The sequence below is a fragment of the Adiantum capillus-veneris genome, chromosome 14 (assembly GCF_014529385.1).
Source record: "Adiantum capillus-veneris isolate H3 chromosome 14, ASM1452938v2, whole genome shotgun sequence".
Taxonomy (NCBI): domain Eukaryota; kingdom Viridiplantae; phylum Streptophyta; class Polypodiopsida; order Polypodiales; family Pteridaceae; genus Adiantum; species Adiantum capillus-veneris.
In genome coordinates, this window is record NC_140944.1 from 107029732 (window position 1) to 107101820 (window position 72089).

Here is a 72089-nt window from a genome sequence, read left to right on the forward strand (position 1 = left end):
CGGCATTAAGGAATTCTCAGATGTAACAGAATCATTATCAACATGTGATACACAAAAAGAGTCATTCGATTTTATCATTGAAAGAGAGATGCATAAGCTCAGCTATATAAATGAATGGTGAGGGAGGTATATCTTTATCCCACAAGAACAACACATGCATGCCATTGGATTCCAACATAGTACTATTATGCTCCTTTTGTAGCTACGATATGTAATGATGAACCTAACCCATGTAACCACTCTCGACTCAGCACCACATTTTTTCTATCCATGTTTATCACCTGAAAAGCTAAGGTGGTCTAATATCCTTGGATCTCAAGAGGTACACCTTGGATCTGAGGACCCTACACTTCAACATCATAGCCATAGATCATAGCTACCTTGTAGCGATTGGAACTAGGTGTTTGAGGTAGATTAAGACATTTCACTAGCTTATAATGAATGAAATTTGTGAGAAGCGACATCATCTACAATGATTCTCACTTTGTATTCTTGAATGTATTGATGCATTCTAATAAGTTTATGTGGGCCAAATGTCCGGTTGCCAGGAAGACAGTGATATAGTGCTCATGAACTGCTTCGGTATGTGTTACCTCCACATTGGAGTAACGAAAAGAGGATTCAAGTTGTGTACCACTTTTTACTTACCATAAGCAGTAGACTTTCCCTTGGAATAATCCTTTTTGCCCTGACCACTTCCCATAAAAATAAGCCATAATTTCTCTTTCTTTCCCTTTTCAAATTCCTCAGAGAGCCTTGGGCTTCTTGGACACATCAGATGAGGTAAGAGAAATATTTCTTTTATTATATGCTTGATTGTCATTATGAGATTCATGTGCATGCGAGCTATTAGGCAGATGCGTGTCATGTAAGGATTTATCATCACGATCATCATGAATAATGGAGCCTTTTATGGATTCCACAAAAGAGAAACAACAAGAACAAAAACAAGGTGTGTGGGGAGTGAGCAGGAGATGCAAATCAAGGAAGGCACATGATTAAAGTACATTAAGAACTGTTTCTAATCTTGTCTTTTTTTTCCCCTTTTTTTTGGGCCATACTCACAATTGTGAGTAGACATGTTAGATTAACACTATCGATGTTACCCCAACTTTGAGGACAAGTTATCACAGCACGATGAAACCTTTTCTTATGGTTAAGTAGGTATAATTGAGTGTCAACAATCACGTCATTTTTGTTGTGATTTAATATAAAATTTAATTGTCCATTGTACATACATGATCACAAATGTTCTATATGTTATTAATGGCCCCACTTAAACAACAAGGTGAAAGGCTCACATTTTCTATTCTAAAATTAACAGGTTGCAGCACCCTTTTAACGGGGTTTCACCATTCTAGAGAAAGGCTAGGACAAAGCTTGAAAGCAATAGTAGTATGCCCTTCCACTTTGTGTAAAATGAAAAAGAGAATTTTTGTAAGGCCTTCAAAATGAAAGTAGATTCACACTTCAGATTTGAGGGTTGATTGGCATTGTAAAACAATAAAATGAAAAGGAAGTAAATAAAGGGAGCCATTGATAAATTAAAAAATATATTTAATGCTTTCATTAGAAAAAGTAGGTTTAATAAGCATAGAAAATAATAAAAGAATTCAATAAAATGAACCTTTATGAGTCTCTTAAATGAAAATATTCTTTTAGGAATTATAATATTATAAAAGATTTCAATAGTCAATACATACTTCACATCATGGGATCAAACTTCTATGAATGCACTGCATAGCACATGGAGGTCGACTTTAGTTTGAACTTTCTAAGCGATGTATGGAGTTCTCTCTCTCTCTCTCTCTCTCTCTCTCTCTCTCTCTCTCTCTCTCTCACACACACACACACACACACAATTCAACATGTTGCCATGGGACGTTGTTGTTGGCATCTGACTAGCACCAAAGGATGATTGGTTTGTGTTGCCTTTCTTTGGGATCTCTCAAACTCAACACACTCCATCATGCATGCATACACATGTAGTGCATTCACCCTATAGCAATTGGAAGCAACAATTGGGCCCAAGCAAGCAATGTGGTCACAACCAAAAGCCCTTTTGTTTGCGTGTGTGTGTTTTGCCTCAATCTAGTTCTTACGATCCACTAGTCACCGCAACAATGACAAGAGGTGCGGAGCCCCTAGTACATCAATTAGGGCAAAGGCATATCGAGGGCGGGGCTAAGAGAAGAGACGAAAGAGAAAACATGGTATAGAGCATGAGCCAATGCGTGTGATTCATCTGGTGGGTCCGAGTTTACATTTGCCTAGGTGGTTTACTTTATGACCAAGCAAAGTGGCTAGGGGAGCAACAAAATGCACGCACCCACCGAGGGAATCTTCTAGGCCACGTGGTATATAATGTCTTGGGTTTGAGGGAATATTCTAGGCCAATAAGTATAGCTATCCTTTTGAAGTGAAGCAATAAAGAGGACAAAAAATAACATTGCTACCATCTTATGAACAATAGACGATGGCAGGATATGTGGGGCTCGACAAGCAGGTGCAAGAATTCATGGAAGATAGCTTCTCATGAGAAGCAGCTATTCCGAGTGACCACACGTGCTCTTGACCACAAGGTTTCCCAAATGGGCGTAGCCATCTAGAATCCAAAACCTTAAGGTGATAGAGACTCTTAGTCTAGCCAATTTGAGTCCTCTTGCATGTGGACCACTTTACCTAATAACACCCTCCTTGGGCCAACTTGCCCAAGAGTATCTCTACCCCATGGAACCTATACATAAACCCTTTTAGTGCTAGCACCACTTCACTTGCCAACGTGCCAAAGAGTGCCACTACAAAATACCCAATTTGATGCCGCATTTTACTCAAGATTGTCTTACATTACACTAGCTAAGGCCGCACTGAGAATAAGCCTTCACAAATCAACACCATATAATATGAGCTTGTAGTTAAAACAATAGTCCGATGAGCATCACCAATGTTGCAACACCATACAATGGTTGCCTACAACAAGAATTAGCTCTAAGATTATGGTGAAAACTATGAGGGGCAAAATTTAAAGAGATCACCATTCCAAGTATTGTCAAGCCGATTAGCACTTATTTGCAAGACCCAAAAAAGTTATAGCGAGGGGGAACTCCAATCTGCCCAATTTGAGTCCTCTTGCATGTTGGCAATACTCAAGGTCACCAACAATGCCTTATTTTATAAAATTTGGAATGATTTCTAATGTTCAAATGTTATTGGTTCTCGACGTCAGCAACACACCCATAGTAGGCACACACCTCAATGCTCCTACTAAAGCAATGGATCAACAAAACAAAGGAGTGACCACACATACATAGGTTCTCACATACATAGAAACATGTAAACACAAACAAATAATTGCAGACGTGCATTCATGCATGTGCACATATACAAATTTACTCCCAAAAAAAGGCACTACTTGATCACACCCAAGAGTGCTTCGTGGGTCTCGGCTAACTTTTTGAACTCCAAATAAGGACAAAAAGTAAACTTGTGATTGTAGGTGGAAAGTGGTAGTTGACTTGCACTAGCAAGTCGGGAGCATGGCCTTCTAAGATTTGGAGGGTAGTTCAAAGGCCCTCATTGGAGGTGCTTCTAAGATGTGCGTCACATTTAATGTGGTGTGAGAGGTGGATGGGAATGTATATTCATATTTGGAGGACCTCATAAAAGTATTTCTATCTAATGTATACAATTGTCCTCTAAGCCCTTATAAAGGAGTAGATCTGAAGTCTACTTGTGGATTGGCTATAACTTTAGCTTTGAGGGTGGGCCATAAGAAGAGACAAAGCAACTGCTATCCCAAAATACAAACCTTTAATGGGGCTGCAAGATTCTTGTGATCTTTTCACATCTATTGATCCATTGCTCGTGGTTTTGGGCAAACCTTGACGAGATGCATGGCATCTTAAACACTAGCACATGCCCCATTACAACCTGCATCATTCTGTAGAACCTTAAGAAACCACAGTTGTACTAATGATGCTCATTTTACAAAACCCACCAACTGTTTCAATAATGCATAAATGAGGCATCACAATCGTGTGTAGAAATTTGGCTCAGAAAGTCATATTTTACGCGCATAATGCTTCAGCACACAAGTTGCCTGCCTCAATTCCATTATTAACACGTTCCCAGCAAGAACACGTGGAATCACTTCACAAAACAAGAATTTACTGCTTTCTACATGAAATTTTTTTGGGACCCTAGTGTCTTATACATTTTCCTTTTAATTCCAGTATAACATCCAACAACAAATTGTACAAAGCTGTTGATGTTGCTCATTTTTGTGGTGCATTTCTTATTCGTGGTGAAGATACAAGCCCAGGCCAAACCTAGCACATGCGCGAACAAAGGCCATCTGTTCCGCTTGCTGCGTTGGATCTTCTTCCTTTGAATTGGCAGTAAATACTGTGCCAGAGGCTTCCCGAAATGCCTACAAAAATAATGAGCCAAAAGTGTCAGTTTCTATGAAGTCTCGCTACTCTTTTCTATCATATGGTAAGGTGTCCATAGTGAAACATGGTGATAATTTGAATCAATTTCTTGAATAATATGGTTAGCTACTATTCTTCAGCAAAAAGAATACCTCCAGTCATCTCCTCGTATGGCCCTTGGGCGGGTCTCAGGAAAAAAGCGGGAAAAGAAACGTGTGTGTCGCAACAAACCTCAACGTTAGCAATTTTCAACATGAACATTTTGTAAAAGGGTAGTCTGCTCAAAGGCTTGAACTAAGAGATCTGTCAAGCCTCGGTCTATACAAGGGAAGATAGTTTATTGCCATGAACAACATGATAGGGTTCACCTCTGGAGTCTCAACCATTTTCCTGAATGCTCCTAGCTCTCTCTGACACCACACATGACCACCATACCATATCATCCAATCAAAACCAATCACAATACATCATCCCCAACAACTAACGGCATGAAAAATAAATCTCATGGTCCCCAAAGCGTTGGTCAACCTACGGGTTATGGGTTCAAATCCCCTGTTGGATCACCTCTACAGGGACACCTTGTGCTCACCTGGTGTTCACGTTGCTAGGGCTCTTGCCCTTGGACACTCGAGTGCATCCTTCTCCTGGGGTGGGTCACCCGAGGAGGTACGAGTTCTCTCCGTCGTTCCTAGCACGTGTGGTGCATCAATTAGGTGGCCATGGTGATGCCTACACATGGCTCTTGCCCGACGGTACGCAGCCCTTGCCCGACCATGTTTCATGGCTAATATTTCAAAGGGATAAGCACCTCCCCCTGTGGACCCTCTGGTGCGTTCGAAAAAAAATAAATCTCATGAAATGCACATGACAAGACAACTCCTATCACCATGTGGACGATCACAAAGTTTTTGACTCTGTAAGTTGAGACTTTATGAATACAAATGCAACCTGGTAATTAATTTCGTCCCTCAGCAAAAAAGGCAGCTCAAATGCCCTTATTCCTGCCCCTCATGGCTTCTCTCTCAACTAGCCTAGACAGCACTCATAAACAGAGTCAAGTTTCCTACTAAGTATAGTTCAGCTTTCAATAACATAGACAAGGAATACCTCTCCATCAGAACCTCTGATTGTGACACGATAGATGACCGTTACAAATTTTCCATCTGCAGAGAAGGTTATATCGCGCACTTCACCACACCAACCTGTGGAGCATTTTTTCAAACCCCTTAAAAGCCACACTAGCAGTGAAGCATTAAACTAAGAGACAAGTAGTACAAGCTGGAATGCATACCTGGGGCATAAAAGCTGAGCATACGATTTGCTTGGTACCTGCAGAAAATTCATCTAGCATAAATTGAATATAATGTGACCAGAAGTGTCAGGTTACAAACAAAAGACCTAGTGTTGGGTAGTCATGAATCGATTGTTATAAACAAAAATCAACCTGTGTGTTTGGATTTCTTATGTAATGAAGAGACTATGCAGATGCAAAAGTTGTTGGGTACAAGAAAGACAATTCTTTTTTGAGCCATGGTGACAAGCCAAAAAAACATCTGGTCTCTGTGTCCCCACAAAGCAAGTAGCACGATTACTCTTTGGGACACAGGATTATCCTTTGGGACACAGTGACTAGCCAAACACTGCTCATCTGCATAAAAATCAAGACCTGCTTGCTGCTGCTGCCTTGCCATCGCTTCCCACTGACCTACTCGCTGCCCCCCTGGCCCTGCGCTCGCTGCCCCCTCCCACCCCTTCACCTCGCCTCCACAGTTCGCTGTCCCTCTCCTCTTCTACGCATTCTGCACCCTTACCAAACCCCACCCCCCCCCCCACCCCCCCCACCCCCCCCCCCCCCCCCACCCAAAAGCCTCTTGCACGCACTGCCCTTCACCCCGGCCGCCCCTGCCTTGCCTTTTGTCTTTCGCTTCGTTTTATCCTATCCACACTTTTCGAGTTGTTGATCTCCTGCTTCTCGGGCCATTCCCGCTTAGTGGGCTCACAGCAGCAGGAAATCGCCACCACCACTCACCCGTGCAGTAGCGGACACAAATGGAGGCTCCCGTTCCGCCTCAAATGACTCAAATGAAGCCCCGTGCCCGACCCCACGGCACCCACTATCGGACTCGCTCTCTCGCCGATGGAGCAAGCACACCTTGCAGCAGAAGTGGGGAGCCTCCAGGCCACCTTTGTCCTTTGCAAGATTATCGGCAGCCGATCTAGGAGAGGCAAGGTGTGCGATCTCCTCCAGGCCTGCCTTCTCTCGGAGGTGGGAAAGATCATCAATGTATAGTTCCTTGGGCATGGCTACTACCGTATTTTGAGACTCTGAGGTGGCGTCCAAGGTCATTTCAATGAGCGACCTAGCCATCTGTGCAGTGAGGGCTCATTTTAAACAGTGGCGCCATGGTTTCGACCCAGCTTCTGATGTTCTTGTCAAGGAAGTAAATCTGCCCATATCAATCTGCTTTCCTGGCTTGAGGAGAGAGTACCTCCCGCTTCTATCTAGGATAGGTTTTGAAGTTGGGACCATTTTGGAGACGGCGCACGGCAGCTTCAATTGCTACCAAGACACTCACTCTCTCCCGAAGGGAGTCCTATTGCCTAGGGGTGAGTGGTGGATGATTTTCCAAGAGTGCGGAGTATTCGGGACTCCCAAAACCAATGCTTTATATGCCAATAGATGGGCCATCTTGTGTAGGAATGTCCTCGTAGGAGAACCCTACCCGCAACATAGACTTAGCCTACCAAAGCTAGCCACACAGCAGACAGAGACTCAAGATATTCCGACTGGCACCTCCTCAGAGATGGGTGCCCAGTCAGCTAATGGCTGGCAGCAGGTACATGGCTGTCGTCGCCAAGGATAGGCATGCTGCATAGTCCCTCCTGGTGGCATAGTTACATGGGACGGCGGGTCGGGGTCGGGAACGGGGTCGGGACGGCAAAAGTCAGGAAACAGGGACGGGGGTCGGAACAACAAAAAAAAAAGAGACTTTTTTGGCATTTTTTGACCTACACACATGCCACACACATAGAGCATCACTTTGACCACAAATTTACACTAAATAGACCAAAGAACACGAGTCATATAGGCGGAAATGTGCTAATAAAACATCAATGATCAATGGATACAAAATGAGAAGTGCATGCCACAAGGGCTCAAGAGTCAAAAAGCCTAAAGGACTTAGGACAAGCCTGAGGCCTCAAGGATAACAAAAAGTACAAAGGGCTATGTAGTAGGTAGAGTCGTAGACTCAAGAGTCTAGACTCGAAAGTCGAGTGATCAATGATCATCAAACTCAAGAAGTGCTCGCCTGCTGAATCTCCATATCGTCGTCGTCGTAGTCGAGGTCGTCAGCGACATATGAGGGCTCGGGAGGCTCGCATTGAGGCTCGAAGTCCTCCTCTAGCTCCTCCAAAAGAGTATTGGCCATAGATGGATTCTCTTGTGCCATCTCCCACTCAGTGAAGGGATCTGCCTTGTGTGTGACGCTCTTGGAAAGCATGTGCAAGTTAGCGCTCACAAACACCAAATCATTGGCCCTCTGGACCCCAAGGCGATTCCTCTTCTTAGAGGCAATGTGGCTGTACACACTCCATAGTTGCTCCAAGCAACTAGTGGTACATGCTTGGCTAAGGACACGAACAACCAAGCGCTGCAAATGTGGGCCATCTCCTCCATAGTCCTCCCACCACAAAACCGAGCCAATCTTGTTGCGATCAAGTTGTGCATTTACACATCCATAGAAGCCCTTCTTTTGCTTGTAGTTGAGTAGCTCGTCTCTAATCTTGCGCCTAATGTCACTGCTAGGCTCAAGGCGCTCCAATGCAAGCCGCCATCCTTTGCTCACCTCCTTGTCAGTCTCTTGACGCCTTCCCTGAAACTCAGGGACTCCATCTCTTTACGCAACAATGCAATTTTTGCCTCATTGCGACTTGCATAAAGACCAACCAGAATATCCCAAGCCTCTTTTGCAGATTTTGTTGAACGAATGTGAGGAGTAATGGTGCATCATGCTGTGTGCAACCACAGGATATGCAACTACTCTAAGTGCATGGACATGCACGGCCTGCGCAAAGGATCAGAAGGTGCCAAAACACTTCCTAAGAACACTTCCTAAGTTGACCTGAACCATGGACCTGAAGTAGCTTGTCCACATGCACATACGGTTAGATGTGCACATGACATTCATTGTCCCATTCTTTGTACTTCCCATAGTAGCTTGGCGATTCTCGCATGTGGTATGTTATCAAAGATGCAGGTTTCTAGCTCTTTCCTCAAGGATGGAGCACTTTAGAGTTGAGAAATGATCCGGATACCAATAGTTTATGCCTTTACCCTCAGTTTTGATGCATTCTCTTGGAGCGGTCAACAACAATACCTTCTGCAATGTTGGTTGTGCTACTTGTGAGTCGGTCGACTTGAGGAGATTCTTGTTAGAAATGGATTTACTTTCGACGGACAACATTTTACTTTTCACAGGTCTTTCGGGGGTAGCAGTTGGATTGTATACTGCAGGATACTTTTCTATTGCGGAGACTTGTTGCAGATATCCTCCACAAAACCCACTCTTTTCGTCTTCCTTTCCAGGAGCTAAGAGGGGGTGTTAGAGTTCAGGCATCTCTTTGGATTCGTCCAGTTAGTACCAATTTCTCCCAGGGAAAGGAGTTAGGGAGTGAGGGCTGTTTTGTAGCTGTGCCCGGATAGTGTGAGGTTGTTTCCTCATGTCGGGATGTGTCTAGCCATGTTGAGCCTTGGGTTTTGGCTTGGTTCTATGGCTATTAGGTGTAAGGTGCAGCAGAAGTGAATGTTGAACTTTGCTCAAGATGAGTGCTCTGGATTGTGCTCAAGGGTTCCTTTTACTTACGGAAGGGAGAGCCTTCCGTTCCTTTAGCGAGAGAGGGCAAGTGATCACAACAAAGTGGATAAACACTGTGAATGAAGGTGCTAAGACTGAGAGATAGAGAGAGAAGAATACGACACTAGAATGTTGTCATACCCTCCTCCGAAGGCGGGGCCCACTCTCTATGGCGAGAACGGTCTACTATTGATTGCATAAATCTCTACAATGCAATGGACGTGCCGACGATATCAACGACAAGACGGGCTGAAATCTGAAAACGCTAAGGGCTGAAATCTGCAAATCTTTATCTGCTGAATTCTGACTCTATGTCGATGACGATGGCGATGACCACGATGCGATGATGACGCGCTGAAAATGCAGATGCTGAAATCTGCGTTTTCCGGGCTGAATCTGCAAACTTCGGTGGATCTGGCCGTGCGGCGTTGCGGGAAGGTGAGATTTGCAAGGTTTGGGGGTTCTATTGCGGAGTTTGACTACTGAAAACTGAAAACGCTGATGCTACTTGTGGTTTTGTCGCGAAGAATCTGCAAAATGCTAGGTTGTCAGGCTGATCCAAAAACGCTAGGGCTGAATCTGAGTTAAAAACACTAGGCTGAATTTGAGATCTGCTGCAAAAAAGCTAGTGATCTGTTGTGTCCTGCTGTCGCCGGGTTGCTCTACAAGTTGCAAAACGGAACTCCAGAAGGCCAGATGTAGCAATCTGCGCCGTAAACGTCCTCCGAAACAAGAAAAGCTAGCCTCAGCAGTGTGCACTATAGAAGCTAACATAAGCTAAAGCAGTCACCGAAGGACCGCACGGACCACCACCGGATGGTGTCCTGTCAGTAGGTAGGGTAATCCAAGATGAGGGGAAAGCCAGACTCAACACTTTGCACTGTGAAGGGTTCTGAGAAGAGGTATGGTAAGACCACGCTGTCTGCACCGTGATTATCCTGTAGAAGTAGCGAAGTGAAACCGGCCTGTTCAACCAAAAAGGGCGGTAGACCTTAGACTTAATCCTTATTTGCTTTCACCCATTTAATTTGTAACCCACTTTACCTGTACTTTCAAGACACAACACAAGGGGAAAGGAATACAGGCTGCTAGATTGCACCTGTATGAGAAGAACGACGCCAGACTGGCCCCTAAATTAGGCGCCCCTTTCGGTATTTCTTTATTCTTTAACAGAGGGAATAAAAGTTGTGGTTCCCTACAAGCTGCCCCGCACAACCTTGGCTGAATTTCAACTGTTCTGGCTTGATTTCGGCAGCATAACTGTACTAGGACTCTTCACAGCCAGTATTCCCACGCATTGGATGACTTTCCCGACGCATGCGGACACTTTGCAAAGCCTAGCGAGAATCTGCAGCACGCTGAATTCTCTGTTTTCTGCCCCGAAAATGCGCCAGATCACCTGTACAGCGGTCCCCTTGCGTCCCCGAACTTCCTGGGGGTATTAGGGTCCGTTTAGGGCCAAAACCCTAAACCTGCAAAAATACACAGCAGGCTGTAATTCACTGTTTCGGGCTCTGTTTTGCGCGCCGGTCGCATCCGTAGCAAGTCCTCGAGCTCCCGCACCTGTAGGCTACTTGCCCTTTGAATCGGACGAGATTTCTAGTGTGAAACCTCTCCGAATTCACCTGTACCTGCGGGGGATTAGCCGCTAGCTAATCCAGTACCTGTGCAAGAGGCTCTTGCCTCGGCAATCGTGCATGAACCCACACAACTGTACATTGGTCAATTGAAAAGCCCACTAGAGGGGCATAACATACTGCCATAGGGGAGAGAGAGGGCAGTGCGTAGCGTGCAAGGCATCACTCCTGGCACCGCACTGTACATAAGAGGTAAGCAAGCACTCCATTGAAGCTCTCAACCTGTGACAGACAGAAAATGAGCCTCCTCTCTCATTTTAGGCGCCCCTCTCTGGCCACGAGTAGCAGAATGCTCACAGAGTGCCACATGGCACACTTTCCGACTTTGGGCATTCCCGCCTAAAAATATCTCAACTGGTGCATCAGTTGACTTTGCAACAGAGCAATAAAATGTTCCTCTAGTCATACCAGAGATAATGACGCGAACACATTTTCAGGTCCAAAATAGCAGTTCCCTAAATTTTAGGAGATGCTGCCATTGTATCTTTCTAGGTCATCTGATCCCCTTTGTACACTGCAGCCACACCTAGAACTGAAATGTAGACTCTGTAGCAAAGGATTCCACTTTGGCTAGTCAATGACCCCACTTTGGCTAACCATAGTCCTTGTCCAACCTTAGTGTTCTCTTGCCCGCAGGCCTGGACTCCCTCTGAACAGTTCCACACTAGCTATGCAATGCACGGCAGTTAGATTTCCCGAGGGGTGTTTCCAAAAAGTGAAAATGAATAAATAATAAGAAAGAAATCAACAAAAAAGGATAGATAGTAGTCACACGTTGGTGACATACCCCCCTCTTGAAATCTCAAACGTCCTCGTTTGCATCTATGTCGTACATGCTCACAGTCAACACTAGTGTATCCAACACCTGTCGACACATGCACGACATATACATGCTCATTGTCAACCATGGTGTATTCAACACCTCGTCGACACATGTATTGCTTGCGTGTGAACCCTGTCCCAATGACATAGTGGTAGCTTCGCACTTTGTGTCACAAAGTGATGACGTGGCGGACAACAGAAACCCTAAAATTCCTGCAAACCCTAATTTTTGCCAAAAACCCTAAATTCCGGAAATCGCGGAGGCGGATTATTAAAAAAAATATTTTATTTTTTTTTTTTTTTTTTGGAAATTATGAGCGACGCGAATTTTGCTTTTGCTTTTTTTTTTTATAAAAAAAAAAGAGAAAAGACTCTCTAAGAGAGAGAGAGAGAACTGATGCTTTTGATTTTAAAAGCTTTTGGGGCTCTGCTTTTGGGCATCCCTTGTAACCTTTAAATTAGTGGTGAGGGCCTCACTTATCAGAGCATCTGGACGCAGAGTCTGAGAGTGAAACCCTAACCGCTCTCTTGTACTTTGATGATTGATTAATATAAAAAGAAATACCGAAAGGGGCGCCAGTCTTTGGGGCCAATATCTCTAGGCACGGAACTCCACCGGGCCAGTGCAAATCTATTGTGATCTGTGAATTGTTTTGAAGTGGTTATTTGGTGCTGTCGCGGTTGATTCTTGACTTGGAGTGTCCAAGTTTGTTACAGTGGTATCAGAGCACGGCCGATTTCTCTTCTACGGGAAATCCGATCCCCGAATTTTTTTTTTCCGCGGCACCTATGGCTTTAGGCAATGATCAGTCGACTCCCTCTGCATCTGGAGATGCGGGCTGGGATCACAACGAAGATTCAGACAAAGAGTATGGCCCGCCTTGGCCTACTTAGGTGGAGCGGCGAGAGATAGAGCCTCGCCAGTTGATCAGCGATGCAACAATGATGATGCTCAATTTTGCCAAGGACCCGAAGATGGCAAAATATATGAACCAGACCTCTTTGAAAGAGCTACAGATGGAGTGGCAGAGAACCACAACACCACTCCCGAAACCCGCTCTCAAGAAACCTTCTGTCTCCAAGAAATATACGGAGAAGGAACTGGAGAACGTGGTTGATGCACGGATTGCTCAGCTTTTCGACGTGCAAAAGAAAGGCAAAAAGCACGGCAAAAAGCAGAACAAAGGTACTGACTTCCCGGGATATTTGGGTCGTCAGTCGACATTCGACAAAGCAAAGAAACGGAAGAAGCGTGTTCGATTTGAAGGAGTACCCAGTTCTTCTTCTTCTTCTTCTGACAGTTCTTCTAGCTCCTCGGATTAGAGCGAAGAAGACAGAAAAAAAGCAAAAAGCGAAGCAAGACACAAAGCTTCGGAACGGGCAAGAAAAAGGCAAAGAAGGCTACATCTCGCCCAAAGACTGACAGTTCTACTGAGGACTCGTCTACAGACAGCTCAGATTCCGATGACGGAAAGTTTTATGCAAACAAGAAGAATTTTTACAAAGCCAACCAGTATGACTTTCTCGAAGATAACAGCAAGAAAGTCCGAGAGTTTAAGGAAGGTGGCCACTCGATCAAGTTTGATACTTTTCAGGATACTCAGATGCTTCGAAGGCTTTGTCTCTTATACAGCAGTTTGACATCGCTTTCGCGGGAGGACGCTATTCAGAGCACTCCAAGATTCGGAGAGCTGCTTCTTACTCTGAGGGGAATGCTCGTACTTGGTGGTCCACGCTTCTATTAAGCAAGACTGTGCCAGTTACATGGCTGAAATTCAAGAGGCTTTTTATTTCTTCTTGGTTGACTCAAGAGTTTGAGCGAGATATACGAGCTGCTTGGAACCATCTCCGGATGACCAAGAGCGATACAGTGAATTCTTATTGTGAAAGATTCTGGAGCTCTTTTCTACCCGCCTCTTCATTCAAGAAGATCTCGTTCAGAGAACAAATTGAGCGGTTTACCTTGGGTCTACCTACAGAGATCCGAGATCACTGCTTGGAACAGAAGTCAGCTTCTATTCAGGAGTTGATGAGTCATGCGAAGCGGGGCTTTGCCATTCACTCTGGCAGTCTGACCTACCCCACAGATGAGGCCATGACACAACGAGCCAAACAGACTTCTGGGAATGAAAGTAGAATGAAAAAGAGCAACCCAGAGAAAAAAAAAAGGATGCACGACCCAAGCTTACTCCTGAGGAGAGAGCTCGCTTCATCAGAGAGGGGAAGTGCTTTGGATGCGGGAAACATGGACATATTTCCGCAAAGTGCCCTGATAAGGCACAGAAAGAACAGAATGATAAAGACGACGACAGGTTTGAGAGTTCGAGAGCAGCTGAGGAATGTGGCAGAAAAGGCAGATAGAAAAGCAGAACTGGTACCACATGGCGTGGGACTTGCACCGAATCAAATGAATGAAAGTACAAACTTTGCCGTTTTTTTTTGGGGCAAAGTGAAGGATGTAGAAGCTCTTTTGAAGGAGCCAAGGCCAACTTCTTTTCACTTGGAATTGGCGGCTCGATTTGGAACTGCGCCCGACAAACTGACGCCACTGGCGGAGGTAGTTCGACTGGCACCCGGATGGGATGTTGCCATTACACCGAGCATTGGCAAACTTCGTTTGCAATGACAGGGGTGTTCAGGGCACGTGAGTGACGTTCTACTCGGGATCCCTTGGTACCACAAGAACTACGCCGTGGTTGACTACCGGGCCGAGAAAGCGACTTTGATAAATGAAGGGCTTAGAGATTGTACTTGATGAACTTCAGTTTTCTTACTCATTCTTTTGGGAGAACTGAACCATAGATAAAAGTTGAATATGTTTTGACCTGAAGAAAAGAACGCCAAGATTTTTTTTTCTCCACGCTCATGCCGATTGCTTTTGAGAGGGCCTGAAGATCATACCATTGATCTGACATCTGGAAGCACACCACGGAATCGGCCACCTTATTGTGTGAGCCGAGTACAGAATGAAAAGATTATGAACTCAGTGAAAGACCTCTTGGAAAAGGGTCTTGTCCAGCTTAGTACTTCACCGTATTGCTCTCCAGTGTTGTTGATTTTGAAGAAAGACAGATCTTGGAGAATGTGCATCGATTATAGCACTCTCAACGAAATCACCATCAAGAACAGATTTCCGATTCCTAGGATCGATGATATACTCGACAGGTTACAGGGATCCTCGTGCTTTAGCAGGATTGACTTGAAGAGTGGATATCATCAGATCAGGATAGCGCCAGGAGATGTCTACAAGACAGCTTTTCGGACGACTTTTGGGTTATTTGAGTTTTTGGTGATGCCTTTTGGCTTAACCAATGCTCCTGCGACATTTAACCGGATGATGGACAGGATTTTTCGAGAGTACAGGCTATTTGTTGGCACTTTCTTTGACGACATCATTGTTTTCTCGAAGAATGAGGCAGAATACAGAGATCATCTGCTTCAAGTCTTTTAGGCATTACGAGATCACACGCTAGTGATTAATGCAAAGAAAAGTGAATTTTTTCCTACCAGAGATACACTTTTTGGGGCACATTGTGTCAGCAGCAGGAGTGCAAATGGACCCGGCCAAGATAGAGACTATCCGTGATTGGCCCGATTTGAGGAATGTCCATGAAGTTAGAAGCTTCTTGGGACTATGTTCATACTACAGGCGGTTCATACGAAAGTTTGCAGAGGTTGCTTCCCCTTTGCATATCTTGACACAGAAAGGAGTACCTTTTTCGTGGGGACCCACAGAGGTGACTGCCTTTCAGACATTGAAAGAGAAATTGACTACGGGACCTATTTTGACTTTGCCGGACTTGCAGAAGTCATTCGAAGTATATTGTGATGCTTGTGGTCGTAGTCTGGGTGCGGTCTTGATGCAAGAAGGCCATGTCATAGCTTACGAGAGCCGTTTGTTCTCTAGGCCGGAGATGACAGCACAGATTTATGAGAAAGAGCTTTTGGCGGTTATCCATGCTCTTACTCAGTGGCGGCATTACCTACTCGGAGCGGATTTTATTGTCTTTACAGACCATCAGAGTTTGCGCTACTTCTTGTCACAGAAGCAGCTTTCGGAAAAGCAGATGCGGTGGGCGAACATCTTGTCACAGTTTCACTTCCAGATTGTCCATGTGCAGGGACAGAAGAATGTAGTGGCAAATGCTTTGTCTCGGAAACCGTTGGTTCTGGCTATTTCCGCGATACATCATAGGAGCTTCGAGGATATGGTCGATCAATATGCCACAGATACAGGTTTTGCAGATATTTTCACACGGATACGGGATGGGGAGACAGTAGCTGGATACTCCCTTCGGGAAGGCTACTTGATGAAAAAGACTATGTTGTGCGTTACACAGCCGTTGAGGGAAAAGGTTATGACTGATTGCCACTGTCCACCTTTTACGGGTCACCGCGGCATTGCTACCACCACGAGAGGGGTAGAGAGATATTTCTTTTGGCGGAGACTCAAGAAGGATGTGGAAGAGTTTGTGCGCAGTTGCTTGGTATGCCAGAGGTCAAGTTTGACAGGCATAAGGCAAAGGGATTGTTACAGCCTTTACCCATACCCACCCACCCGCCCCTGGGAAAATATTGAAATGGATTTCATTTTTTTTTATCTCCCGAGAATACAGAATGATCACGATGATTTTCCGATTACATGGCACGCCTGAGACGATTGTCTCCGACAGAGACCCCAGATTTATGAGTTTGTTTTGGAAGGCAATTTGGGAGAACATTGGGACGCGGTTGCAGTTCTCGTCATCGTTCCACTTGCAGACTGACGGGCAATTTGAGATTGCCAATTCAGTGATTTTAGATTTATTGAAGTCTTGTATCTCGCATCAGAAGACTCAATGGGAAAAGAACTTACCTTTGGTGGAATTTGCCTACAATAACACGATACACTCGTCGACGGGTAAGGCGCCATTTGAGATTGTTGAAGGTGCTGCGAAGGTTCCACCCTTCCTGAGCACGAAAGATAAGATCTTTGAAGCGGATAAATATACGCGAGATCTGGATACGGCTTTTGCCAAGGTTCGCGAGACTTTGCAGAAGTCTCAAGAACGACAGAAAAAGGCAGCGGATCGCCGTCGTCGCGACATGAAATTGAAGGAGGATGATTGGGTGCTCTTACGTTTTGAGAAGGCACGCCTACGAAAGAACAAGGGAAAGGAGAGGCTTTTTCCAAAGCTTAGTATGCGATACTACGGCCCTTTCCAGATTACTGAAAAGATAAATGAAGTCTCCTTCCGATTGAAACTGCCAGATACTTGGAGGATTCACAATGCATTTCATGTGAATCTCTTGAAACCTTTTAAAGGTGATGTGCCTGATGATGGGGAGCCTGATGAGCAACCCGAAGTGGAAGAAAACGAGGAGATGCTTGTTCCTGAACAGATTTTGGCACATAAGGATACGAAGAATAAGGGTAAAGTTCGAAGGCGGTTCTTGGTTAAGTTCAAGAATTATCCTGCACTTGATGCGAAGTGGATGGAGGAGGAGGACCTAGCAGATACTCCTCAGATTGTGAAACTTTACCTCGATGCTTTTGGTTTAGCATAGTCTACTCCAAATGGAACCCAGAATTCAGCTTGGCCGAAGATCTGGTGCAGTGGGATGCACAAGAGGGGAGTTACTCCACTCCTTTGTCAACAGATGCCTCGATTTTGATACTAAAGTCACTGATGTCTCTTTGAGCTTCAGGGATACTGAGAGCTGACAGTATTCTGCTGGATGACTTTATGAAATGGAATTCCTGATTATGATACTGATTTGTTCTTGACTTCTTGTGAGTGCAGGAACTGATAGCCGAAATGACTGCAGCATTTTGGTCTGATTGATCTCCAATAGACATGGTTGCAATAGGGGTTAGTCAATCGGACATCGATGAGGTCCCGATTGGACCTAGATGTGATTGCTAGCTACATTGCCGATAAATCATGGTCTAAGATCCGAATGAATGTTGAATGTCATGTGATGTCCTGTGATGTCTGGTGATGTCCTGTGATGTCGTGTGATGTGACTGTCGATTTTGTACATGTGCTAGATGTGTGTTCCTAGTACGTAGGTACTAACAGTCAGTGTCTGCTAAGACGGTTTATGGCTTTTGTCGGTTTTGCAGGCGTAATAGCGGTCGATTACAATGCTTTCAAGAGGGGGGTATGTCACAAAGTGATGACGTGGCGGACAGCAGAAACCCTAATTTCTGCCAGAAACCCTAAAATTCTTGCAAACCCTAATTTTTGCCAAAAACCCTAAATTCCGGAAATCGCGGAGGCGGATTATTTTAAAAAAAAAAAAAATTTTTTTTTTTTTTTAGAAAATGATGAGCGACGCGAATTTTGCTTTTGTTTTTTTTTTAATAAAAAAAAAAGAGAAAAGACTCTCTAAGAGAGAGAGAGAACTGATGCTTTTGATTTTAAAAGCTTTTGGGGCTCTGCTTTTGGGCATCCCTTGTAACCTTTAAATTAGTGGTGAGGGCCTCACTTCTCAGAGCATCTGGACGCAGAGTCTGAGAGTGAAACCCTAACCGCTCTCTTGTACTTTGATGATTGATTAATATAAAAAGAAATACCGAAAGGGGCGCCAGTCTTTGGGGCCAATATCTCTAGGCACGGAACTCCGCCGGGCCAGTGCAAATCTATTGTGATCTGTGAATTGTTTTGAAGTGGTTATTTGGTGCTGTCGCGGTTGATTCTTGACTTGGAGTGTCCAAGTTTGTTACACTTTGCCATTGCTTTGAGTAACACTTTCGAGCATACCCAAACCGACAGTTTAAGAATTCAGTTACACATGTACCCTTTAATAGAAGCAATTACTGTATCCTTGACAAACTGAGAAGAAATACTCACTTCTATAGCACTAAGCAAACTTTTGGACTTTCCATAAGAGCAATTGCCAAACTGACAATCTGTACAACTCTAACATTTATGTAACATGTACTTGATTTGAGCTCACTTTAAATACCATGTACATCATTTGTTTCAGAAGCCATTGTCACACTGACAATCCATGTAGCTTTGAAACTCAAGGGGTCAAGGTAGGTTGCAAATCAAAGGCTTGAAGGTAAAGTGATAACACAGTTGGTGACTCTGCAAGTTCACCTTCTTCCATCCACTTAGCATCCATTGGTGGATAGTTTCTGAACTTCACCAAGTAACGCCTAGCAACCTTGCCTTTCACTTTTCTTTCTTTATGTATCAAGATCTGTTCCGGGACCAAGATCTTGTCAAGTTCCTCGACTTCCGGCTGATCTTCAGCTGGCATATCTTCTGGCACATCACCCACATAGGGTCTAAGAAGACTCACATGAAACGCATTGTGAATCTTCCAACTCTCAGGCAATTTCAGCCTATATGCAACATCATTGATTATGTCGCATACTTGAAAAGGCCCATAGTAACGCATGCTGAGCTTTGGAAACAGTCTTTCCTTGCCCTTCATCTTCTTTAACCTTGCCTTTTCAAAGCGCAGAAGCACCCAATCACCAAGTGAAAATACCACTTCACGACGGTGACGATCAACTGCTTTCTTTTGCTTTGCCTGAGTCTTTTCTAAGGCCACTTTGACCTTCTTGTACATTTCATCCATGTCCTGGACATACTTATCTGCTTCAAATATCTTGTCCTTTGTATGCAGTATGGGAGGAACTTTCTTGCCACCTTCAACTATCTCAAAAGGTGCCTTGCCAATTGATGAATGCACTATATTATTGTATGCATACTCCACCAATGGCAAATACTGCTCCCACTTTCCTTTATGCTCTGACACATAGCACTTCAACAGATCTAGGACAGTAGAATTTGCCTCTTCTGACTGCCCATCTGTGTGAGGATGAAATGACGAAGAGAATTTGAGCGTTGTGCCCATATTCTCAAACAAGCCTCTCCAGAACAAACTTGTCATGCGTGGATCACAGTCGCTAACAATCGACTGTGGCATGCCATGATACTTGAAAATATTGCTCATAAACAAGCGTGCCATCTGATCTGGCTTTATCTTCTTCCTGACAGGAATAAAATGAGCCTGCTTGCTGAATCTGCAAATGATGGTCCAAATACCATCATTTCCCGTCTGCGTTCTTGGAAGATCAAAGATAAAATCCATAGCAATACTTTCCCATGGTTTATCTGGAACAGGTAGTGGTTGCAATAACCCTGGTGCCTTTTGCCTGTCAAACTTGACCTTCTGGCATATTAGGCATTCTCGCACAAAGGCATCCACATCTCTTCTCAATGTAGGCCAGTAGAAGAATGTCTCAACCGCTTTAACTGTAGCATCGATACCACGATGCCCTACATACGGTGGGACATGACTCTCTTCCATAACTTTGCGTCGCAATGGCTTTGTGACACACAATCTGCCATGCATCATCATGAACCCATCTTTGAGAAGATAGTGTTCATGACGCTGTCCATCCATTAGCTGCTCGAAGACCCTTGCAAAATCTTCATCATTTGCATACTGTTCCCTCATATCATCAAGTTCATGATGATAAGGAATTGACACAGCTGAAATTTGTGGCTTCCTTGACAAGGCATCAGCCACAACGTTCTTCTTGCCTTCCACATGCACAATCTGAAAATGGAACATGGACAAGATATTTGCCCATCGCACATGCTTCTCAGATAACTTTGCCTGTGTCAAGAAGTATTGCAAGGTCTGAAGGTCCGTTTGGACAACGAAATCTGCACCTAGCAGGTAGTGTTTCCAACTTAAGAGCGCATGAATCACGGCCTGCAGTTCTTTTTCATAGACTTGCATAGTCTTTTCTGGCCCTTGCAAGATTCTACTCTCATAGGCTACTACCCTGCCATCTTGCATTAGCACTGCACCAATGCTACTACCACAGGCGTCACACTGGACCACAAATGACTTCCTAAGATCTGGCAACACAATGACTGGATCTGAAGTCATCTTTTCCTTTAAGAGATTAAAAACTGAAATCTCTTTGTGTCCATCTGAAGGTGACTGTCTTCTTTTGAAGAGCATGTAAAGGTGAAGCAATCTCAACGAAATTTCGGATAAACCTTCTGTAATAGGAGCATAGTCCCAAGAAGCTTGAGGAGCATAGTCTCAAGAAGCTTCGGACATTGTGCACCGTCTTCAAATCTGGCCATGACTTGATCGCTTCAACTTTTGCAAGATCCATTCTGACACCATCCTTTGAGACAATGTGTCCCAGAAAGTGAATCTCTTCCAGAAAAAATTCACTTTTCTTTGCATTGATGAGCAACCTATGGCTACGTAGCTCTTTGAACACAATGGCCAAGTGATGCCTATGCTCCTCTTCATTCTTTGAGTAGACTATCATGTCATCAAAGAATGTACCAACAAACTGCTGGTGTGGACGGAAAATTCTGTCCATCATCCTATTGAACGTAGCAGGAGCATTTGTGAGACCAAAGGGCACTAGAAATTCGTAAAGGCCAAACGTTGTTCTAAAAGCAGTCTTGTGCACATCCGCTGATCTAATGCGGATCTGATGGTACCCACTCTTTAGATCTATCCTGCTAAACATAGCTGCTCCTTGTAATTTGTCCAGAATATCATCAATTCTAGGTATAGGGAACCTATTCTTGATGGTATTCTTGTTCAGTGCACGGTAGTCGATGCACATATGCCATGAGACATCCTTTTTCTGCACCAATAACACTGAAGAACAGAATGGAGATGAACTGGGCTGAATCAGCCCCTTTTCTAACAACTCCTGTACTTGGCTCATTATCTCTTTCTGCTAAGCTGCACTAACCCTGTACAGAGGCTTATTTGGTGGGCTACTGCCTGGCACCAAATCTACCGCATGGTCCTCGGGTCTCTCTAGCGGTAATTGAGACGGTAATGAATCGGAAAAACAGTCACTATACTGTTGTAAAAACATTGACCTTTCTCTATCTAACACAGATAAATTTGATTCATCACAATCTGACACTTCACGTGCGAAAACTAAGTACGCAGAAAGATGCTTTTTTATTACAGAAGTAATAGCAGAAGCTGATACAGTGGGAATAGACTCCCCTTTAAGCTTTACATCCAGAATGTGAGTCTTTCCTCTGCTCTGTACAGTGATCTTTTTGTTGTAGGCATCCATGATTCCCTGTACACGAAACAACCAAGGAATACCTAGCAACACATCACATCCGTTCAGTGGCATGATGTAAAATTCTTCAGCATCTACATAGGACTGGATATGCAGGCGCAATTTTCCGATGATGGGTGTCACAGCCTCTATACGGCCAGGACATGCCAAACCTACCTCTGTTGTATACCCCATCTCTTCAGGTCTGATTCCCAACTTTGAAGCCAATTCTGGGGAAATGAAGTTGGCTTTGGCACCTGGATCAAAGAAGATAAGCACTGTTTGATCCCTGACCTTTCCCCATGCTCTGCAAAGCTCACTTGTATCTGAATTTGGCTTGTCGCCCACCATATCTGGCACTAGACCAGCCATGGGCCTCTTTCCTTTCCTGTCCTCCTTGTCTTCAGAATCAGTTGGTCTTTTCTTTTGAGGACAATTGTAAGCAATGTGGCCAGGCTGCTCACAGATAAAGAATTTGTTCTCTGTTCTCAGGACCTTCTTTTGCTCTTCCGACTTGCGAGGAAAACGTCTTTTCCATTTCTTTGCTGGTCCCTTTTTTGATTCAGCCGTAGCTTTGCCTTTCCCTGCGTTGGCTGGTGTTAGCAGGTATGCCGCGACGGACGATGGAGCACAGCGAGAACACAGACCAACAAACTGTCAATCCGAGGACGTAGCTGACCCGACTAGGGCATGGAGGCAATCTCTGGGTTGTCAACCCTGAGCTAGACACTAACAACACTCTACAGTCACTAATCCTACCACAACACTACCATAAAGCAAAGAAACAGACAACGCATCCTACGAAACACTACAAGCTCGAAACAGTCTCAAATCATATCGGAATGACTTGAAATCGGAGGGCAAGACTCACAAGGACATATCCTATATGGCCAAACACCTAAACCCTGAAAACCATAACTATAAGATCTCTAATCGTTGTCGCGATAGACTCAAAACAGCAATTTCCAAAGTGTCCGGAATTGATCTACAAAGACATCAACACGAAGAGCTTCTTGTCCTGATTCTAACGACTACTCAATCATTCAAAACGGATGTCGTTTGAGGTACTTACGACCAAATATAGCTCGTAGCAGGCGGGCTCGCGATGTGGTCCTCGGCTTGCATTGCTTGCGTCGACGCGGAGAGCTCCTCGATGCTAACACGCTCCTACTCTCATATCTCCAATGTGATTAGTGTGCGCGACGTTGTGTGTGCTGTAGAACCCACGACTGTATATTAATTGAGATAACGTAATGTGTTTTTACAAAGCCTTAGGTTTTAGCTTATATACCAAGCCTTCAAACCTAATGTCCGGCCAAATGACCTGAATTGTCCCTAGGCTTCTACAGAGCTTAATAACAAGAAACTGAGTTGGCTTTACTCATTATACAAGCATCTGCGGCCAAAATACAAGTGCCGATTTAAAATATGAGGTTCTCGTAAACATTACAAAAGTGGCCGTAATGGCTCAAAATAATAATAACGGGATATTCGATGACGTCCATGAACTCGTATCTTCATGTTGAAGCATCCATCTTCATCTTCATTACTTCATCACTATCTTCATGTGGAACCTTTACAGAATCTTTGAGGAATCTTAATGGAATCTTTGAGGAAACGTTGTTGAAAGGACGTCCTTTCAACACTCTCCCCCTCCGGATTCTTATCGTCCCCGACAAGACCCTATGTCTTTGTTGGCCTTGACGAGTTCTTGATGTCTTGGTGTTGGTTGAAGTTGTTGTGGAAGACTCTCCTGTAGTTGGTCGCTTGGCGTGATGTTAAAGCTGCCTTGAAGTTGTACCTGTAGTGTATCTGAAGCCTGGAACTCTCCCCCTCCGATTGGTGGTTGTATCTTGAATTGCATGAGGTTGTATCGACTTGTTGGTGCAACAGGTCGTTGTCATTGTAGCTCTAGTATTTGCTTTTCCTGTGGTTGTTATCTGGCAGTCGTACCTATAAGTTGACTTCAAGCTTTGTCAAGCTGTTTTTTGGCCTCTCCCTTTTGACTTGTCAGTAGATTTGCAGTTAGTAGTGTGGGGATATCGTGGTTCTTCTTGTTTTTTTTTTTGTTATAAAAAATAAAAGAGTAAACGTAAAATGTAGCATATATACAAAATGAAGGTCTTGGATACCTGGATAAGACTAAAGGGAAAAACCCAGTGGGAAAAAATGTCTTTAGTCATAATTAAATGCGAGGCTATATGTACTTAGGTTCTTATGTTATAGAGTTATGCTGAGTTAAAGTACATATGGCCATATGGCTACTAGTATTGGCTCGATATACATGGATAAGTGTTAGTAGCTTGAAGTCAGAGTCATTGTTGTTGAGCAAAGGCTTATAAAACCTGTTTCCGCTTGGTCATCGTCGTCATTTGTTTGTGTAAGTGCATGGGTGGAATAAAAAAGAGTGCCTAATGCATATGTCCAATAATGGGACATCTATATGCTTGCACAGAGTTATGCATGTTAAACAAGATGCGGTGCGAGAGAAGAGTATTGATGGGTTCTTCATGGAGTTAGTGTAGCGATCAAAACATATAGCATGAGTGCTTCAAAAGCTTTCACTACTCACAAGAAGGGTTTTCGTTGTCGAGGTTTTTCACTCTTCCTCATTGTGTCAAGTGTGTGAGTGTTTTGTTTTGACGACTCCACCTTCTCCACCTTATATATTATATGGACTTTGACTCTTATGCTCACCTCTTCCAGCATGAGCGACATGACTTTATGTATGCTCAACTCTCCAGCTTGAGCTTATACCTATTAGCCAAACTCATAGACCACAGAAAAATATTAACTTGAAGCTTGGGTCTGACACTTCGCTCATTTAGTGGCTTAGCTGTCCGACTCTAGACTCTTATGCCATGTAAGTTTAATGGCGACTTGGACTTACCTGATCGCGGCCTGAAATCCAATTCCATATGCTTTTGATGTTTAGGCCTTTCTCGTTAGTTTCTGTTTGAGATGCCATGTTGTCCAATACATTGGCATATACTGCTCTTCATTCCTTGGTAGAAAATTGTGGTCGCTTGATGAGACAGGTATTGATGTTGAAGCAATGGATGATGAAGTCTTCTTCTTCCAGATAGTGTTCTTCAAAACTGTGATTTCTGCATTTACCGTTGCTTTCTTTTTGTTGTTAAGAGGCTGTAAAGGAGTTGTGTATCTTTCTTCTTGTTGAGCCTCAATCGTGGATTTTGGAAACCACATTGTTTTTGGGCCTGGTGTGATGTCCTTTGCCACTTGCCTTATTTCTTCTTTGACTTGATGGTACCTTGTCTTTAATTTCCAAATATGGCTGTTACTTTTGTAAAAGCCTTGCTCTTGTAGTAATTGACGAGGGATCCATCTATAGGTTGTAGTACTCTTGGGTGTCGCGGGTGGCTGCTCTTGATTTCTTGATGTTTCTTGCTTTTCCTGGGTGATTCCTTGATAAGCTACTACCTTAGGTAACCAGATTTGAAAGTTACCCTCATAGAATCCTTGTGCTTTGAGTAACTCGACTGGAATGAATCTTTGGACTTGCTTGGAGGTGATCTTCACTTGACTTTGTTGGGTAGTTTGGTAGAATTCTGATTTCATTACCCAAACTTGTCGTATGGTTTGTCCAGTGGAAGACCTTCTCTTTTTCTTTTTGTACCTGTCCTTTCTCTTGGTTGAGTTATGTGATTGACATTGAAGGCTTTGTTGATTCCTGATTGAGTGGTTGTCATGGGATGGAAATCGCCAGGCTGTTATCTTGGGTTTGTTGACCCAAACATTTGAATTTCCTTTCTTGTAGCCTTGTGCAATAATTGACTCGCTTGATGTGATCCATCCTGTTACCTTTGCTTGTTGAGGTTGTTCCTGTGATTGTATCCAAATTGGATCATTAACTTTAATCTGTGCCTTGGATACTAGCACTTGGTTGACCTGTTTTGACTTCCTTTGGAGACGTTCGGGCGATGGAAACTTTGGTTGATAGACTTTTTGCTCGGGTTTCCATTGTTTTGTTGATGGTTTGGCTTTTGATGTAGAGGCTTTGTCTTGCACTTGCATTGGCTAGGCTAGAGACTGTGGGCTTACTTTAGCTTTGCCTTTTTCAATAGCCAAGAATCTTTGAACTGTTGCAGGCTTGACCTCTGTTGCCACTTGATAGCTTATCGTGATGACCATTGTTGAAGATTTAGGCTCGTTTTCAAAGACTTGTACCCATGGCTTGGACAAAATCAAGTGTGTTCCCATTTGTGGAGAATCTACCACCAAGAATTTTTCTTTGACATTCTGTGAGTGTAGTTGGAGAGTAGCTTCTGCAATCCCCATACTTATAACATCCACTTCAGGTGAGAGATTTACCTTTATCTGAATATCATAAAGCTTTGGCTTACCTAGAAGTAACCACATACCATATGACATGACATTAGTCGTGGAATTTGTATCAATTTCTGCCATAAAATTCATCTTGACTCCGTCTTGTGCACTTAGCAAAAAGTTGATCTTCTTTGGTACTAGATTGTCTATGTTCTCTTGAGTGACTTTGAGCAATCTTTGGCCTGGACTCCTTGTCGTCTTCTTCTTCATTGTTCACACTTCTTAGTTCATCTGTGTGTTCTAGCTCCTGCGTGACCACCATTTCCTTTGATATGTCTTTTGGAGAGACAAAATCAGCATTTGGTTCCTGTAGAGTCATAGGCTCTTCTTCCTCGACTTCAGCTGTTGAAATGTCACCAATAGTGTCTGAACTTCCTGTCACTTGCTGCACCTCTTCTTTGATTGATTCCAAGTCTTCATATTGCTCGTTTGTAGGCGTTGGACCTGAAGCATCTTCTTTGGATCTTAGCCCTTCTTCCTGCAACTTTGCTTCGTTGACTTGCGGCTCCTCCTTTGTACTATGCATTCGAGTTGAACAGTTTGTAATCAAGTGTGTTATCGCACACTGATTGCAAAGAGCACCTATTCCTATATGACTAATATTCGGGCTAGGTATCTGGTTTTGTGCTATCCCCATAGCTGATAACCCTGTTTCGAACTCATACTCAGATTCTTCATCTGTCTCACACATAACCCTTAGCATGTAGTAGGGGACTATGTCATACCCATTCTCATCGCAAAATATTGTTGGCGTCGTCTCATTAACACAGACATCCAAAGTAGCCAATATCTGAGTCCACTCTAGCGGTTCTAACGCCTCTTCCGGAAAAGGTTCTCTTATGTAAGCATCATCTTCTGAGACCCTCTCTAAGGCATTCTCATTTCTCCCAAAGTCACTACACTCCGATGCTCCGCACATCCAGATTTCTTTCTTTTTGCCCATCCACAGATGGTCTGTTGATCCATTTTGTGTTGCAGAATCAAAATCTTCCACGGGCGTTCTAGCTACATCTTGGTAACTATGATTTCTCATATTTACACGTGTTGTGGTTTCAGCATGTCTCAAATATAGATAATCATAACCCCAATCTTGTACCATCTTGAGTTGCCTCATGAATGGTCTTCCAAGGATGATTTCATAGTTATTTTTCTTGCCAAAGTCAACTATGGCAAAAGTATGCGCATACTCTATACCACAAGAAGACACCACTATCGCTTCTAGCAATCCCATGGGTCTTTCCACATGCCCATCAGCTAACTGTAATTTTATTCTGGTTGTTCTAAAGGCGGGCCTACCCCATTTCTCCCATATTCGTTTTGTTGCTATGGCAATTCCTGCTCCGCTGTCAAGTATAGCTTTCGTTTCAATCCCATTGTATTCGACAGGTAAAGTGGCATTACCATCTTCTCCTTCACAGTACTCTCCTACTTTGTCCAGAGGTACCGGTCTTACATTTGATCTAGGCTTCTCGATCTCATCTAGCTCTTTTTCCAAGAACCTTAACGGGCTTTTGATCCCAATTTTTTCCAAGCATTTTCCTATATTCGTCCACATACTTGGCCTGATTTTCAAAAGTTCTGCCAACGTAATTGTGCAGTTCATTAGCGTGGATAGCAAGTCAGTCAAAATTTTTGTGTCCAATTCTTTTGTCCCTCCTAGCCTCTACGATGGAACTCTCACAATCTCAGACTTTGCCTCAAAATCTCCCATGTACTGTGGCAAAGTTCTTAACGATGCAGGTCTATTGTCTTCGGAGGCTATCGATCCTACGTCACCATGATATGACCTCACATCAACACTCATTTGTGGTCTATCTAATGTGATTTCAGGAAATGGTGCTGGTCCAGCATCCTCTTCTCTTTTTTGGGCATCTCGGACAGCCTTCCATAACTCCTCTGGCCACTGCTCCTCAACTATAGGAACATAAGGTGGGAAATCCCTCATTGATTCATCTGTTGTATTTTGGACTACCCTCGAGTCTCGCGACCTTGGCAGTGGTTCTTCCCTATGATCCACCTCTTCTCTAGGCAATTCGTCTACTTGAATGCTCTCATCTTTGTGCACTGGGGTGACTATCCTATCCTTCAATTCTGGTGGAGGTGGTTCTAGCAATGCTTGAGCAGTTTTAATGAGCTGCTTACACATTTCTAGCCTTTGATTCTCTAGTTCGGGATAAGGATGGGTCATCCATCTTTGTTCTAAGGTCTGTCTATTTGCCAATCTAGCCTCATAAGCCTGTAAAATCGCGTGTAAAGGCTCATTCACTTTGTCCACTAGGACAGATCCTCCTGAACTAGCACTCTTGGGTGCTTCAGCTGGTTTAAGGGTTTCAGCTTCCCTTTGCTGTGTTTGTTGCTCTTGAGTTGTTTCCACTCAGCTGTAACAACCTTTTCTTCTCCTTTCTCCCTTTCTAGTCTCGCTTTCATTCTAGTCCTTCTTGTTCGTCTAGAGTTTCTACGGCTTTTGGAACTCTTACTAGTCTCTCCATCTGTAGGCTTCTACTCTTGCACTTTTGCTTGTGCTCTTGTGACAACGTTTACTGGAGCAACTTGCTTACTTTCATCTTCTTGTTGTTTAAGCACCTGTTCTTTTGTAATTGTTTCTTTCTATGTTGTTGTCGTCTCTCCTTTTGTTGCGGCTCGTTCTTTCTCTGATTTGCTGGTAGAAGGAAAGGTAACATGTGGTTGCATTTTACCTTTCTTTCTTGGATTCTTAGAACAATCCAAAATCATATGTGTGACTGCACACTCATTACAATATACATTTATCATGATATTATGGTGTGGACAATCCTTAATCAAGTGATCACTACTACCACATCTGTCACATGGACGTATTGATTGTTGTGGCAATACTTGATATTGACCTTGAAGTGGCCTCTGGTCTACCACATATCTTTGTATTTGAAGCTCATGATTCACATATGCATTTCTAGCAGCTATGGGTCTTTCACTTAAGAACACTTGTTCCGCTACAGGATGATATCTAGGCGGTTGAGACATAACATGATCAAACCCTGGTGGAGTCTTAGGTCTATAGTCAGGACAATGTTGCGTCAGATGGTCCCCTCCACATGTCATGCACCTTCGTTGTTGAGGAACTCTGTAGGCTGGTACTCTGTCAGAGTGGTTGATGCGTTGCATCACATTCTCTATGATTTGCTCCTCAACATTTACTTGGTTTTGTCCTAGATTCCCTCTTTGATCCTCAAGATCAGCGGTTTTCTTTTTCTCACTCGCATCATTCATCTTCTTCTGACCATATTCATAGAATTTGCAATTGTCAACTAAGTCAATTGCCGCTTTGGTCACCTCTTCCAAAGTTTGGTATCTTTTCATGTATAGGTCCTTTTGGAGATTCTCATTCCTAAGCCCTCTGATGAAGCATAGGATCTGATGTTCTGGCGTGGGCAACTCTTGGGTAGGACATCTAGCAACATATTGCTTGAAACGCAGTATTGCATGTCGTAATGTTTCTGTTTCGCCTTGTTTAAATTCATGAATCTTAGGAAGGGTGTTATGTTTTATGCCCCTCTTGGAGAATTCTTGAACAAATTCATCCAAAATTTTCTCAATGGTTGTGAACTCTCTTCGGTTCAATAGTTCAAACCATGCTTGTGCATTGTCCTCCAATGTAAGTCCAAAACCCTCATACTGCGTGTGGAAGTCCTCTACTCGTTCTGCTCGTAGGACTTGCTTGAAAGCCGAGACATGGGCGTATGGGTCTCCTATGCGATTGTACTTTCTATTTACCCATTTTCTTAGCTGAGATGGTCTTATACTTTGGGGTGCAAAGTATGGAACCATACTCCTCTCTGGTATCGTTTCATCTCTCGTTATCGCTCTAGGAGGAAATCCAGGTGGTGGTCCCCTCTTTGGAATTCTCTTAGAGGTTCCTGTGTTTGGTGGATGTATCTGAGGTCCTTCATTGACCAAATATCCACTCATCTCTGATTTGGTTCGCGGATTTGTGCTTTCTACAGCTCTATATTCTCATCCATACTTGTCAACAAATAAAGATGTCCATTGTCGGTCGACCTCGTAAGTATAGACATATAAGAGCTTGTATTCTGTCAGCTCATCTGGGTAAGGCTCTAAGCAACAGTAAAGGTTGAATTGATTTCCATTAATATACCTATATAGTCCTTCACTTTCATGGTTATACGTCCAAACTCTCTCCACAAAATTGGTCTTTATGTACTGTAGGTTTGGAAGATCTATTCTGGGCGGGTGCTCATCTATCCCTGCAATCCATGTGCTTGTATAAGTTGAGTCTGAGTCTGATGTAGACATGACTTCTAGGCTTAACAGATCTAGCTTGCTGTAGTAATATCTCTCTCAGTGTGTTCAAGTGTTTTGGTCAGGGAAAATCTAAAACTATGTCCAAAACTGTGAGCGTTTTCTCACAATTCTCTCAAATTGTCGGTTTTAGACACCCCTAACTTCCGGATGCATTTTGAGGCCTTAAACAACGTTTTTTTCAAAACTGACCAAAATGTAGGCCGTTGGTAACCATTTTGGTCAATTTACTCTAAGATCTGTAGTGCTGCTCTCAAGCTACGTTTTGATAAAAAAAGTTTTGGAATCGGAGTCCGTATGTGAAAGTTATGACCAAAACAGTGAGATGTAATTTGGAAAGTTGCTCTATCTGATGTTTTTGCAAGTGGTCAGTTTGAGCCAATTTTGATGTTTTTGCAAGTGGTCAGTTTGAGCCCAAAATTGGTGTGTGCACTCCTTAGGCAATGATAAACCCAGTGGTATACTTGGTTTCAAAAAATTTCTCAAATTTTTTTTCCTAACTTGTCTATCGCGATAGACTCACCAAGTACCCCTTGTAGATGTCCAAATGCACTCAAACTTTGTGGACAGGGTATAATGGGCCTTCTGAACCCAAATATGAAGTCAGATTTGAATTTTGAATTTTCTACAGTGAATTCCTAAGTCTATCGCGATAGACTCACCAGAGTGTTACTGGAATACAGTTTTTCAACTGTTTTTACAGATTTGAGTTCCCCCTTCTCTTGAGATACTACTCACCAAGTTTCAAGCAATTTGGAATACTTTTCCTTTGTAACTTGCCTCAAACAACAGTTTCTTTTCTGATCTTATGAAGTAATCCTCTTAGATACACTTACAATGCTCCAAATTTACTCAAATTTTAACCATAGGCTCACAACAACATGTAGAACAAGGCCCTAAGGTCAGTTTTCAAAAATTTCAATTTTTTGTGAAAAAGCCCCAGTCTATCGCGATAGACTCAGCAAGTTCTTCAGTTTTGAAAATTTTCCAGATTTCTCTTCACCATTGTGTTCCCTATGCTCTGTACACCTTGCTCACCAATTTCCACTTGTTTTGGAGTTTTTCTTAGGTCTCTAACTCCAACTCTAGAATTCTGAGTCTATCTGATCACTAGAAAATAGACTTAGGATGACTTCCCAATGTCCAAAATCCACCAAATTTTGTGTGTAACCTCCTGAGAGGCTAAACAAGCTATGCTCCAGAGGGTTTTGAAATTTTCAATTTCTTTGGCCCTGCTTTGAGTCTATCGCGATAGATTCAGCAAGTACCCCTTTTATAGGTCAAACTTGAACTTTGACTATACCACTGTGTTCCAACACCTCTCCTTAGTCCTCCTACCAATTTTCAAGTGGTTTGGACTTTTACTTTGTCAGTTAGACCAAATCTGGTGTTTTCTACAAGTTGAATCCTCTCAAATGATCTTAGACCCACTTTTTGATGTTCAAATGACTTCAAAATTTTTATGTGTCCTTGATAGAACCTTTCCAAGCTATGCCACAGAGGTTTTTGAAAAATTTAGTTTCTATCACTGGGTTCTTAGTCTATCGCAATAGACTCACCAAGTATGCCAAAATGACACTTTTTTCAAATTTTCTCTTCACAGATGTGTTCCCTACCCTCTGTAGATCATGTATACCAAGTTTCACAAGGTTTGGAAATTTGGTCAAGTCCCTTTACCCAATTTGTCTCTGAACTCTGACTCTAAACACCAGACTTGAGGTTTAGTGGTCAAGCAGGTGTCCAAGTACACTCAATTTTTGGGAGCAGCCTTGTATTGATGTGTTTTACCTGTGGCATGAGGGGTTTTGCCTGATTGTGAGTCTATCTCCAATTTATCAGTCTATCGCGATAGACTAAGCAGAGAGCCACTGGAAAGTATTTTTTTCTCTGTTTTTGGACAGTTTGGTTCCCAATGCCCTTGGAAACCTATCCCCAAAGTTTCATTCAATTTGGACTTCTTTTCCTTTGGATTCAAGCATTTCACAGTTCACTTCCTTACACTCGGAAAAAGCAAATTCCCACTTAGATACACAAGCACTGATGCAAATGCTTTGGAATTTCACATACAAGCTCTAGAGCATATGCAAAACAAGGTCTTGAGGTCAAGCTTTTAAAAAAAAAAAAAAAATATTTGCAGATTTGGTTTCAGATTTTTATTTTTTGGGTTTTTTTAGAGATTTTTTTTTTTTTTTTTTTTTTTTTTTTTTTTTTGGATTGGACCAAATATGTGTTTTCCCCCTACCTTAAGGTCTCCAATGCAAAAACAAGCACTCAAATCGGCTATCAAACGACCATTTTAGAGCACTTTTACCATAATCAACACAATTCCGCCTTTTGTGTTTTCAAGTACATTTTCATGTCAAAATTGCTCTAGATCAACATCAGATGTCCTACACTACCTAATGTCCTACTTTGGATGGTTGAATGGTTGTTTTTGCTTTCTGGCAAGAAAATAGCATCCTGCTTACCTTTTGCGTTTTTTTCTCTTTCAAGTTCCTCACAACCATAACTCACAACCAAACACACTAACCATAAAACCTAATCTAAACACACAACAAAATAATATAACCATACCTCAACCTCATGGTGGACCACCTCGGCGAGACGCAGGCTCCCTGGCTATCCCTCAATCAAGAGATCCGCTCTCTGACTTCCCACTAAGAAGGCAAATGGTGACAACACTCTAGAAAACTCTAAAGAAACGCTATACTATCAAACACGAGTGATGCGGTCTACGCTAATTTAAGCGCTTCGTCCCCGGCAACGGCGCCAATGTTAGCGGGTACGCTGCGACGGACGATGGAGCACAGCGAGAACACAGACCAACAAACTGTCAATCCGATGACGTAGCTGACCCGACTAGGGCATGGAGGCAATCTTTGGGTTGTCAACCCTGAGCTAGACACTAACAACACTCTATAGTCACTAATCCTACCACAACACTACCATAAAGCAAAGAAACAGACAACGCATCCTACGAAACACTACAAGCTCGAAATAGTCTCAAATCATATCGGAATGACTTGAAATCGGAGGGCAAGACTCACAAGGACATATCCTATATGGCCAAACACCTAAACCCTAAAAACCATAACTGTAAGATCTCTAATCGTTGTCGCGATAGACTCAAAACAGCAATTTCCAAAGTGTCCGGAATTGATCTACAAAGACATCAACACGAAGAGCTTCTTGCCCTGATTCTAACGACTACTCAATCATTCAAAACGGATGTCGTTTGAGGTACTTACGACCAAATATAGCTCGTAGCAGGCGAGCTCGCGATGTGGTCCTCGGCTTGCATTGCTTGCGTCGACGCGGAGAGCTCCTCGATGTTAACACGCTCCTACTCTCATATCTCCAATGTGATTAGTGTGCGCGACGGTGTGTGTGCGTGAAGCTCACTATTGTGTGCTGCAGAACCCACGACTGTATATTAATTGAGATAACGTAATGTGTTTTTACAAAGCCTTAGGTTTTAGCTTATATACCAAGCCTTCAAACCTAATGTCCGGCCAAATGACCTGAATTGTCCCTAGGCTTCTACAGAGCTTAATTACAAGAAACTGAGTTGGCTTTACTCATTATACAAGCATCTGCGGCCAAAATACAAGTGCCGATTTAAAATATGAGGTTCCCGTAAACATTACAAAAGTGGCCGTAATGGCTCAAAATAATAATAACGGGATATTCGATGACGTCCATGAACTCGTATCTTCATGTTGCAGCATCCATCTTCATCTTCATTACTTCATCACCATCTTCATGTGGAATCTTTACAGAATCTTTGAGGAATCTTAATGGAATCTTTGAGGAAACATTGTTGAAAGGGCGTCCTTTCAACAGCTGCTCCCGAGTCCCTTTAGGAACCTCATTGGGAACGTACTTCTTCGCTGAATTTTTCTTGGCTGATCCTTCCTTGACGCCAATATTAAATTCACAATCTTCTCCCTTGAGCAAACCATTGCCAGTGTTTGCTACCTCGATGAGCTGCGTCAAAGTTGTTGCTAATTGAACTATTTTCTTATTTTTAATGATTAAATCTCTTTTTTAAGGATATTTTATTATGTGCACTAAGAACTGTTGAAAGATTGTAGCTACAGGAACTGCCATCAAGAACGGATAAACTCTGATGTGTCATTTGATGGGTGACGGTAAACATCGCGAAGGAGTTTCCGTAAGTTCGGTGGAAAGGGCCGGGTTACGAATGTCCCTGATGCGTCACATGATGGGTGACGGGTGCATCAGTAAGGGGGCATCCTGTAGGCTAAGGAGGAAATCCGAACTGAGTAAGAAAATACGCGTAAGAACGCAAGCACAAGAATAAAGATGGGTTCAATGAAGCTTTTTGCGAAAAGCAGGAACAATCGCGGGAAGGCAGACGCTTTCCCGCGAGGAATCTATGTTTGCATTGCATTCGTGCATGTGGTTGCATCCAGGGACGCCTGGGAAGTGTTGTGAAATGCATTGGTTTTAACTTATAAGGTTTTATTGAGTTTTTGGGCAGGTTCAGACCAATTTTAAAATATGCCGGCCGCCCACTTAGAAGATAAAGCAACAAAACCAGCCAGTGAATTCTCTCTCCCTATTTCGGGTAGAACAGCGCAAAAAAAAAAAAACAAAACGGCCGCGATCTCTACGCGAGCCGCTATTCGTGCCGTGGCCAGGGAGCTATAAAAGCACCACATGCCCTCACTCACGGGGGGTACCAACATCAGCACGAGAAGACTCTGCCTCAAGAGATCGCGAGACTACGAAGCACGGAAGTCGCTTTTCCCACGCAAGAGCGACAGGTATCTATTGTGGATTCGCCATACGAATTGTTGTCGCATGTCTGTGTGGTTTGTTTTGCAGGAATCTCCCGTCTCACGGGAAGGCCCTTCACGGAAAGTACGGCTTCACGCCTAAGTCCCTTAGGGGAAAGTACGGCTTCGCGCCTAAGTCCCTCACGAGAAGGAACGGCCTTGTGCCCAAGCCCTTTACGGGAAAGCACGACCTTCGGGTCTAAGACTACAGAACGGAGGGGTTTCCTCGGGTTCTCGTGCTTGTATAAGAATTCTTCATGAATAAAAGAATACTCTTAACGGGGGGGACCAGCCCATCTTCTGGTCCCCCAATACTGTGTCGATCTTCTCCCTTCTCTCACGTTTTCAAAGAATTATAATTTTCAGATTTTCTACATGCTCGTGTACGCTCCCATTTTGTGACAAAAGTAGTGACTTTGGTCTTCGTGCAGTACTTTCTCAATCCTTTGGGTAGGCCACAACAGTATTTTTCAATCTGTTCTGTCAATGGCACAAACCTATAGGAAGTTACTAGAAGTAGAGCTTTCCAAAACTTCCGATTGTAGTCATCCAGATTCTTGCAAGTAGCAGCATTAAGCTGGTGCCATTCTGTTTGAACATCTGCTTCAAAGTCATCAGATAACCATGTTGCTGCAAAAATCTGCTTGAAGTAAATCCATGTGGACGGAGCTTGCCCTTGAAGCAATAAAGTTGTCCACTATTGTCCCGCATTCCCTGTCAAGAAAGTGGCTGCCTTGCGGACCTTTGAAGCCTCTGTAAAGTTTCCCCCTGCATAGGCCTTGTCAAACTGCTGGAGGAATGAGAGGGCCTTCTTCCTGTCATCAAACCCTATAAAGGTCGTGAATGTCACACCTTTGCCACCTTCTTTGTACGGAGTTGGCCTCTCCCGCGACGTTAAGTTGTCATATGGAAGTGACTGAAACATGGAAACACTGTTAGGATTCATCTGTGTTCCTTGGCCGCTATTAAGTTGACCTGGAAATGCCACATTTGGCTGTTGATTTGTAACTCCAGCCATGCCAAAATTTGCCTGTGGCATCCCAAATTGGCCCTGAGCGCTTTGAAACCCTGGTAGCATGGCCGTGACACCATACATGGGGTTAGGCATCATTGTTTGAGCACCTCCGAACACTGTTCCTCGCGTGTAAAACTGATTTCCAGGTGCATGACCAGCCATGCTCTGGAGTACTGATCCACCTCCAAAGTAGCCAGGGTGTACTGAAGGTGGTGGGAAGACTTGTTGCATAGCCTGTAGATTGCTTCCCTGCCCATTAGAACCAGCTATAGGCTGCTGAAAGGTGGCTGGCTGAACTGGTACAGCTTGAAAGATTGGCATCTCAACCACCTGTTCTTGCACCTTAGGTGTTACCATATACATGTCGTAGTGATGTGTGTGAACACACTAGGACCGCCGGGGCATTTTTTCCCTCTTTAGGAGGTTTTTTCCCCCGTGCATTGTATATACGCTCATCAATCTAGGGCTACCTATCTTTCCATTGCACACTAAGTAATACACTCTCTATTGTGTGCCTTGAGCTTCCTTCGTCTTCTCCAAGCTGTGTGCGTTTCTCTGCAACCCTAATTCCAACAATTGGTATAAGAGCAGGCCACGTCCTCCCGGGCTTAGTCGCCAGCTACTCCAGCATACGCCTGCTCACTTTCTCCAATTTCAGTGAGCTTTGGCAAGCGTTCGCAGGTCGACAAATATTTTGGGAGAGCTCGTAGAGCGTGGTCTGCTCAGAATTTTGATTTGGGCTCATTTCGGCATCCGTTTCCACTACAGGCAGTACTGCACAGGCTATTTCGTCATTTTGTACAGAATTTCTATCAGTGCTCTTTTCTGCATAACAGATGCCTTATAGTCTTCTACGGTTTGTGCTATATAGCACAGGTTCCTGCTCCGTTTCTCCTATTTTCGGACAGTTTTCACATCAGGTGCAGCATTTACCATGGCTGACAACAACACAGATGTGTTCAAGATGTTTGCTACTGAGGACAGGTTGGATGGGGACAACTACCTTATGTGGGCTTATATGATGCAACATGTTCTTGTGTCAAAGGGCGTCTGGAACATTGTGCAGGGCATTGATGTACGTCCTGGTTCTGAGGATGTAGGCGATGTTGAGGATGTTGCAGGTCTTGCTGCAAGGATTGCTGCTGTTAGAGTTGTTTTGCCTACAGCAGAACAAGCTCGTTGGGATGTAAAGGATGCGCAGGCTCATGCATTGATTGCGTTGTCTGTGAAGCGCACCATTGTTCCTCACATCCGTTCAAAAAAATCTGCAAAATAGGCTTGGGATATTCTAGCAGGTCTTTATGCAAGCCGCAATGAGACTAAAATTGCTTTGCTGCGTAAAGAGCTGGAGTCGAAGATTATGCATGAGGAAGATGATCTGGACACATTCCTTGCTAGTGTCAAGGATATCAATGAGCAACTTATTTCTGCAGGTGAAATCATTTCAGACACTTCCCTTGTGCAGACGGTTCTTGATGCCTTACTAGATTCCTACCAGACATTTGCTAGTACTTGGAGACTGATGACCCAAGGAAATCCTGAAGTTGTCAAGTTTGATGCATTATGCACATTGCTGTTGCAAGAGTCACTTTCTAGAAAAAACAGGACTAGACAGCGTGCAGTTGAACAGGCTTTTATTGCTTCTCAAAGAAAGGGTGGTAACAGCAATGCAGCCACTTCTTATGGTTCTGCTGCGAGTGGCAAAAATTCTGTTCCTAATGCTTCTACTGGCAACAATTCGTCTGGAAATTCTCGTGATAAGGGCAAAAAGAAGATGCGTTGCCATTATTGTAAAGCCAATGATCACTTGATCAAGTCGTGTCCTAAGTTGAAGGCCAAAGAGGCTAAGAAGAAAGAGGGTGGTTCCATTGCAAATGCTGGTTCCACTACAAATGCAGCCATTGTTGAGTCTTCTGTGAAAGGAGACCGTGTTGCTGATGTTGATGCAGAATGGGCTTTTAGCGCAGAGTGCACTTACAATCCTGCTGTCCATGATGCATGCTTGTCAGTTGCTGCAAATTCACCCGTGTGGTATTTCGACAATGGTTCTACAAAGCACATTACCTCACATCGTGAATTGTTTACCTCTCTCGAGTCTGTCCCTCATGGGAATTCAGTCACTTGTGCCAACAATGCCTCTTATCCAGTTCAGCGAGTTGGAAAGATTGTGCTCACTGCTGCTAATGGCAGTTCCTTCACACTTGTTGATGCACTTTATGTACCTGGGATCAAGAAGAATCTCTTATCTGTATCCGCACTTGCTAGACTTGGACTTGTAGTCAAATTTGTGGATGACAGATGTACAGTTCATGATCTCAGTTTTGGTGATGAAATTGTTGCATCTGGGCTTTTGTGCCGTGGGCTGTATAAGCTCACTTTGTATGACAAGTGTGGACAAAATTTTGCAAATGTTGTTGCAGATTCGAGGGCTATTTCAGATGGAAAACTTTGGCATGCACGTTTTGGTCATCTAAATTTTGCCAATTTGCTACGTTAGCAGAAATCTGATATGGTTGCTTCTTTGCCGCCTCTTGAAGCACTTGTCAAACATATTTGTGAAGGCTGTATTTTGGGTAAGATGCAGCGTTCTACGTTTCCAAAGGATGGTTCAGTTCGGGCCACATGCAGGTTGCAGCTTGTGCATAGTGATGTTTGTGGGCCCATGCAAACTCCCTCCTTGGGCAATTACCTGTACTTCGTGACTTTCATTGATGATTACTCCAGGCATGCATGGGTATTTCCGCTTAAAGCGAAGTCCGAAGTTTTTATGTGCTTCAAACAATTTCTGGCTATGGCTGAAAATGTCTCGAAATGTACTATGGACACCCTCCGTTCCGATCGAGGGGGGGAGTATATGTCTCATGAATTTAATGCATTTCTGGCTAGTCGTGGGATAAAACACCAATGTACAGTGCCTTATACACCTCAGCAAAATAGTATTGCTGAGAGGAAAAACAGGTCACTGACGGAAATGGCACGATGTATGGTCAAAAGTCAAGCTTTGCCACATTCTTTTTGGCTTGAGGCCATCATGTGTGCCACTTATGTACTTAACATGTGTCCTACGAAAGCTTTGCAGTCTATTACTCCATATGAAGCATGGCATGATAGAAGCCTTCTATTGAGCACATGCGTGTTTTTGGCTGTTTGGCGTATGCTTTAAGGCCACAAGTGCAACGCAGAAAATTGGATGATAAGGCTGTCAAATGTATTTTTGTTGGTTATAGTGCTGAAAGCAAACAGGTTGTATCATCCGCAAACAAAACGTATTCTGGTTTCTGGGGATGTAGTGTTTGTGGAAGATTCTGTTCAGCCCTTGCTATCATGTACTAGAGACAGTAATGTAAGCTCACAGGAGATTTATGACACTTTGTTGCCTCTTTTCAGTGGTGGAAATACGAATGTAAGTTCCAATGAGGCAAATGTACAGCCTATGGGGGTTTCCAAAAATGTCCTAGATCAGCCTATTACTGATGCAGATGTACATGATGTACTTGATGAGGAAAGGGCTGAAAATGAGCAGGCTAGAGGTATGCCAAAATGTTTGGTGCACACTTTGCGTGACAGTAAATTGGATGCACCTTTGTCCAGTCGTACTCGTTCAGGCTCTCGCCATGCATCTTATGCATCAGATTGTTATGCTTTGGCTGTGTCTAGCTTACACGATGTTGAGGAGCCTCTGTCTTTTGATGAAGCACAGAATTCAGAAAATTAGATGGTTGCCATGCAATCAGAATATGATGCACTCATAGAAAATGACACATGGACTTTATGTGATTTGCCTCCTGGCAAAAAGGCCATTGGTACGAAGTGGGTTTACAAGTTGAAACGCAAGCCGGATGGTGAGATTGATCGCCATAAGGCTCGACTTGTTGCAAAGGGTTATGCACAGCAAAAAGGCATAGATTATGAAGAGACTTTTGCTCCCACTTGTCGTATGACTACTGTGCGTTTTCTATGTGCATTGGCAGCTCATTTTGGTTGGGATGTACATCAATCAGACATTGTTACTGCTTTCTTGAATGGTGACATATTTGAGGAAGTTTATGTAATGCAGCCTCGCGGTTTTGTCATAAAAGGACAAGAGGACAAAGTGTGCAAATGTAACCAGGCTTTGTATGGGTTAAAGAAATCTCCTCGTGCTTGGTATGAGAAAGCTGACACTCATTTGGTCAAACAAGGCTTTCGTAACAGTCCAACAGAAAGCACATTGTATGTAAAGCGTGAGGGTGATGTATTTCTCATCGTGGTTCTTTATGTTGATGATTTGCTGATCACTGGACCAAATGAGAGACATATTGCTGAATTTAAGGCTGATTTGAATGCTACTTTCAAGATGAAAGATTTGGGGCTGGTGCATCATTACTTGGGTATACAGTTTAAGCAGTGTGATGGTGGTATTGCCATGTGTCAGAAAAGTTACATAGAGACATTGCTATGTAAGTTTGGACTTGAGGATTGCAAACCTATTGCCACTCCCATGGAAACAGGTTTGAAGTTGAGTCTACATGATGGTGGCGATCTTGCTGATGTTACTCTTTACCAAACTGTTGTTGGCTGCCTCATTTATGTATGCAACACGAGGCCGGATATTCAGTTTGCAGTCTCACAGGTCAACAGATTTATGCATAGCCCAGGGTCTAAGCATTGGGAGGCTGTCAAGAGGATTTTCCGCTACCTTAGTGGCACTTTACATCTTGGCTTGTTTTATCCCAAGGGGGGATCATTGCCGCCAGACTTACATGCTTTTTCGGACTCAGATTGGGCTGGTTGTTTTGACACGAGAGTGTCCACAAGTGGTTTTTGTTTCATGCTTGGCAGTTCATGTATATCATGGTTGAGCAAGAAGCAACCTACTGTGGCCACTTCGAGTTGTGAGGCTGACTAAAGAGCAGTCTTCACAGCTACGGTTGAGTGTGTATGGCTCAGACGCCTTATGGCTGATTTGGGTGTTGGACAGGACACTGCCAACACTATCTACACTGACAGTCAGAGCGCATTGGCAGTTGCGAGGAACCCAGTTTTTCATGCTCGCACAAAGCACATTGAGGTGCATTACCACTATGTCAGGGAGAGGCTCTCAGCAGGAGAGATCAGCTTGGCTTATGTGCCAACACAGGACAACCTTGCAGATCTTTTCACAAAGGCATTGTCTCGTAAGAAGCTTGAAGCTTTCCGCAAAGCTTTGGGCTTACTCCCCTTTGTGGACTGATCATGTCCTCAGGGCATGGCACTTCCCTTTACTCATGTGCCAGCTCTTGTTCACCGCATCACTCCAGGGGAGATTTGTTACCATATACATGTGGTAGTGATGTGTGTGAACACACTAGGACCGCCGGGCGTTTTTTCCCTCTTTAGGAGGTTTTTTCCCCCGTGCATTGTATATATGCCCATCAATCTAGGGCTACCTATCTTTCCATTGCACACTAAGTAATACACTCTCTATTGTGTGCCTTGAGCTTCCTTCGTCTTCTCCAAGCTATGTGCGTTTCTCTTGAACCCTAATTCCAACATTAGGCACAGGTTGTGGAGACTGCATATTCTCCGTCAAGTGTACAGGTGTTTCCATTGACTCTGCAGTATGAGTCACCTGTGCTTGAGCCTTAATAGGCTTTTGAATATGATCTAGTGACCCAACTTGCTGAGACGGAAGAGGAGGTTGCAGAAAGTCTAAAAACCTCGGATTCTGCATTACTTGTGTGAACATAGCCACAGCAGTAGCCAACTGGGTCCTGAATATATCATCATCCGTCTGTGGTGATCTTGAAGACTCACCCACTTCATGTGTCTGTTGACCCTGCAAAGAGGAAACCTCTTCAGTCACATCATCTGGTCTGTCAGCCATAATTGCAATTTCCTGTGTCTGGTCTATGATCCCCTGTGTCTTCAAGCCCAAACTGACCAAGGCTCACTTCTATGAAAAAAAGTGATTTAATCCCGGCGACGGAACCATGAAACCGGCCTGTTCAATCCAAAAAGGGCGGTAGACCTTAGACTTAAACCTTATTTGCTTTCACCCATTTCATTTGTCGCCCACTTTACCTGTACTTTCAAGACACAACACAAGGGGAAAGGGATACAGGCTGCTAGATTGCACATGTATGAGAAGACCGACACCAGACTGGCCCCTAAATTAGGCGCCCCTTTCGGTATTTCTTTATTCTTTAACATAGGGAATAAAAGTTGTGGTTCCCTACAAGCTGCCCCGCACAACCTTGGCTGAATTTCAATTGTTCTGGCTTGATTTCGGTAGCATAACTGTACTAGGACCCTTCACAGTCAATATTCCCACGCATTGGATGACTTTTCCCGACACATACGGACACTTTGCAAAGCCTGGCGAGAATCTGCAGCACGCTGAATTCTCTGTTTTCTGCCCCGAAAATGCGCCAGATCACCTGTACAGCGGTCCCCTTGCGTCCCCGAACCTCCTGGGGGTATTAGGGTCCGTTTAAGGCCAAAACCCTAAACCTGCAAAAATACACAGCAGGCTGTAATTCACTGTTTCGGGTTCCGTTTTGCGTGCCGGTCGCATCCGTAGCAAGTCCTCGAGCTCCCGCACCTGTAGGGCTACTTGCCCTTTGAATCGGACGAGATTTCTGGTGTGAAACCTCTCCGAATTCACCTGTACCTGCGGGGGATTAGCCGCTAGCTAATCCAGTACCTGTGCAAGAGGCTCTTGCCTCGGCAATCGCGCATGAACCCACACAACTGTACATTGGTCAATTGAAAAGCCCACTAGAGGGGCATAACATACTGCCATAGGGGAGAGAGAGGGCAGTGCGTAGCGTGCAGTGCATCACTCCTGGCACCGCACTATACATAAGAGGTAAGCAAGCACTCCATTGAAGCTCTCAACCTGTGACAGACAGAAAATGAGCCTCCTCTCTCATTTTAGGCGCCCCCTCTCTGGCCAGGAGTAGCAGAATGCTCATAGAGTGCCACATGGCACACTTTCCGACTTTGGGCATTCCTGGCTAAAAATATCTCAACTGGTGCATCAGTTGACTTTGCAACAGAGCAATAAAATGTTCCTCTAGTCATACCGGAGATAAGAGGAGAACACATTTTCAGGTCCAAAATAGCAGTTCCCTAAATTTTAGGAGATGCTGCCATTGTATCTTTCTAGGTCATCTGACCCCCTTTGTACATTGCAGCCACACCCAGAACTGAAATGTAGCCTCTGTAGCAAAGGATTCCACTTTGGCTAGTCAATGACCCCACTTTGGCTAACCATAGTCCTTGTCCAACCTTAGTGCTCTCTTGCCGTCAGGCCTGGACTCCCTCTGAACAGTTCCACACTAGCTATGCAATGCAAGGCAGTTAGATTTCCTGAGGGGTGTTTCCAAAAAGTGAAAATGAATAAATAATAAGAAAGAAATCAACAAAAAAGGATAGATAATAGTCACACGCTGGTGGCACGAAGCCAGACTAAGCAGTCTGCGCTGTGACGTGAAGTGGCCAGACCAAGATGTCTGCGCCATCCTGCCTGTATCTCTTGCCTCCAATCCTCAAGTGTCAACCAAAACAGAATCTACATCAATAACGCCACCAAACCGCATCTCGATGTGGCTCTCAATGTGAATGAGCTGGGAGTGGCATGCTGCCCAGGTTGGGGGATAAGTCTGCTGTAAGGTTATGGAGGATGAGTGTAAGCAACTCTGAAGGTAGCAAATCAAATGATCAGGAGTGTAGAAGAGCAACTGCACTACCATCCAAGCCAAGCTCCGAGTGACTCTGGATGTAGTCGCGTAATGCTTGATCTCCCACATCTTGCAGGGAGATTCTCCAAGAGAGTCCAAAGCACTGAACTCCCACTCCAATCTGTAGATCCAAGCAATGGACCTGTCCAAGAAGAGATCCAAGATCCTCTCCCTAAGTCCATGTAGATGCTCCTGTGTAAGCAAGTGATCTGACGTGTCGAGGTCGAGTGGTAAGTGTCTGTCCACCCAAGATGATGGTGTCTTCTCTGGGAATGTCAAAATCCCATATGCCATGAGCATGGCCATATCTCATGTTAACTCCTCTGATGAGTGCATAGGTGTGTCCAAAACAAACAACAATTCACCACCCCCTCTGGAGTGCGCAACTGCCGCATGATGGCTGGAATGAATGGATCTCCCAAGGATCAAGGAATGGGATCTCAAGTCGCCAAAGAAGGTACCGTCTCCAAAGCTGTAGAAGTCCAAATGACCGCTGAGGTGCATTACCACTATGTCAGGAAGAGGCTCTCACCAGGAGAGATCAGCTTGGCTTATGTGCCAACACAGGACAACCTTGCAGATCTTTTCACAAAGGCATTGTCTCGTGAGAAGTGAGAAGCTTTCCGCAAAGCTTTGGGCTTACTCCCCTTTGTGGATTGATCATGTCCTCAGGGTGTCACGTGACACATCCAACCCTGTGTCTGTGGACAAGCTACAACATGACCAGGGTTCAGTTCAGTCAAGTCAGTCTAGAATAGGAAGTGATCTGGCACTTATGCGAGTCTGTTCGCAGACCGTGCATGACCAGACACTTAGAATAGATGCACATCCTCTGGTTGCACATAGCATGACCATCAGATTCTAGTCAGAGACCATCAGTAGCATTTTTACAGTGCATAGACCTATTTTCCCTATTTTTGACGTTTTTCACTTATTATTTTTAAGTGACTTTTGTTGGAAAGTAGGTAGGGCAAATTTACTAAGTTTGCATAAGTAGAAACCTAGCGCTAGCACTTTCTAGCAGAAGAGGCAGCAAGAGCACACACTCAACAGGCAACTTCTCAGCAGAACCCCCAAGAGGCCTAGCGTTTTTGCTCTACAGCATAAGCCTAGCGTTTTTGGACCAAATCAGCCAGCGTTTTCGGATCTTGCAGATTCCTGGCGATAGCAAGAAGCAGAAGCCCCAGCGTTAGCAGTTTCTACAGTAGTTAGCAGATTTCCACCGCAGAAGATCATTTTCAGCCCTAGCGTTTTTGCATCTGCAAGGCACTTCCGCGTTTTTGCAGATCTTCGCGACGGAATCCCCACAAGCATCAGCGTTTTCAGTTTTCAGCATCAGTACCCGCAATAGAACCCCGAGCCTCGCAGACCTCACCTTCCCGCAGTAGATCCTCGCCGCACGGTCAGATTCCGCAAGGTTTACAGATTCAGCCCGGAAAACGCATATTTCAGCATCTGCGTTTTCAGCGCGTCGTCGTCGCATCGTCGCCATTGACATCGTCATCGATGTAGAGTCAGAATTCAGCAGATAAAGATTTGCAGATCTCAACCATTAGCATTCTCAGATTTCAGCCCGTCTCGTCGTCGTCCTCATCGTCGGCAAGTCCAAGCATTGTAGAGATTTGTGCAATCATAAGTAGACCGCTCTCGCCATAGAGAGTGGCGCCTTTGGAGGAGGGTTTGACAACTTTGTGGTGTCGTATTCTCTTCTCTCTCTATCTCTCAGTCTCAACACCTTCACGCACAGTGTCTATTCACTTTGTTTGTGATCACTTGCACTCTCTCACTAAAGGAACGGAAGGCTCTCCCTTCCGTAAGTAAAAGGAACCCTTGAGCACAGTTCAGAGCACTCATCTTGAGCAAAGTTCAACATTCACTTTTGTTGCACCTTACATTGGTATCAGAGCTTTGGCAGTGTTCTGTATCACTCAAGGAAAAAACCACATAAATTTTTTTGCTTGTTGAGGTCGCACGTAACCCAAGTTCACTTGGGCGTGTTGATTCCTAATCGTGTTTTTGAAAGAGTGACAGGAATCCCAAGAAAGAAGGGCTTGTCCAGCCTCCCCTTGTGCCTCTTTTCACTCATTGAGAGCGGACTGTGCACTTAGCGGCCGGCCAATCGACGTGAGGTCGGAAAAAGAAACCTTGGTGTGAGCGCAAGGCCGCCAAGGGGTGCGCCCGCGGAAGAGAGCAGAACTCGCGTGAAGAGAAGATCCTTCTCTAACACAGATTGCAAGCGAAAGAAGAACCTCAAGAACTCAAGAACCTCAAGAACCCAAGAACCCAAGACCCCCAAGAACCCAAGTTCCTTGTGAACTTAAAAATCCAAGACCACAAGAACCCAAGTTCCTCGTGAATTTAAGAACGCAAGACTTCAGTGGATGGTCATCACGCGAAGCGGAATGGATACTCCGCATGAAGGTGGTGAGCATGGGAGTGGCGAAGAAGAGTTTTCCCCACCAGGAGGTTTTCCGACCCTCTCCCTTCGATTGCACTAGATCCTATGGAGGCTTGGTGCAAGACGATGATGGACATGATGACAACTTGGCACGAAGCAAGAATGGCAGCCATGGAGCGTGAGCGCGAGCAATTACGCTTGGAGGCCAAAGAATTTGATCGCAAGTATGCAAAATCGCAAGAACGTTGTTCATTCTTCCTCTCTCATTTCTAATGTGCAGACGAAGATTGAACGGATTCAGGAGAAGGAGACTCTCTCGGTCTCGTCTTCTCCAAAGCATGACACACAGGATTTGCATGATGATAAGCGTGATAAATTGAGTGATAATGATAAGCATGATGATTTGCATGATCAAGATGTGACTTCTCACAAGCATGAGGATTTGCATGAAGATGATGTGATTGTTCACAAGGATGATGTGTTAGTGGATACTTTCTCTAGTGAAGCTAACCTCATTGCAGATTCACGACGAACCGATCTTGGCTCTCGAGTCGAGGTCCAAAGACCCCCCTCAGGAAGAACTGATCTTTGCTCTCGAGCCTAGGTCCAAAGAACCCTCACAGGAAGTACTATGTGTTCGAATGATTTGTCAGCACGCATTGTTCGAGTGTTTCATTCGTGATCGTTTCCTGTATTTTAGTCAGCGTCTTTATGTGATCCTTTTTCCTAGGCATGACATATTGTACGTCGAGCACGTTTCACTCATGGATGAGCACGGATGTATGCAGATTATTCATGAAAAGCTGAACAGTATGCATTCAAGGCATTCACATTCATGTCTCTTCCTTGGCATGACACAGTATCCGAAAGAGCACAAGAAAGATTGAGCATCAAGCATAGGCATTTCCATTGTGTTTTGCCACAGTTGATTGATTTAGATCAGAAACACAAGATTCGATCTCGTTGTTTGCGTGTGTGTGGTGAACGGGTTGGCACTCCATCTATTTGTTCATCTACATTGCATGCACAGTCTTTAGAAAAGAAAAGATTTTCTCCACTCACTTTACATGGAATGGGTATGTTGATGTTTTTGTGTTGAAAGTGGTTTCATGAATTTTCAGACATGGAGATTCTTGAAGAAGGTAGACGCATGACTATGGACAAAGATGAATCATTGAAGGAACTACATATGACTTTGTGTCGCTTTCGGCGTGGCCCAAAGAAGCAAGCGTTGCAGACCTTTATTAAGTTCAAGTATCGCACGACCCACACATCAGAGTGGGCCGGCGAAGAGTCCGTTCGAGGATTCCAGATGTTCTTGGTGATCTTCCTTGACGCCACACAGTTCGGTACCAGTACCTCACTTTGAAAAGGAGGGGATGTCACGTGACACATCCAACCCTATGTGTTCGTGGACAAGCTACAGCATGACCAGGGTTCAGTTTAGTCAAGCCAGTCTAGAAAAGGAAGTGATCTGGCACTTTTGTGAGTCTGTTTGCAGACCGTGCATGACCAAACACCTAGAATAGATGCATATCCTCCGGTTGCACACAGCATGACCATCAGATTTCAGTCAGAATCCATCAGTAGCATTTTTACAGTGAAGTAGGTAGGGCAAATTTACTAAGTTTGTATAAGTAGAAACCTAGCGCTAGCACTTTCTGGCAGAAGAGGCAGCAGGAGCACACGCTCAATAGGCAACTTCTCAGTAGAACCCCCAAGAGGCCTAGCGTTTTTGCTCCACAGCATAAGCCTAGCATTTTTGGACCAAATCAGCATACGTTTTTGGATCTTGCAGATTCCTGGCGATAGCAAGAAGCAGAAAGCCCCAACGTTAGCAGTTTCTACAGCAGTTAGCAGCTTTCCACCGTAGAAGATCATTTTCAGCCCTAGCGTTTTTGCATCTGCAAGGCACTTCAGCGTTTTTGCAAATCTTCGCGACAGAACCCCCACAAGCATCAGCGTTTTCAGTTTTCAGCATTCAGTACCCGCAGTAGAACCCACAAACCTTGCAGATCTCACCTTCCCGCAGCAGATCCTCGCCACACGGTCAGATTCTGCAACATTTACAGATTCAGCCCGAAAACGCATATTTCAGCATCTGCGTTTTCAGCGCATCGTTGCCATCGACATCGTCATCGACATAGAGTCAGAATTCAACAGATAAAGATTTGTAGATTTCAGCCATTAGCATTCTCAGATTTCAGCCCATCTCGTCGTCGTCCTCATCGTCGTCGACATCGTCGGAAAGTCCAAGCATTGTAGAGATTTGTGCAATCATAAGTAGACCACTCTCGCCATAGAGAGTGGGGCCTTTGGACTCTGGAGGAGGGTTTGACAACTTTCTGGTGTCGTATTCTCTTCTCTCTCTATCTCTCAGTCTCAGCACCTTCACGCACAGTGTCTATTCACTTTGTTTGTGATCACTTGCACTCTCTCACTAAAGGAACCGAAGGCTCTCCCTTCCGTAAGTAAAAGAAACTCTTGAGCACAATTCGGAGCACTCATCTTGAGCAAAGTTCAACATTCACTTCCGTTGCACCTTACACAAGGCATGGCACTTCCCTTTATTCATGTGCCAGCTATTGTTCACCGCATCACTCCAGGGGGGATTTGTTACCATATACATGTGGTAGTGATGTGTGTGAACACACTAGGACCACCGGGGCATTTTTTCCCTCTTTAGGAGGTTTTTTCCCCCCGTGTATTGCATATACGCCCATTCATTCTAGGGCTATCTATCTTTCCATTGCACACTAAGTAATACACTCTCAGTTGTGTCCCTTGAGCTTCCTTCGTCTTCTCCAAGCTGTGTGCGTTTCTTTGCAACCCTAATTCCAACAAAACAACAAATAATCAATGCCAAAATGGTGCCAATTTCGGGGAGATACCTGACAATGCCGTAGGTCTGCAAGTGCCTAGCCGTAGAAGGCTCTCCAGGCAAGTGTAGGCTGCTAACTCGAGTGTACAAGGGCAGCGTGTGACTGAACACGCAACAAGTTCTCAAAAACGCAAATCTGCCAGCAAAAACGCAAGGCTGATCTTGGCTTCTTGGGTGCGATCTTCTGCTAGGGAGGTAGCGCCTGCCGTAGCTGTGTAGATCCGCGCTGGCAGATGCAAAAAACGCTAGGCTTCTTGCAAAAGCCGCTAGGGCCGAAAAACGATGGGCTGTTCTGCAACTTTCCCGCGATGAAAGTCTGCAGAGAAGCTAGCGCTAGCCTCAAGAGGTGCAATCGATGAAGAACCTCCACAACCTAGCGACTGATACCATGTGAGTGCACGTGTGCGGAAGAGAGAGAGAGAGAGAGAGAGAGAGAGAGAGAGAGGCCACAAACGCAATGTGTAGGAAGAGGGGGCGATCAGCCCCCCATGACTACCATAAGCAGAAGACCCTCGGTACAATCAATATGTGTGTAGAAGTGGGTACCCCCTTGGCCCCATAAATAGGTGCCCAAGTTAGGGCAAAGCCTGGAAAAATCCCCCACAACCCAACAAGAAAATGATATATGAAAATATATGAGGGCGTCCGGACAAAGGTGGACGGCAGGCCCCAAACTCGAGTGGCGGACCAGATACAACCTAGACTATGGGTGGCCAGCCCGGAGACATACTAGCCATACAAGTATGCCCTAGACCTGTGAAGCAGCAGAGTGGTGTAAGTCTAACAAGGAACGTGTTCCCTAGTAACTCTGCAGTACACACACACACACACACACTCACACACACACACACACATACTAGCCATACAAGTATGCCCTAGACCTGTGAAGCAGCAGAGTGGTGTAAGTCTAACAAGGAACGTGTTCCCTAGTAACTCTGCAGTACACACACACACACACACACACACAGAGAGAGAGAGAGAGAGAGAGAGAGAGAGCAGCCAGCCCAACCCCACCCAATATAGGCGACTCCAATAACGAAGGGCGCCAGGAAAAATGCAAAATCATTGTGCAAGGGATAAAAAACCACCTTAAAAAGGGTATAATTACCAATGTACCTAAACTGGTGAGATCCGAAGGTAACCTACTCGTGAGATCCCAAGCCAATCTACTGTGTATGATAGATACATGCCTCAATGGGCCTTGCATATGCATCTACCTCAATCTCTTGGTTTTGTGGCTGGCTAACAGCCCTTGCTCCCCGATCTAGTGGATGGTATACCACCGTGACACCTCTTCCTATTCCGCCTTGGTTCACACCATCAAACCCTAAAAACCTAGCAAAAAAAAAGCCCCTGACTGGGCTACTTTTCGGCAAGCAATCAATTATCGCGGAGAAAAATATATGAACTTGCAAGATTTCTTGTAGGATCATCCCTTTGAATTTTATGAAGTTTTGCACGACAAAATGAGGCTATGCTCGAAACTATGCATATTGCCTCCGTTTGCATAAGCCAGATTTTGTCTCTTTGTGAATCCCTTTGAGCCATACACCACCCCATAACATCAAGAATCATGAAAAATCCATGTGATAGCCACATGCTTTGTCCACCTAGAATAATGATACAATGTGACCACCGATGACATACCCCTTGACACAACCGAATTCTATGCCCATACAAGAGGCTTCTTTTATACACACATTTTCAAGTTAAGGCAATCATTCTATCTTTTGTCGTTTATCCTCCCTAATCCCAACAACTTGTAATTCCTAATCGGATTAGATCCTGATTGGTCTTTCAGGCCTTTCACTCTAGCTCTTAATCTACAAACTAATCATTTTTGTAATTGTACCATCATAGTAATACACTAATAAGAGAGGCCAACTATTCAATTGATTTGTGTGTGTGTGTGTGTGTGTGTGTGTGTGTGTGTGCGCGCGCGCGAGAGAAAAAAGACATACCAGGGGATGTGTTTTTGCTGGGAACTCCCAGGTTTTCCTAGAAGAACCTGGTCTGGAACCTTCTTGTTTAAATCACGCAAGATCTCTGCCAATGGACGGATGATAAAGGAAGATCCAAAGGAGGCTTCCAAGGGAGCAGCATAGCTGGCATTAGGAGTAGCTAAAATAATGCTCCTGTCTGCATTCACCTTCATCATCTTGCTGAATTTGTAAGGGTTGGTGCTTGAAGAGAACCGGCAGACTGCGGGCATGCCTTTCTCAAAAAAATTGTTTGAATGACGTCCTTTTAGCATGAGCCCCATGCGCTCATCCACAGTATTCAGCTTCATCATCATGTTGAGCGAAGTACTATACGCGCTGTGATGAGTTGTGGAGACCTGGAGGCCAATAGAACGAGGAGACGCTGTGTGTGTGTGTGTGTGTGTGTGTGTGTGTGTGAGAGAGAGAGAGAGAGAGAGAGAGAGAGCGCTGGGGGAAGGTGGTTGATGGTGTGACTGCTGCTGGCACGGCTGGCGTTTGATAGAAAGAAAAACGTGACGAGTAGACTCCTTCAAACTGTGTCCGGTAGACTGGTATTGCCTTTCTTTGGAAGACTTCTGGTGGGTGTCACACTGAGTGCTGGGCATGCCTGTAGTACAAGTGAAAGGGTCACACTGGCTTTCTAAACCAATAAGAAAATGATAAAATCATTAGGTTGAGTTTAACTAGAATTATATAAGGTAAACCATTGTTCATGAATATCTATTTTATTAAAGGATTGAGTTTCCTTCTTGTAAAGAAGCAAACTAGAAATAATAGTCGAATTTTTGAATTTGTAGAGTCACCATTTTTTCTTCCCTTTACCATGGTTTTCTCATTGTGTGTGTGTGTGTGTGTGTGTGTGTGTGTGTGTGTGTGTGTGTGTATATGTATATATATATATGTAATGGAAATGGCCTTTGAACTTTGAGAGTAGTGGAATTATGAAATTAGATGAAGCACTTTTGTGAGATTACTTTGTGAACATAGCGGGTGAACTTAATTGATGGTAGCAACATAAACATGGTACATAGTTAACTTGGCATGAACAATACTTATGCAAGAGACAGAGTTTAGAGAACATGACAACAATTGAGGACCGGATTCATACGGAGCCGGTCCCCCCTCCAATAGGCATTTGTATTATAGTTTCTCCCATCAAGAGAGACTTGGTACAATACAATCTTTGTGTTCCTTGTGACGTAGGTGATGCAATGAAGATGGAAAGCTTCATGCATCACAAGCATAACATAAACTTTGTAGAAAGCATTAACTATCCCAAGCTTCAGTCCCAAGGCCTCAAACACCTTCGAAGGTGGAGAGAGCTAGCGGGGAATGAGGATAGGGAAGAGGAAGAAGAAACATTCCATATGAGAAAGAAATAGTTCCTCACTTATCATCACTCTTCTTGCTAGCATACATAATAGCATAGTAATGAAGATGGAGAAGATGGCAAGCTTAAGCATTGAAACATGGCTCTTGGTTGGATTTGCATTCCATAGCCACGAGTGTTGGTGTAGGCTCTCACTTCTCACAAGCTTGGAGAAGGAGGTGGGGTTCCTCAACTTTCACCAAGTGAGAATAATCCACAAAATAAGTGTGTGTGTGTGGTGTATACCCCCCCAGCACCCCCCTTGCTTGCTTGGGGCGAGTTCTAGCCTTTCCACATGTTTCAAGCTCATTGGACCCCTCTCCCCCTAGCCAATCAAATGCATCATGCATTCAAGTACATGGGTAGTCTTTGGACAAGTGTCCTCCTTACCCCTCTGAGAGAGAGAGCTTGAAAATATCTAAATATTTGTTGGATGAAACTAGAAGCTCATTGGACCCCTCTTTAGCCCCGCCAATAGCATTCAAGCACACCACGTGGCTAAGCATAGGGAGAGTCTGATATGTATCCCATGTGCCCCTTGAGAAAAGGGGTGCCCTTTGGGTGAGTGGGAGGTTAAGTCAAAGATTCCCCTAACTTTGGGACTTTCCCCCTCTTTTGTAGGGTCTCTTTTTGACTCAAGCACCTTACCCCCCATGCATGGGAAGCTTCTAAGTTTGTAGGGTCTCTTTTTGACTCAAGCACCTTACCCCCCATGCATGGGAAACTTCTCAAGCACCTTCCTCATTAAGTATGACAAGCACCTCAAGTACCTTAGTCATCAAGCATGACAAACACCTCAAGCACCTTAGTCATCAAGCACGATAAGCACCTCAAGCACCTTAGTCATCAAGCACGACAAGCACCTCAAGCATCTTAGTCATCAAGCACGATAAGCACCTTAATCTTAGATCGGGTTTCCACCTCAAGCTCAGCCCTATCTTGCCTAAGGTCAAGGACTTTTAACACTAACCATTGTAGGTCTTTAATGAAGCTAACCCTAAGGTCTTTTAAGCTCCATTAGGATAGCTCTTTGACACACCATCTTTCATTTGGATCCCTTTACCATTGGCCCCGTGTTGAGATAGATCCGTAAGCACATGTCTATATTCTAACCCTTGTTCCCGTTTATTATCCCACATTAATGATCTGTTTAATATGAGAAAATCATTTGGGTTGGTTAGATATTGGATTTTATGACATATCTATATATATATATATATATATTATATATATATATATGTGTGTGTGTGTGTGTGTGTGTGTGTGTGTGTGTGTGTGTGTGTGTAAAATAAATAAATATATGTATGTGTGTATGTATGTATATGTATAGAATTTACTAGAATTATGAAAGGTGAAGCTTCACTTTAGCATTCTAAAATAATAGAATGCAAGTGAAGTCAAGTCGTGTAAGGATGTGAAATGAAAGGTGAAATAGAAAGATTCATTTAATATTTTAAAATGGAATTAACATTTAAGGTAAGTCTCCATCATGGCACCGAAAACAATGAAAGTATGCCTAACCCAACTCAACACTAAGGCTTCTTTTATAAAGCCAAAAAGGGCCTCTTTATCTGCCACGCCACAAATATTGAGGGGATCAAGGATGGGGGTGCATCTGATGGCCAGTGTGAAATTGGGGGCATGGATCTTGAGCCCTAAATTTACGAATGTCGTCTGAGCACCTGAATTTACCAAATCTTCTCTTCAACCTCCATTTACAAAACCATGAAGCATGCATTAGTGAAGTGGTTAGGGCATCAGGTTGTAAGGGGGATGTCACATGTTCACGTCTCATGGTGAGGGGAGGGGGGGCTCAGGCTTGAATTTACATTTTGCCCCGAATTCACACCCTTCACCCGAATTTACAACACGTGCATCCAATGACTTGATTTCGTCCACGGTCGCCAGATGCATTCCCACCCTTGGTCCCCTCAATATTTGTGGCATGTCAAATAGAGAGGAGGGCAACCTCACCCAATCAGCCAACTTCCAAGGGCAATGGCCGTTTGCAAAAGGTGCCTCAGGGAAACATGCGTGAGATTTTGAACCTTGAGAGTCATTGAGAGACCCGGACATCTTACAATTGGCCATCTACAATTCGTACCAGTAAAGCGAGCAACTTGTAACTCCTTTGTAGACGTGTGTGGAGGTGTTAACAAAACTCTATAGTTGTGTGCTCCTTTGCAAGAAGAACCGGCTTGTACCCGTGGCCCACCATTGGCATCCTACGCCCATACAACAATCGAGCATCATAAAGAACACTTACTCGTATTGAGCTCAAAAGCCCCCGCAAGCAACATTACTACTCCCATTGGCTTATGAATCTCAAAACGTTAATAGGCCTATGTTTGCCTTAGGGGTTCACCACTAAGAAATTTCTATACAACCTTTGTTCAAAGGGTATTACAATTACCCCTCTACTTACATGTCATGCAAGTATAAAACAACCCCTTTTACGTGAAAAAACTTACAGATTTTTTCCCAAATTGCAATAATCACATAAAAATTTGTCAAATAAAAGACCATTGCTTTTGACCCTTCATGGTGTGTGTATGTTTTTAGAGGTGAGCCCTAGAGATGCCAACCCTTGTGTGGCATTATTGGTATGGTTTCCCTACGTGACAAGGGTCTTATAGTAAAGAGCCCCCCCCCCCCCGCTCCCCCAAAAAAGTAAAAAAAAAGAGTGAATCTTTCACTTGCATGCATCCATCCAATGTGACTAAGAGGTTGTTCATCTTGGTTGGCAACTTGTGGTGCTCAAGTTGCCAACCTGAGGATGCCCCAAAATGTTTGGATTAGTTGTAAGTTGGCTTCATACCTTAGAGGTCGAGCTCCTTGGCAACCACAAACGATGTAATGGAAATGGCCTATGAACTTTGAGAATAGCAGAATTAAGAGAATTAGAGTGAGCATTTTTGTGAGATTACGTTGAGAACATGGAGGGTGAACTTAATTGATGGTAGAAACATAAACTAGTACTTAATTAGCTTGGCATGAACAATACTTTTGCAAGAGAGAGAGAGAGAGAGAGAGTATAAGAGAACATGATAATAGTTGAGGACCGGATTTACTTGGAGCCGACCCCCCCTTCAAAAGGAGTTTGTATTATAGATTCTCCCATCAAGAGAGACTTGTTATGTCATAATAACTAATATCTAATTCTAGGTTCACCCCCATTAAGACTTCCAAAATGCTAAGGTTCCAAAATTGAAAGGTTGTGTACAATGGTCATTCCTTAGGAAAATTGGATGTTTTGTAGTGTGCAAAAAGTCTTCAAAGACTCCTAAAGAGGAGGGGGCGAGCCCTCTAAGTAGGGGATGAGAGAGAAACACACAGACAAACACACACTTATGCAAGCCCCTTTACACAAAGGGCATAGTGGACACATGTCAGTTCCCTAGCCCAATTGCCCACAAGGTGCATTCAAATCCTATTGGATGGCCATAGACGTGGACCAATGAGAATTAGACTAGAGTAAATCTAGTTTAATTCATTTAAAAACACTTAACAAAAGAACCAATAACAATCAATCTCTCTAGAAGCCTATTGGACAGTCTCCCAAGGGGTCCAATGAGCATACAGCAGCCCAATGGCTTGCCTGCTTCCTATTGGCCAAAAGACAAAGGGGTCCAATGAGAGTTTAATTGCATTATTTAATTACCTAAAGCTCTCTCAAAAGGTGAAATGGGGACACATGTCACAAGGCTATCACTTATGCTTCTCAATTATGATTGGCTAAGCTTTGCAGGGTCCAATGGGGTAACATCATCAGTAAATTGCAAGAGGGGTCCAATGAGCATTCAACAGCCCAAGGGCTTGCCTGCTTTCTATTGGCCAAAAGACAAAGGGGTCGAATGAGAGTTTAATTGCACTATTTAATTACCTAAATCTCTCTCAAAAGGGGGACACATGTCACAAGGCTATTATTTATGCTTCTCAATTATGATTGGCTAAGCTTTGCAGGGTCCAATGGGGTGACATTATGAGTAAATTGCAAGAGGGGTCGACCAAGAGAGAGAGGGGGCTGATTTTGGCAAGGCATTATCACACACACACTCACACAATCTCATGTGTGAAGCAAGAAGACTCTCTCTCTCTCCTTCTCAAAATTTAATGAAAAGCTCATCATCTACTCCAAGCTTGTGAGAAGGGAGGCCTACACCAACAACTCTTGGCTTTGTGATGCAAATCCAACCAAGAGCCAAGCTTCAATGCATGCTCATCTCCTCTACCATGCTAATTACTAAGCTATTCTAAGCTATTATGAGTGATTATGTGAGGAGATATACTTCTTTCTCATAAGACTACTCCTTCTTCCTCTCAATCTACTCTCATACCCCACTAGCTCTCACCATCTTCGAAGGTGTGTGAGGTCTTGGGTATGAGACCGTGAGGGAATTGATGTTGTGTTTTATAAGTGTGTGCATGGTGCTTGAAGCGTCCAGCTTCATTGCACCGGCAAGTTATTGAAGGAACACAAAGGTATTGTAAAATGTCTCCCTTGATGGGGGAAACCTATAATACAAAGCCTTTTGGAGAGGGGACCGGCTCCATGTAAATTTGGTCCTCAATTGTTGTCAATAGCTTAATTTCTCTCTCTTTTGAAGTATTGTTCATGCTATCTAACTAGGTGTTGTGCTTTTTGTTGCTCTCTCTCTCTCTCTCTCTTCTCTCTCTCTCTCTCTCTCTCTCCCTCCATCCAAGCACTCTTTCTATGCTCATCAGGAATCTATTCTAATGAAATGCTCACTATGTTCATGTTATTTTCTGCTACACACAAGTTACTAGGCCATTAAATGTTACATTGGTATTAGAGCACAAGGTTTCTCTTTTCTTGCTCAAGAAGGGAGGTCCTCAAGCTAGCTATAAATGGTTGGTATTATTAATTGCAATATTGAGAAAGTAGAATAGGGATTTTTTAGCATTGTAGTATGCTTGCCTTCGTGCATATAATGGGGCATCACCGTCGAGAGCTATGGTCTTAATAGTGGAGTCCTACGGGGCTTGCCTATGGCTTAACCACTATCGAGCTATTAGAAGCTTGACGGGAGCCGGTACCATTTTGTTGTTGAATGACCCTCTCTTATATTCCTTGCAATTACTGATATTCGAGCCACGTATACAATAGCTTGAGTGCTTTTCTAAAGAGGTAAAGAGGAGCAGCAACTAGGGCTTGAAGTGCCAAAGTATACCTAAAAATATTACACCTAAAAAATTGTTAAAATGGCTGACAATAGTAAAGAGAGTGAAATTAATGTTGATAGCTTTGATTTTGCTAATGAGCAGGCTACTAATGATGGCCTATGCTTGTTAACTACCTTGTTTCTAGGCTTCAACAAGCCATGGGCAATCCATCCCTCCAAAGTGAAGTGCAACGGCAGCTTCGTGCTCATGGTATTCTCCAAGCTCCCCACCATGAAGAGAGAGTACCTAGGAAGTGCAACGACAGCTTCGTGCTCATGGTATTCTCCAAGCTCCCCACCATGAAGAGAGAGTACCAAGGAAGCCTCCTTGTGAGACTTCCAAAAGAGGCCTCTCTCCAATTTAGGACGAAGAAGAGGATCCGTACGAAGGGCTCAAAAATTTTCTTCTTGATGACACATCTCCTTCCCAAAAGAGAACTCAAGAGCCCCCACCAAAAGAAGGAGAAAGAAGTGAGTCTCTTGCCACCTCGACGGAGATGGCTCCACGAAGATGGTGGGCAAAACGCTCTCCATCACCTCCTAAACGAAGAAGATCATCGCACACCTCTCCACACCATAATTCAAAGAGGGATGATAAAAAACAAGAGAAGAAAAAGGTGAGAAGGAGGTCACCCTCTTCTCCATCTTCTTCATCCTCTTCCTCTTATGAAGAAAGTGATGGTGTAGACAAAGAGGAACAAGGCAATAAAAAGGCAAGAAAGAGGTCACCCTCTTCTCCATCTTCTTCAAATTCTTCATCTTCTGAAGAAGGGATGGTGCAACTTTTGAACCATAAAAAAGAAGAGGCCATAGGAAATCCTATGCCGCATGGAAGAGGTCATCCAAGCTCAAGGAGTTTAAAGAGGGGGGAAAGAACATCTCTTTCCTTACCTACAATGGCACCTTTGGTGCTACGGACAAAGTCTTGGCTTCATCCAACAATTCGATGCGGCGTGTGGAGATGAGGGCTTCACGGAGTCCTCTAAGCTACACCATGTAGCTAGGCATTTTCAAAAGTCCACCAGGCAATGGTGGTCTAGCCTACGGGCAAACAGTGAAGCCCCACGAACATGGAAAGCTTTAAGAGCTTCCATCATCAAGCAGTTTTTGGCCACCGATGCCAAAGACAAAGTACTCACCAAATGGTGAAGCTTGAAGCTCTCTCCCTAACGAGTCCATTCACAAATATGTAGACAAGTTTTGGGACTTACATCTCAAAGCCACTGTCTTCAAAAAGATGGATTTTGGAGAGCAAAAACAACAATTTTGTGTGGGCTTAACTGAAGATATGGCGGAGTATGTCAACTCCCAAAGGCCACGCACCATATCTGCGGTCATACACCATACCATGGTGTCTTCACAAATCAATTTCCAAACAGGGGCTAAGAGAAATCATAAGTCCATGGAAAATAGGGTTCCAATGAGTCTAAGGGGAAGGACAATGTCCAAAAGTCTCTTAAGGGAAATTTTAATAACAACAAAGCTAAGGAGAAGGGAGTTTACAAAGGCAAAAACAAACTCTCTCTTGAAGATCTTGAGCGTTATCGCAAGGATACCGTTGTTTCAAATGCGGTGAGCACGAGCATGCGTACCGTGCTTGTCCCCAAAAGAACACCTGCCATGAGCCTCCTAGAGCTACCGTGGTCGAAATCCAAGAAGAGGAAGCTCACCACAAAGGATATCCTCTATGGCACGCTTGGGGAAAGGTAAGAGAACATGATGCTTTTATTCTCTTTGACCCTGGTTCTACTCACTATTTCATATCCACAGAGTTGGCCACCAAGATAGGCATCCAACACTATGAGATGGGAGATGTCCTACCCATAAATGGTGCTTTCAAGGGGCAAGAAGCTTCATTCACTCCCTTAATTGGGAAATTGAGGATCCATGTCCAAAGCTATGTGGACAAAGAGGACTTCTTTATCTCTCCTATCAAGCACGAGGATGTAATCCTAGGGGCACCATGGTTTGATTGCATGGCTGCCAATGTTAAATTTCTGAAAGGAAAATCTACTTTAGATTGAGGGAAAAAGATATGTACATAGATGCTAAGGAGTTGGGTAACACCATACCCATTGTACGTACGCAAGCTTTCAATAAGTCAATGAAGAGCTCTATTTTCGTGTACATGATTTTTGTTAAAGATTCAAAATGAACCTAATGATTTAGCAAAAGAAAATATAAATAATCACAAGGAATTAGAGTTATCCAAATCTCTCAAGGGATTTCAAGATGTTTTTGTTGATGACATCCCTTGTGAACTACCTCCTAAACGAGGTGATGACCATGCCATTGAACTTCTTCCAGGAAGTTCACCGCCTAATAAACCTCCTTATAGAGTTTCTTAAGCTCAACAAGAGGAGATTATGCGGCAAGTGCATGAGTTAGTTGAGAAGGGCATGGCTAGGCCTAGCTCATCTCCATTTTGTTCACCCGAAAGAAAGATGGCACATATCGTATGTGTGTCGACTATAGAGCACTAAATAGGATCACTCTCAAACATAGATTTCCCGTTCCACGGGTAGAAGACCTATTTGATAAGCTATAAGGGTCGACCTACTTCAATAGAATTGACCTAAAAAGTGGCTACCATCAAATAAGGATAGTTGATCAAGACATTGTAAAGACCGCATTTCGCACTACATTTGGTCTTTACAAATACATTGTCATGCCTTTTGGCTTGACCAACGCACCAACCACATTCAACCACTTGATGGAGAAGCGATTCAGGTCTCATCGAACCTTTACTCGAGTGTTCTTTGATGATATTATCATCTACTCTAATTCACTAGACGAACACAAGCAACACCTCCATGTAATATTTCAAGTATTAAGAGAGAATAAACTTTATATTAATCAAAAGAAAACTGAGTTTTTCTTACAAGAGATTCAGTATTTAGGTCACATTATCTCTCAAGATGGCATCCAAATGGATCCATCAAAATTAGAGGTAATAAAAGGATGGCATAATCCAAGGAATCTACATGAACTAAGAAGCTTTATAGGTATGTGTGCATACTATAGACGCTTCATAGAAAAGTTCTCACAAATCGCGGGACCATTACATGACCTAACAAAGAAAAACGTTAGGTATACATGGTCTGCCCAAGGAGAACAATGCTTTTGAAAAGCTTAAAGAAAATCTTATCTCTCAACCTGTGCTTACACTGCCAGATCTCTCAAAGCCATTTGAGGTCCAATGTGACGCTTGTGGTGATTGCCTTGGAGCTGTTTTTCTCCAAGAAGGGCACGCCATAGCCTATGAAAGTCAAAGGCTCGACCTTGCTGAGAAATCTCTAGGCATATATGAAAAGGAAGTCCTCGCAGTTCTACATGTCTTAGACTCATGGAAACACTATTTACTTGGGACTCCTTTCATCCTGCGGATGGATCACCAAAGCCTAAAGTACTTCATGATGGAGACTAAGCTCTCCGACAAACAAATGAGGTGGGCAAATCTCCTTTCGCAATTTCATTTTCATATTGCTCACATTGCTGGCAAGCATAATCAAGTAGCCAATGCACGCTCAAGACGGCCAAGAGTGAATGCGGTTTCCATAGAAACTCAAAACGATCTATCTTCTATGATAGATGAGTATGTTATTGATCTCAATTTTATAGATGAGATTTCAACCCTTGCATTAGGGAAGAAAGAGGAACCATTTACTTTACAAGATGGTTATATTCTCTATGGCAATAGACTATATGTTACCAACTCACTACGTGAGAAAGTAATGTATGAATCTCATGCTCCTCCTTATGCGAGGCATAGAGGGATTCATGTTACCATATACATGTGGTAGTGATGTGTGTGAACACACTAGGACCGCCGGGGCATTTTTTCCCTCTTTAGGAGGTTTTTTCCCCCGTGCATTGTATATACGCCCATCACTCTAGGGCTATCTATCTTTCCATTGCACACTAAGTAACACACTCTCTATTGTGTGCCTTGATCTTCCTTTGTCTTCTCCAAGCTGTGTGTGTTTCTCTACAACCCTAATTCCAACAATTGGTATCAGAGCAGGTCACGTCCTCCCGGGCTTAGTCGCCAACTGCTCTAGTACACGCCTGCTCACCTTCTCCGATTTCAGTGAGCTTTGGTGAGCGTTCGCAGATCGACAAAAATTTTGGGTAAGCTCGAAGAGCTTGATCTGCTCAAAATTTTGATTTGGGCTCATTTCGGCATCCGTTTCCACTACAGGCAGTACTGCACAGGCTATTTCGTCATTTTGTGCAGAATTTCTGTCAGTGCCGTTTTCTGCATAATAGGTGCCTTACAGTCTTCTACGGTTTGTGCTATATAGCACAGGTTGTTCCCACTCCGTTTCTCCTATTTTCGGGCAGTTTTCACATCAGGTGTAGCATTTACCATGGCTGACAACAACAACACAGATGTGTTCAAGATGTTTGCTGCTGAGGACAGGTTGGATGGGGAAAACTACCCTATGTGGGCTTATATGATGCAACATGTTCTTGTGTCAAAGGGTGTCTGGAACATTGTGCAGGGCATTGATGTACGTCCTGGTTCTGAGGATGTAGGCGATGTTGAGGATGTTGCAGGTCTTGCTGCAAGGATTGCAGCTGTTAGAGTTGTTTTGCCTACGGCAGAACAAGCTCGTTGGGATGTTAAGGATGCGCAGGATCATGCATTGATTGCGTTGTCTGTGAAGTGCACCATTGTTCCTCACATCCGTTCTGCTCTGCAAAACAGGCTTGGGATATTCTAGCAGGTCTTTATGCAAGCCGCAATGAGGCTAAAATTGCTTTGCTGCGTAAAGAGCTGGAGTCGAAGATTATGCATGAGGAAGATGATCTGGACACATTCCTTGCTAGTGTCAAGGATATCAATGAGTAGCTTATTTCTGCAGGTGAAGTCATTTCAAACAGTTCCCTTGTGCAGACGGTTCTTGATGCCTTACCAGATTCCTACCAGACATTTGCTAGTACTTGGAGACTGATGACCCAAGGAAATCCTGAAGTTGTCAAGTTTGATGCATTATGCACATTGCTGTTGCAAGAGTCACTTTCTAGAAAAAATAGGACTAGGCAGCGTGTAGTTGAACATGCCTTTATTGCTTCTCAAAGAAAGGGTGGTAATAGTAATGCATCCACTTCTTATGGTTCTGCTGCGAGTGGCAAAAATTATGTTCCTAATGCTTCTGCTGGCAGTACTTCGTCTGGCAATTCTGGTGATAAGGGCAAAAAGAAGATGCGTTGCCATTATTGTAAAGCCAATGATCACTTGATCAAGTCGTGTCCTAAGTTGAAGGCCAAAGAGGCTAAGAAGAAAGAGGGTGGTTCCACTGCAAATGCTGGTTCCACTACAAATGCAGCCATTGTTGAGTCTTCTGTGAAAGGAGACCGTGTTGCTGATGTTGATGCAGAATGGGCTTTTAGCGCAGAGTGCACTTACAATCCTGCTGTCCATGATGCATGCTTGTCAGTTGCTGCAAATTCACCCGTGTGGTATTTCGACAATGGTTCTACAAAGCACATTACCTCACATCGTGAATTGTTTACCTCTCTCGAGTCTGTCCCTCATGGGAATTCAGTCACTTGTGCCAACAATCCTCTTATCCATTCAGCGAGTTGGAAAGATTGTGCTCATGCTGCTAATGGCGTTCCTTACACTTGTTGATGCACTTTATGTACCTGGGATGCTGGTTCCACTACAAATGCAGCCATTGTTGAGTCTTCTGTGAAAGGAGACCGTGTTGCTGATGTTGATGCAGAATGGGCTTTTAGCGCAGAGTGCACTTACAATCCTGCTGTCCATGATGCATGCTTGTCAGTTGCTGCAAATTCACCCGTGTGGTATTTCGACAATGGTTCTACAAAGCACATTACCTCACATCGTGAATTGTTTACCTCTCTCGAGTCTGTCCCTCATGGGAATTCAGTCACTTGTGCCAACAATGCCTCTTATCCAGTTCAGCGAGTTGGAAAGATTGTGCTCACTGCTGCTAATGGCAGTTCCTTCAACACTTGTTGATGCACTTGATGTACCTGGGATCAAGAAGAATCTCTTATCTGTATCCGCACTTGCTAGACTTGACTTGTAGTCAAATTTGTGGATGACAGATGTACAGTTCATGATCCTCAGTTGTGGTGATGAAATTGTTGCATCTAGGCTTTTGTGCCGTGGGCTTGTATTTTTTTTTTTAAGCTCACTTTGTATGACAAGTGTGGACAAAATTTTGCAAATGTTGTTGCAGATTCGAGGGCTATTTCAGATGGAAAACTTTGGCATGCACGTTTTGGTCATCTAAATTTTGCCAATTTGCTACGTTAGCAGAAATCTGATATGGTTGCTTCTTTGCCGCCTCTTGAAGCACTTGTCAAACATATTTGTGAAGGCTGTATTTTGGGTAAGATGCAGCGTTCTACGTTTCCAAAGGATGGTTCAGTTCGGGCCACATGCAGGTTGCAGCTTGTGCATAGTGATGTTTGTGGGCCCATGCAAACTCCCTCCTTGGGCAATTACCTGTACTTCGTGACTTTCATTGATGATTACTCCAGGCATGCATGGGTATTTCCGCTTTAAGCGAAGTCCGAAGTTTTTATGTGCTTCAAACAATTCTGGCTATGGCTGAAAATGTCTCGAAATGTACTATGGACACCCTCCGTTCCGATCGAGGGGGGGAGTATATGTCTCATGAATTTAATGCATTTCTGGCTAGTCGTGGATAAAACACCAATGTACAGTGCCTTATACACCTCAGCAAAATAGTATTGCTGAGAGGAAAAACAGGTCACTGACGGAAATGGCACGATGTATGGTCAAAAGTCAAGCTTTGCCACATTCTTTTTGGCTTGAGGCCATCATGTGTGCCACTTATGTACTTAACATGTGTCCTACGAAAGCTTTGCAGTCTATTACTCCATATGAAGCATGGCATGATAGAAGCCTTCTATTGAGCACATGCGTGTTTTTGGCTGTTTGGCGTATGCTTTAAGGCCACAAGTGCAACGCAGAAAATTGGATGATAAGGCTGTCAAATGTATTTTTGTTGGTTATAGTGCTGAAAGCAAACAGGTTGTATCATCCGCAAACAAAACGTATTCTGGTTTCTGGGGATGTAGTGTTTGTGGAAGATTCTGTTCAGCCCTTGCTATCATGTACTAGAGACAGTAATGTAAGCTCACAGGAGATTTATGACACTTTGTTGCCTCTTTTCAGTGGTGGAAATACGAATGTAAGTTCCAATGAGGCAAATGTACAGCCTATGGGGGTTTCCAAAAATGTCCTAGATCAGCCTATTACTGATGCAGATGTACATGATGTACTTGATGAGGAAAGGGCTGAAAATGAGCAGGCTAGAGGTATGCCAAAATGTTTGGTGCACACTTTGCGTGACAGTAAATTGGATGCACCTTTGTCCAGTCGTACTCGTTCAGGCTCTCGCCATGCATCTTATGCATCAGATTGTTATGCTTTGGCTGTGTCTAGCTTACACGATGTTGAGGAGCCTCTGTCTTTTGATGAAGCACAGAATTCAGAAAATTAGATGGTTGCCATGCAATCAGAATATGATGCACTCATAGAAAATGACACATGGACTTTATGTGATTTGCCTCCTGGCAAAAAGGCCATTGGTACGAAGTGGGTTTACAAGTTGAAACGCAAGCCGGATGGTGAGATTGATCGCCATAAGGCTCGACTTGTTGCAAAGGGTTATGCACAGCAAAAAGGCATAGATTATGAAGAGACTTTTGCTCCCACTTGTCGTATGACTACTGTGCGTTTTCTATGTGCATTGGCAGCTCATTTTGGTTGGGATGTACATCAATCAGACATTGTTACTGCTTTCTTGAATGGTGACATATTTGAGGAAGTTTATGTAATGCAGCCTCGCGGTTTTGTCATAAAAGGACAAGAGGACAAAGTGTGCAAATGTAACCAGGCTTTGTATGGGTTAAAGAAATCTCCTCGTGCTTGGTATGAGAAAGCTGACACTCATTTGGTCAAACAAGGCTTTCGTAACAGTCCAACAGAAAGCACATTGTATGTAAAGCGTGAGGGTGATGTATTTCTCATCGTGGTTCTTTATGTTGATGATTTGCTGATCACTGGACCAAATGAGAGACATATTGCTGAATTTAAGGCTGATTTGAATGCTACTTTCAAGATGAAAGATTTGGGGCTGGTGCATCATTACTTGGGTATACAGTTTAAGCAGTGTGATGGTGGTATTGCCATGTGTCAGAAAAGTTACATAGAGACATTGCTATGTAAGTTTGGACTTGAGGATTGCAAACCTATTGCCACTCCCATGGAAACAGGTTTGAAGTTGAGTCTACATGATGGTGGCGATCTTGCTGATGTTACTCTTTACCAAACTGTTGTTGGCTGCCTCATTTATGTATGCAACACGAGGCCGGATATTCAGTTTGCAGTCTCACAGGTCAACAGATTTATGCATAGCCCAGGGTCTAAGCATTGGGAGGCTGTCAAGAGGATTTTCCGCTACCTTAGTGGCACTTTACATCTTGGCTTGTTTTATCCCAAGGGGGGATCATTGCCGCCAGACTTACATGCTTTTTCGGACTCAGATTGGGCTGGTTGTTTTGACACGAGAGTGTCCACAAGTGGTTTTTGTTTCATGCTTGGCAGTTCATGTATATCATGGTTGAGCAAGAAGCAACCTACTGTGGCCACTTCGAGTTGTGAGGCTGACTAAAGAGCAGTCTTCACAGCTACGGTTGAGTGTGTATGGCTCAGACGCCTTATGGCTGATTTGGGTGTTGGACAGGACACTGCCAACACTATCTACACTGACAGTCAGAGCGCATTGGCAGTTGCGAGGAACCCAGTTTTTCATGCTCGCACAAAGCACATTGAGGTGCATTACCACTATGTCAGGGAGAGGCTCTCAGCAGGAGAGATCAGCTTGGCTTATGTGCCAACACAGGACAACCTTGCAGATCTTTTCACAAAGGCATTGTCTCGTAAGAAGCTTGAAGCTTTCCGCAAAGCTTTGGGCTTACTCCCCTTTGTGGACTGATCATGTCCTCAGGGCATGGCACTTCCCTTTACTCATGTGCCAGCTCTTGTTCACCGCATCACTCCAGGGGAGATTTGTTACCATATACATGTGGTAGTGATGTGTGTGAACACACTAGGACCGCCGGGCGTTTTTTCCCTCTTTAGGAGGTTTTTTCCCCCGTGCATTGTATATATGCCCATCAATCTAGGGCTACCTATCTTTCCATTGCACACTAAGTAATACACTCTCTATTGTGTGCCTTGAGCTTCCTTTGTTTTCTCCAAGCTGCGTGTGTTTCTCTGCAACCCTAATTCCAACAATTCAGTCTACCCTAAAAGGGGTTGAAACATATATCTATTGGCCTACCATGAAAGCAAACATACAAGAGTATGTTTCTAAATGTGTGGTATGCCAAAAGACGAAGTTTGATAGAGGGAAGCAACCTGGATTGCTTCAACCTTTGCCAATCCCTAATTCACCATGGGAGAGAATATCCATGGATTTTATCTTTGGATTGCCTAAGTCTATCCATGGGAATATGGGAATATGGATGATTAGTAGACAGGTTCAACAAACAAGCTCATTTTATACCTGTCAAAAAGACTATCAAAGCCCATCAAATGGCAACCCTCTTCATATCACAAATCTTCAAATACCATGGCTTGCCAATGTCCATAGTGTCGGATAGAGATCCTAGAATGACCAGTAATTTTTGGAATGGTCTAGGGACAAGGCTAAACTTCTCTTCGGCCTATCACCCGCAAACGGATGGCCAAAGTGAAATAGCTAACCTAACAATTCTTCATCTACTAAAAGCCTACGTAACAGAAGTAGATCAAAGGTCCCAATGGGAGAAGTACTTACCCTTAGTGGAGTATGCCTACAATAACACTGTACATACCTCCATGGGAAAAGCACCTTTCGAGGTAATTGAGGGAAGATCAAAAAGTCCCCTACTACTTAAGGTACACGAGAAGATCTTCGCTGCAGATGAGTATGGCCAAGACCTACAAGAATCTTTCCAGAAGATTAAGGGTGCTATCTCTATCTCACAGCAAAGGCAAAAGGCTGCTGCTGATAAGCAGCAAAGAGCCCAAGCCTTTAAAGAAAATGATTGGGTCTTGCTTAAATTTCCCAAGGCTCCATTAAGGCACACCACGGGCAAGAATCCTACAGGACACCAAACGTCCTATGCTAAGTTAGCAAAAAGGTACTATGGTCCCTTCCAGATTCTTCGACCAATCAATGAGATGGCCTATCAACTCAAGTTGCCCAACCATTGGCTCATATACAATGCTTTCCATGTGAGCCTACTAAAGCCTTACAAAGGAGAGCCACCTCAAGAACCAACTATTGAAGACCCACCGAAGATGGAGGACCAAGAAGAAGTGCTGCAACCCGAGTTTATTCTTCGACATGAAGACAAGGTATTAAAAGGCGGTAAGACTATCCGATGTTATCTTATTAAGTTTAAGAATCATCCTTTTGAAGATGCTAGCTGGATGCAAGGCATACAATTAAAGGATAACCTAAACCTTGTCAATGTTTACAATGCTTCCCTAGAGCAAGCAAATGTACAAATGTTTAAAATGAACAAATTTTTGTCTTATAAGACTCTCTTTTTCTTTATTGTGCACAAAAGTTAAGTAGTATGCATGCTTAGAATCAAGTTTGTGGAGACGACGCCTTCCAAACACCAAGTAGAGCTTGTCACTCTACTATGGAAGATTGATAGGACTAATGCGTAGACATGCTTGCAGCAGCCTTAGGCTCTCAAGCGCTAAATGGATTAGTCATCCATTTTGGAACGATGTCGTAGGGTAAGATAGGGATCCTTTACCCGCTAGAAAAAGGACTAATGAATAGTCTTTATCTTCTCTATCCCATAGTCAAGGACGACTATGATTTCAAGAGAGAGGTAATGTAATAATACCTAATATCTAATTCTCCTAAATGATTTTCTCATGTTAAACTGATCATTTAATATGGGGAAGTACCAGGAGAGAAAAAGATAGAATATTGGTTAAGCTGGCAGACCGGCCATAGTAGGGATCCAAAGGAGGGAAAATAGTGATCCAAACGGGGGGGGGGGGGGGGGGGGGGGGCGGGGGCATCTGCAAAATAGCAATGTGCAACAATGGGCTTCAAAGACCCTAAGGTTCAATCCATTAAGACTTCCAAAATGCTAAGGTTCTAAAATTCAAAGGTTGTGTCCAATGGTCATTCTTTAGGAAAATTGGATGCTTTATAGTGTGCAAAAAGTCTTCGAAGACTCCTAAAGAGGAGGGGCGAGCCTTGTAAGTAGAGGATGTGAGAGAAACACACACGCACACATACTCTTGCAAGCCCCTTTACACAAAGGGCATAGTGGACACATGTCAGCTCCCTAGCCCAATTGCCCGCAAGAACCAATGAGAATTAAGCTCTCTAGAAGACTATTGGACAGTCTCCCAAGGGGTCCAATGAGCATTAAATAGCCCAATGGATTTCCTGTTTCTTATTGGCTAGAAGACAAAGGGGTTCAATGAGATTTTAATTGCATTATTTAATTACCTAAAGCTCTCTCAAAAGGGGAAAGGGAGACACATGTCACAAGGCTATCAATTATGCTTCTCAATTATGATTGGCTAAGCTTTGCAAGGTCCAATGAGGTGACAATATGAGTAAATTGCAAGAGGGGTCAACCAAGAGAGAAAGGGGGCTGATTTTGGCAAGGTATTATCACACACACACACACTCACACACTCTCATGTGTGAAGCAAGAAGACTCTCTCTCTCTCTCTCCTTCTCAAGCTTTAATGGAAAGTTCATCATCTACTCCAAGCTTGTGAGAAGGGAAGCCTACACCAGCCACTCTTGGCTTTGTGATGCAAATCCAACTGTCAGGCCAAGAGCCACCCTAGAGGTCAAGGACCTGGCCAAGGGCCGATTGCCCAGTGGAGAAGGGATCTTGCAAGCCAAGGGGCTATAAAATGGGTGGTTGGGTGGAGGATTGTTCACAATAGTTCCCAGAGCCTTTCACTGGTATCATTTTTGTACACGGTTTACTATGTTGGTTATCGTTACCTGCCAGTGGAGCAGTTTCTATAAAGAAGGGATTGGACTACAGAGATTCTAATCAAAGGGTTTGGATTGCAAAGGCAACACCCCAGGTTTCTAGTCAAATGTTGCTTGTTTTTTTCAAGTCGTATCCATACGATTGAATATTTCCAAGCCATGCCAAGGGCATGTCGGAAGAAAGTATTTTGTGTCGTAGTGACCAATATACATTTTTGCATTATGCTGTTATGAACCCACTTGTAGGGTTCGATTTGGCACATGTTGTCACATGGGACATAACATGGTCTAGGAATTCAAGGAGTTCAGTTTAGCCAGTGTGGAGCAATGATAATGAGGGTCCCTCTCACTCGCGTCGCGGAGTGTTCTTAGGTACCTCCACACACAACTACAATTTGTGCTTAATGGATGTCACTTTCTCTGCCATCCTTACTTGAGACATATTCCACATGTGGCAAATATGAGTCTCTGGGACTGACACTGGTGCCTAATTCCTAATGATGTGTAGCAACGAAGTCCCTACATGCTGGTCACATCCGTTTATTCGACCATTCGGGCACATCGTATCAGGAACAATTTCAGTGGCCAAAAATTGTTGAGTACTAAGTACAGAGTTGTTATGATTACAAGTGTTGTGAAACCACCTTAATGGAGGGTCGTTTCTCCATATAGCCAAGTATGCTAAGTTATTGAGAATGTCTCATGATTAGTACCTAGGTGTGACTGAGTTGTCACATTCTGATGGTCCAACTCTTGTTGTAAGGCTTTCACGTACGTGCCGTGGAAAAATCATCATGGAATTGCGGTTCGGGTTTGTTTGTGTTAAATGCATGCACACTAGGTGTTATGGGCCCTAGTGTTTAACACAAATAGCATGCCAATTCCTGGACTTTTTTGTTTCTAAAATTTTTTCAACTAAAAGTGCAACTTTTCAAGCCGATTTATGAGTTTACATCCTACCATACAAGGTAACGGCTCAGGATGGGTGTCAGTGGTTGGATGGTCTATACTCTATGAGCTTACTCTACTCCAACCCACTTCAAACCTGGTTGGTTGCCTCCACTCCATATTAAGTATATGGTTGGATACTCACTGGTTGAATCATAATTTATCGTTAGTCATGGAAGTAAGTGGTTGGGGGAAAGTACTTCACTCTTACTGCTGCTATTCATCAAGCGTTGGATGGGCAGCTTACAAGTATTTTTCTAGTGCTAAAGGATCTGCTAAGAGCATACGTTAGCAAAAAGCATTCTGATGGGCAATTCTCTCCCTATTCTAGAATTTGCTTAGGTTTTCAACTTTGAACACCTGTTGTGGTGTTGAATATTGATTCAATAGTTTCATACGTCAAGGACTTGGTAGGTGTGCTGACAAGCATGTTGGCATGTAACCTTCATTAAGGGTGAGTGGGTAATTATGTGTGTTCCAAAATGTTTAGAAGTCTGACATGAGGAAACTCCTTATCCTATCCCTTAGTAGCTATGAGCTTTTCAAGATACTCACGCGAGTTGGAAATCTTGTTGGGGTATAAAGCCCAATGTGGTCGCCCAGGTAAGTGGGCGGGCCGCCAGGTATGTACACATATTCTTTTGTAAAAACCTAATAAGAACTCACTATGCTCTACACATTACAGTAGAGCGAGTTCACCATATCGTCGTGCTCTTCTTCTCGCACTCTCTCTCGCGTCGCACTTCCGCTCGTACTCCTTCAACTGGTATTAGAGCTCAGATCGAGGCTCGGGGCAGCATTGCAGGAGGCTAGAGTCACCAGCTCAGATTGGAGTGAAATTCGACAGGCGAAGACACGGCCCCAAATCCTGTGGGACAGCTCGAAGGCCTGGTGTTGTCAGAATTTCATTCTGAGGTCATCTCGACCACCATTCGGCTTCGACAAAGGTCTGCGCAGGCCATTTTCGACTACGTGGTCTCGATGGGTGCAGATCCGACTCTGCAAATTTGGGGTTTTCGGCCTACGACTGCAGGTGCTGAGGATATCGACACTCCCAGAGTGTTGATTTGTGGATTTCTACACATCGAAGGACGACTCACAGTTCGTGGAGGCGTGTCACATACGACACGGGCGCATCTACACACAGACTGTAGGCGACATCCACTAGTTCATCAGGTAGCTTGTGTTTGCTGCTTGATATTCCAAATTTCATCCTGACATTGCAGGTACTTCCACATGGGATGTATTGTCAGAGATGATGTATGTCTGTTGAGGGCTTGCTGGCTGTGAGTCACGCAGCAAACAACCGC

The 72089-nt window shown here is 43.8% G+C and overlaps 1 protein-coding gene across 1 annotated transcript; it reads right to left on the reverse strand.

The window, feature by feature from the left end:
- Window positions 1-4065: 4065 nt before the first annotated feature.
- On the reverse strand, window positions 4066-51780 carry LOC147442908 (DNA repair RAD52-like protein 2, chloroplastic). The gene is made up of 4 exons (XM_086528899.1): window positions 51215-51780; window positions 5722-5759; window positions 5538-5632; window positions 4066-4429 (listed from the first exon to the last, which is right to left on the reverse strand). Exons 1-4 carry the CDS (start codon window positions 51547-51549, stop codon window positions 4295-4297), a joined length of 603 nt encoding a protein of 200 aa, XP_086385025.1. The 5' UTR covers window positions 51550-51780; the 3' UTR covers window positions 4066-4294.
- Between the last annotated feature and the right edge of the window lie 20309 nt (window positions 51781-72089).

What these genes read in the sequence shown, in the direction of transcription:
- LOC147442908 (XM_086528899.1), bottom strand. Translation starts at nt 51,549, where the DNA reads ATGATGATGAAGCTGAATACTGTGGATGAGCGCATGGGGCTCATGCTA. An exon ending in CAGCAAAAACACATCCCCTG is followed by an intron (nt 5,760 to 51,214) that starts GTATGTCTTTTT and finishes AATTTTCTGCAG; the next exon opens with GTACCAAGCAAATCGTATGC. An exon ending in TCAGAGGTTCTGATGGAGAG is followed by an intron (nt 4,430 to 5,537) that starts GTATTCCTTGTC and finishes TTATTTTTGTAG; the next exon opens with GCATTTCGGGAAGCCTCTGG.